This window comes from Hirundo rustica, chromosome 4, assembly GCF_015227805.2.
Source record: "Hirundo rustica isolate bHirRus1 chromosome 4, bHirRus1.pri.v3, whole genome shotgun sequence".
NCBI lineage: Eukaryota > Metazoa > Chordata > Aves > Passeriformes > Hirundinidae > Hirundo > Hirundo rustica.
Genome location: NC_053453.1, coordinates 45,334,162 through 45,406,250, shown reverse-complemented (window position 1 = coordinate 45,406,250; position 72,089 = coordinate 45,334,162). Strand labels below are relative to the sequence as shown.

The following is a 72,089-nucleotide window of genomic DNA, read 5'->3' as shown; positions in this document are numbered from 1 at the left end:
GTGACTGTTGTGAGAGGAAATGCACCTCTTTGTCTTAAAGGTCATAGGAGGTACTGTGTCAAATAAATCACTAAGTATTGTGTATCTCTGGTTATTACATATATCCTCCTGGAGAAGTGAAATTCAGGACCTCTCGTGTTTTGCTGTGTGCTTGGGGGGATTCACAATGCTGGGGCCCAACTGCATGCTAAAATTGAATGGTTTGAAGTCAATTCCTCCTTGACATACCTTTCAAGCCTGAACAGATTTGAAGCCCTCAGGGTTCTAAATGTGACCTTCTCTGGAAGCAGTTTACGAGATTAACTCTCAAAGCACAGCTGGTCTCTGTCTCCTGTTATGCTACACATTAGTGATGCCATCAAACTCTATTTGGAAAAGCACAAAAATCTGCAAGTCTAAACTCAAATATGACTGAGTAAAATTTGCCCCAAATTCTTTATGTTTCCTTTCTCTTTCTTCAGAGTGCTTCATAGAAACTGCTGCCAGAAAGAATTCCATGGGTTAATATCATTGTAAATTTTTTGCAGAGCTCCTTATAACTTTGGAGAGACTCCAGGTTTTCTCTTGTGTACAGTGAGTCTCTCAATATTGTGGTGACGGAAAGAAGTCCATTTCCCCCAAAATTTGTACAGAGACATTTTCTTCAGAGAGATCTGCTTCATAACACTGGCAGTAGTAGATGAACAGTTGTTAGGAAATAGGAGTCAGCAGCTAAAGAAATACGAAGTAGAAGCTTCCTTCTTGCTCACATCCTGTGATTAACTGCCAAGATCAATCCATGGAGCTTTATTTTAAATTGAATTTATTCAAAAGCCCACTATATAAACACCATGGAAAGAATGAAGACTCAGACTTTATTAGTTACATCACAGTTCCTGTTTGGCATTTACAGAGGGGGCCTGTGGCTGTCAGAACCAGAATAAAAAGAAAATTGAGTACTACAGTAGGCCAGTGTCTGGACCAGAATGGAGTGAATTAGAACCAAGCATTTGTCAAGAGTCCTCCCTCTCAGTTATGGTTTTATAAATGGAACTTCCTGTATGGTTGCTCTCCCGTGTGCCCTTTCATCTTGTTACCTGCTCTGGGACAGAGCTGCCCTGAACCTTGTGCCCCTACTGTGATAGCAGCTGATCCAAACCCTAAAGTACGCATAGATAAACTACATGTTATTTATTCCCCTGTTACACCTTAAAAACATTTTTTTTCCTTCTTCCTTTGCTACTTTGTATCTGAATATGAGATTACCTGACACCAAGGATCATCACTCAAAAGACCCACTTCATGAGAGTCTTCAGGCCAGTAGTTTTAATCCTGAAAAACCACATTTTATTGAAGGATGACAGCTCTCACAGAAATGACAGCAGAGGAGTAAATAAGAAGTAAAATTTGGGCAGAAGATTGTAAGAGGTTTTGTAGAACAACTGGGGCTTCCAAATGTAAAAAAAAAAATCAAGTTCCTCTCTATTTTTTTTCCAGCTCATTCCTAGTATGAGAAGAAAACCTGTCTGGCTTTATTTTAAAAGCTGGGGTTTTTTTCTCCATTTATGTAATTTAAATTATAATGACTTTGAGGCCCTGGTGGAAGCATCATGCATCTGTTACTCTGTTTATAGAGCAAGCTGTCTTCTGTCTCACTGAGGCTAAAGGGTATGAATATGAATTAAATTTCTTGGAATTTCTAAAACTAAACCAGGATACTTTTTGATCCTTTAAAAAAAAATAAAAATTCCAAATAAATCATAAATTGGGTGTAGTAGAGGATCTGCTTCAGCCCTATCCCATTCAAAGACTCAAATACAAGTTTCTATTGCTCAAGTCCCTGGAAAATCAGGTAGCTCAGATTTAGATTTACTGACCAGGTAAATCCACCCTTGATAAAAAAAAAAAAAAAAACCCAAACAAACATACATTCCAGGTAGTTCTGCATAAGCAGAAAAATGAAGTATGGATGACACAGTAACGATCTCTCCAGTTAGAGGAATAACACTTCAATTCCTTTTTGAGAATAAAAATAGACAATGTCTTTTGGAACAGAGAAAAAAAAAAAGGTATGGAAACTTCCAGAGAAACCCAAATAGTCATTGACAGTCACAGGCCAGAAGCATTCTGATAAATGTCATTTATAATGTTCTTACAATTTGGAACATGTGATATACCAAATGAATGACTGCACTGGAGAAAGAGGACGATCAGCAAGGATGTGAAATTACATTTGGCACAGTTTGCTTTGCCTCAGGGATTTCTAGAGAATCAGTCTTTCATTTTAGCATGAGCCCAAACCCAGGGTTTTTTTGACTTTTTATAACTTTTGTGGCTGCTTGCTAGAAATATAGGTTAAAAAGGAACTTGGAAATACAGTACACATCTTCACTTCCAAAACTACATCACAATCTGCATTGTTCACTTTCCTGGGGCAGGGGAGAGGAATGGGGAAAAAAATTAAAATTAGTATTTTCTTCCTTGCATTTATTCTCTGCAGTAATGAAATATTCTAGATCAAAGAGGTTCTTTGTTAGCAGAATCTAAGTCAAGCCCCAACTAAAGACAAATCCGAACGGTGTCCTTTTGATCTTTTGCAGTTTTATTCTTGAAACCACTCCCTTAATGCTCTTCATAGTTTTCATCATATGAGCTTGGATGGTAGAAGATTTTCCCCAGTGTCAAACAGGGGCTAATCAACGCCTCTCAAGACAAAAATCAGTGGGATTGTCTTTGAAGGGAGGGCCTGCATTTTAAGCAACCTTCACCACTGTCCCCTGTGTAAAAAACAGCACTCTGAAGAAAAAACAAGCAGCAGGCTTTGTGACATAAACTATGGATAGATACTAGACTGATGGGCTGACCAAGCATTTATTTTCAACATTTTTCTGGATTACTGGTAGGCTTTCTTTATCTGCATCTGTAGTTCTGTGATTTGGCTGCTTAAAGGGAGTTAAATAGCATCAATGATCAGGGTCTTTCTCTGCTCTGAACTTTATTTAAGGTATGTATAATGTGCTGTGGAATGTTGTTTTCATATAAAAAAACAAAACCAAACCACAATCAGTGCTATGTGAGCAGTTTAACTGCAGAAGTCTTTAGTGTTTACTGCAGTTGTAATTAGAGTTTCAGCAGACATTTTCAAATATCCATCAACAATGAAGGAAACCAGATAGAAGACAGTGGGGGAACTGTACAAACTGGAGTTTTGGTTCTTACGCAGGACCTCAGAAAAAAGCTACCACAGCACTATGGAAGCTTGATATTTATGGAAAAAAACCCCCAAAACCTCAGCATGTAACTCTGAAAAAGATATGTGGTGAACAATTTGGTTTTTTGATTTTATTTCTGGACTGCCATTTAGCAGGAAGTGTTCAGGAATATTCTAAAACAGTCAGTCCCTTTTGAGGACAATACTGGAGGTAGCTTTCTGAAAGTAGCTGAGGTGCCACAACAGTGAAATAAGGATATAAGGACCTGCTCTTTTGCAGCAAAGTTTTCCTGGGTCTTTTAGAAATGAGATCACATCTGCTTTGGAAAGATGGCTGGATGAATTATAGGGCATGAGGGAGTGAGGCCCCAGAATATGTGTATATTTGTACCAACACGCAAGCAGAACCACTGCTTTCAGATATCACTGCAGAACACACACAAGCAGAACCACTGCCTTCAGATACCACTGCAAAATGTGAAAAAATACAGCTGGCAAACAGGCTGCAACCAGCTGAAGAGCTGTTTTTAGTTAACCTCAGCGCAAGATGGTAATGGAAGTGCATTTCTCTTTTCCTGTTGAATGAAGATGCACTGATTCAACAATAATTGAGCCCTAAATAATTTGTAAACTTCTTCTGGGAGGAACTGCAGGAAATGCCAGCAAAGTCATCCATGAGTCATTAAGAAGAAGGAGAGAGTACTCCTTTGAAGCCAGTCTTCCCAGTCCTGGATCACAAGGGGGAGGCAGTGATAGTGGCGGATCTTCCCAAAGTGTCTTACTTGGCATAACCTGTTCCTGTTCTGAGTTTTCTGAAAGTAGTTGTTACGAGACAATAGGGTAGTCTGATGTGGTCTAAGATTTCATAATCAAGGATGCTCTCATCTAACAGCTCTTTTACCCATTACAGTAGAACTGTTTTTATAGTGCTTATGTTAGAAGAGCAGGACTGCATTTATGTTTCTGCTTTGTGACTGCCAGAGCCCTCAAGTGTTTTATTATAGTACTTTGCCAGTTTTTTTGTAACTAAGGTGGAAAACTCCTTACGTCTGCAAGTTGGGGTTTTTTTTAATGTAAGACCATAAAGTTTTTCTGGTCGTGTCTAGAATTTCTCATGATGCAAGATTGGCTTTGTGGTCCAGAACTGGTTCAATAGGCAAAAGTTTCTTAATATACAATTTTCTGAATAAAACACCATGAAACCTGTTGCTGTGTCTTCATGTGAATCGCTGTGTAACTGCCCATGGAGCAAAGCCCAGCTTCACTCCTATCGCAGGATCTCCTATATGCTCACTGCAAAGCTGCTGCTTCCGTGAAAAGCAGGACAAGAAAACCCATTAAAAAAAAAAAAAAAAAAAAAAAAAAAAGGGAAAGAAACTAGTCTTTAGTCTTTGCAGAGAGTTATGCTTAGCTGTAAGGCACCAGATGAATCTAAGCAAGCACTGTCAGGCAGAATATCCCCCCAACAAGTATCTGCCCATGAGCCAGCGGTTATGTGAACTTAATTGCTCAAGGGAACATACTTTGGTTGCTGATTCCATGTCACACCCAAGCAGTAGTAAATCTGAATCTTGCTCTTGACTGAAATTTGAGAAACCTGTGCAGGCGTTTCACTAAAATGCAGCTCTGCTGAAGGGGATATATGTGCATGGAAGAAATGTAATCAGAGTCTTCCAGCTAACTAGAAGCTGGTTGTCAAGAGAAAGTGCAAGATATGGGTGCTGGATGTGAAATGTTGGATGAATATCCAGCAGCAGCTTTGGGAAAGAAGGAGGAACTGAACAGAGACAGAGAATAATAAAAGGAATTAAAAGTCAGTGGGCAGTAAAGGGTAAAAGAGGGGGCTGGGAATTCAGGGCAGCAGGAAGAAGGAAACAGGCGAGGGAGGTAGGGGAATGTCAGATGTTGCTGAGACCAGAGATCACTCTGCTAGTCCTTCCCAGATGTGTTCTGGGTTACAGAAACTGGTCAAGGGTCAACAGTGTCCTCCTCCTGTGTCCAGTTTTGTCAGAAATTGGGCTAGGTAAGAAACAAAGAGAGAAAAATCATATGGACTTAATCACTAGAAAAGGAGGTCATTTAAAGGTAAGGCATGGACAACTGGAAGAATGTTGGTGGCCTAGATGATGTATTGTGAGCAGAGAAATTCCTTGGAGGTGCATGGATCAGATAATCCAAGCAAAAAAGAAAACTATCTGAAAAAGCTGCAGTGATGTCCTAGATGTGACCTGCTTGAATGACAACTCCACAATACAGGAAAACTTCAAAACCTGTGTTATTTCTAGCATCTTCTTCAACAGAGGATCTGAAAAGAACAATCTCCTGTTATGTGCTAGCTGGCTTTGGCAGAGTTAGTTGTTCAAGGAGAGAGGGAGCAAAGGAAGGAGAAGGGCAGATGGAGGAAGCAACTGAATAAAAAAAAAAAAAATAGACAAATTGCCAGTAACTTGTTGGGAGGGAAGGAAAGATGGAGAAGGAAGAGAGACCATATATTTGTATTTTCCCTACAACATAAATTTTTCAAAAATGAAGTTATTCTGCAAGTGTTTGTGTGGATTTTTTATCAGGTAAACAGCTGTTTGATAGTGTGAGCAGTTTCTCAGTCAGAAACTCCATCCAGGCTGCCATAGATCCAAATGTCTCGGGTATGTTTCTGAGTAACTCCATGGTGCAACACATGCATGGATCTGAAAAGCTCTGGACCCTCTTTGTATCTGCTTCCTAGATGAGCAACTGTGCTCATTGCCACTGTCCTGAAATCATCAGATTTAATCTGCAAAAACGGATACTGTAAAATGTGCATAGTAAGTAGATCCAACACATCTTTGAGTACATTACTTAGCACAGACACCTGTACATTAGGACTGAAAAGAAATGTGGCAACCCCAAATTACTCTTCTTTCTGAGCCTTTTAATTTGGTATAGCTACTATTTATTCTATACTATACTACTATCTACATATTTGTGATTTATCTCAACAACCTTGTTAGAAAGTAAACTGTAGGCATTTCCCTATTAACTTAACCTCTTGTCACAGTAAAAGGTATGCTGGAAGGAGTAGATGTAGTTAGGTCTCCCAATAGCAACTATGCTGCCTTAGAAAGAGAAACACTAGGTTAGCACTCAGACCCCTGAAGAAACCCAGAGTTAAACATGGTGGAAGATGCTTACAACCTGGGCGAAACTACTCCTGCCAAAATGGACACACTTGCCGCTTGCTGCTCATGGTTTCTATGCAAGATCAAAAAAAAGGGTGAAAGGTGATCTCAAATGGGTAAAATTATATGTCCTGATTGGAACTATGAAACATTAAATGCCAGTACAACTAACTGCTGACAGTAGTTGCAGCATCAATGACAAACACCACCCTTGGTGAAGCAACAAGTGCAATTGTGCCACAAAGCGTGAAGCGTCTCTTGTAAATTCCGAGCAAGAGACTTGCTGTAATATGTGAAACATTGGGACAGATTGAGTAGAAACCTATGAGATCATGCATCTTTTCAGTTTTCTACTCTCAGACATAAGTTCCCTTACTTCATGCAATTGAAATTGTCTGGAGAGCGAGCTCCAGAGAGAGAAAGGAATCTTGGAGGAGAGATTATTTTTCACAATAATAAACATGGTGGTTTCAAAGTTCCCTGGTATATTCATCACTTACTTGTTTGAAACTATTCAGAGCACTAAATCCCTTTGCACATAAGAGCTTTTTAGATGCTATCAAGATATGAAACTCCCTTCTGAAATTTCTGTCACTTGTCTTGCAATATTTTAAATTACCTTGTTATTTCTAGTATGTAGATAATAGAAGCTTAGTCCTGGATTTCAAAGTCAAGCCTGTAAACTGGTCTGTGGTCTTCTATTAAACAGAGGGTCAGAAAATAAGACTTACATGGAAAAGCTGAGAGAACTGGGTCTGTTTAGTCTGGAAATAAGAAGCTGAAAAAGAAAATGATAACAGGTATGCCAAGATAGGAAAACAGTGACTGATTATGTTCCTGGATCACATGGAATAGGATGTGCAGAAACTGGCCTATTTTGCATCAAGACAGATTTAGATCAGTCATTAATTGAAAACGTGTATGGTTATTTCAAGAAAATGCAGAATCCCTTTAAATACCTCAGATATGTTCGTTCAAATGCACAGATATCTGTACAGTGTAGATATGCTTGAAGGTGTCCCCAAACACAAGGAAGAGCTGGATGTCTGCCCTCTTGACGCACCTTCCAACCACCTGCTTCTCTGACGTTGTCTCAAGAAAGTAGTACAGGGACAGCCCCTGAAACCTGCCAGTGCTGGAAGATGACATACTACTTGACACTAAAAAGAGAAAGAGAGGAAGCCATGGAGGCCATAATACTCAGAGCAGCCAGGATGGTCATCAGAGGGAGTGTCAGCAGCACAGTAGCTCAGCTGCCCATGGTACTTGGCCTGGGCGAAGCTTGCTGTAGGTGTGGCAAGAGCAGGAAGCAGTTGCCTTGCAGTCCTGTGGTGCTCAAACGGGATGTTGCTTCCTCTGTACTGTCCATGCACCATGGAAGCTGGGTATAGCCAACCAAATGGGGAGAAGCAAGCAGAAGGAGAATGACCCCTCTCTCCCTCCCTGGCTGTCTGAGAAGTCTGACCAAAGCTCCCAACAGTAGCTCTGATGCCAGACAAAACAAAGACTTTCTCTGTTCCTGCTCCATGACTGTAGCTATCCCATCTTTCTCACATGCTGCACTCCTCTTCCCACACAGACTCCACTGTGATCATTCCACCATTACTTCACTTTCTGACATCCTGTGGGAAGAGGATGTCCTGTGAGGTACTCTGTAGAACAGCCCCCAGACTTCCTTTCATGAATGCACTAGATCCTATCTGTATTGAAGTCCTAGGGTTGTCTGGTTATGGATGGTGCTGTGCCCTTGTAGTTACAAGTTAAGGAGTGCGGTAGGAGACACACAGCGTGAAAACAAAATAACTCGAAGTCTCAAACACTTTTGTGGTGCAGGAGTTTGGTAGAAGTTTTTGAAACTCCGTTTTTTTCCTCTTGTGCTAATGATGACTGCATTTTCTTATTTTGTGCAGAAGTGGAAATTCCAGAATGCTTATGGAAAAATTTTACTTGTGGTCTAGGACCAAGCCATAGGCATAAAGTACTGGAAACATTGTGAGAGCATTCTACCTACCAGCATGGAAAAGAATAGCAATCTTTTTCTTTTCTTTTTTTCTTTTCTTTTCTTTTCTTTTCTTTTCTTTTCTTTTCTTTTCTTTTCTTTTCTTTTCTTTTCTTTTCTTTTCTTTTCTTTTCTTTTCTTTTCTTTTCTTTTCTTTTCTTTTCTTTTCTTTTCTTTTCTTTTCTTTTCTTTTCTTTTTCTTTTCTTTTCTTTTCTTTTCTTTTCTTTTCTTTTCTTTTCTTTTCTTTTCTTCTTTCTTTCCTAGGCCAGCTCAAGTATTTAAGCAGTAAGCACCAGGGCTTCTCAGACATTTACTTATAGCATATTTTTCTATTTCATGAACAGGAGAGTTCATACTTGTGATTGCCAGCATATGCTTCTGTACTCCGTATTGGGTCAGCATGCTCTTAAAAAACACTAAATAAAACACCTTTCAATTTTCTGGCCTATTTTTGCATTCATCAAGGTGCCGTAGGCAGCCTCAAGACAGTATTAACTCAACCATCTAGTGTACATCATGAGATGAATCTTAGAAATTTACTTTCTGTTTGATGAGTCATTTTTTTTGCTTCCTCTGGAACTAATTGGCAAGCTTCAGAACTACCACAGTGGCGACATTGTCTTGTCTACTTCCCTGGTTTTAAGTGCCCCTGATTCTTTGTTCAATAAGAACCTATTAAAATACTGCCTTGGTCAATTCTTAATTTTATCTCAATTTGCTGAAACCATTAACTCATTTTCCTGGTCATCATTTTTTTGGTACTTGCCTTACCACCACTACCTTATTTTAATCTTTTAATATGTATTTTTATCAAACATGAGGGCTCTATCTTTCTGTACTGGAAGTAATTCAGGACTTTGTTCTTTGCTACAAAGGAACAAAGGCTTCATATTTACCTTGAAAGTTCATAAAATTTGATTGATTTTTGCAAATGGTAGAGCCTATATGTTTAATTTCTTTCTCATTCTGACAAAGTAGCTAGTTTCATCCCCAAAACTACCCAGTTCTGGTACTCTCAACAGCTTGTGGAGATTTCCCCAATGTTCCTCAACATCTCATGAAGCATTGCAGACATCTGGAGCTCAGGCTTTGAGGGCGCCAGTCATCTTTTTCTGGGAAGGAGCTCAGTGGTTTCTTCCATTTGGCCAGAATGAAGAACAATTCAAATATTCAAGGCTTATAAACTAGCTCAAATACTAGCAACTCTCAGAACATTTTTGTGATTACTGAATGAAAGATGTAGGCTGACAGGTATAAAGTCAACATTTAATTTAACTTTGAGAGAGATGTTCATGATGCTTTGTGTTCCAATAAAAAACTTCATTTCAGTTCCTGAACTGCTGAGGAATGAATACCATCTCTGACCCCTGAAAGCAAACACTCCTCCACAGCCAGTCATTTGAAAAATGCCAGCAAAATAGCACAAAGGACAGCTTAGGGCTGTCCTAATTAAAATTTTTAAAATGCACGTACATTTCACAGATTAAAAGAGAAAAAGTGTGACAATTTAACATTGTATTTTGGCAATCAATGTTCTTAAAATATGCTGAGTGTCAACAATTACAAGTTCTCTTCAATTAATATTACATCTTCCATGCCGGTGGGAACAGCTCTCATTATAGGCATTGTATTGAATCATGCAAAGAAGAAAAGAGCTTGGGAGAAAAACCGATTCTCTCACTGGGAAATTGCATACCTTTCTTTTTGTCCCAAAGAATTACACTAGCATACCCACAGCTAGCTCAAAAGAACACCCTTTTGGAAGTAAATTTTGCATTTCATGTAACATCAGACTGACACCTCACCATGAGGTTTTCCAAGCAGAAAGAAAATGCACTTACAAGTGAATTTATATCTACTTTCCACACCATACAATGTATGTTCTTGCCTCTATTAAAAACATCAAACAAACCTGCTGTATTAATGGGAAGCACTTATGCAGGCCTCACATCCCAAATATTTTTATAATTAGCCTATTTTCAAGAGTTTCTTCTTTCCAACATAAGTCTCTACATATGCAAAACATCACCAGCAGTTCCTTCTTTTCTTCAAGCAGACTTTTCCTGTGTCTCTACAATAGTTTGGCTTTTATGGAACTTCGAAGGCACTCCACATGTTGATGAATAAACCATCATTTCCCACTTGTAATAAGATTACTCAGTCCTTGGGAGCAGATTTATTATCTACAGTTATTTCATGTCTAATCACAGCCTTACTCTCTATAAAGAAAATGAACAGGCATGGATTACATTTGAGAACTTAGAGTCCTAAATATTTGGGTTATGTGTATGTAGACTTTGCTATATGAAAGGATACCAAAAGGAAAAAATAAAAGAGGGAGGGAGGACTTTTTACAAACCTAGGCTAATAATGGACTTTCTGCACATGTTTTAGAGCTTTTACAAAGGCTGAAAACACCTTCACCATGCAATTGTCCTGCAACAATGTCATCTGTTATGAATAAATGGTGAGTGGGAACAGAAAAATACAAAGGAAGGGAATGTGCTGCAGCAGTGGAATAAACAGGCCCTGTAGTAACTATCCTGTGTGGTGAGAGAGAAACTTGTGTGATGTATAAATCATATTTCTACCAAATGGCATGGGCAGCTGTCTTGGAGGAGAAGGGATATGACAGGGCCCAGCTGTTAACTCTTGAATTCCGAGGTATCATTCTGACCCTGGAACCATGCAAAAGAGTTTTGGGAAACCTATAATTGAGGTAATCCTCCTTTCTCACCATCCTTCAGGGAGAAATTCAGAGACAAGATCTACCCAGAAACTTCAGTTACAAGGGCAGCAATAGATGTAGCCCAAGAAGGGTCCTGTGAGGATTGGAGACATTCCAGCCTAGGGGAGATTTGGACCTGTAGCTACCATTAACTCTTCTCCATCTGAGCCACAGCTGCCTCTCCTCCAATGCTGTTTCATTATCTCACTTTCAATGTTCCCTTCTTATCTTTGCTTTTACTTAGTGCTTTCTTCCCAGTTATCACCACTCTCTCTGACACTATCACCAGCCTGAGATCTGCTGCCACTCCAGGGGTAATGTTTGTGTTTTGAAACCATTCAGGAGTCTATCTTTTCTGTTTAGAGTAGATGCTTTTAGCAGCAAGCTGCAGCTGTGGTTCTTCCAGGGCTGCCTCCTAGGTCGAAGTTAATGTGTAGTCATTCTCCATTGTTAACACATAGGAATCAATAAACAAGAAGTCAATTTTTTTTTTTTTTTTTTTTTTTTTTTTTTTTTTTTTTTTTTTTTTTTTTTTTTTTTGTCAGTTCCAGAATCACCTTGGGTGTCTTATTGGATGGCTAAGTTAGATGGGATGAAATAATAGAAAATATTATCTTCAAAGTATATTAATGTGGAAGTTCACTTTCCGCCATTTCTCTTCTCTTAATAGATGTGTTTTTGCAGTTTGGGGGAATTAGTAAAAAATGTTATAAATTAGTTCAGAATCTCTCACTGATTGGGAAGAAGTTTATATATATATTTGAATATAGGCAAATGAACTGTAAATAATTTCTAACCATGGAAACCTGGGTTTGGTTATGACTTCACTCCTACAGAACGCTCTAGTGATCTTCTCATTTTCAAGGGAGGGTTATATTCACCAAAAGATCCAGGCAATGCTGTTGGGATTTATAGGCCTCATTGGCTGACACATCTGTCACACAGTGCCTCCATTGCCAAGTTACATGGGAAAAGCAGTATGCTGTAATAGCATGCAATTGTGGTGCCTGGTACATTCGAGAGAATTATGCAGTCACAGAATATTTGAGTTGGAAAGGCCATCAGGATCAGGTCCAACTCCTGACCCTGTGCAGGAACAACCCAAGAATCAGTGATACTATCACACTGACTTAATACATTAGTATTGAGATTAGAAGTAGGAATTGAAATGGCATCTTTTCCTATACTGTACTGCTTGTATATTTTAAAATATACATTTAAAAATGTGACGATTTAAATGTGATTCGATGGTGTAAAGAGTAAAGAAGTGTGCCTGATACTTGTGTCTCTGTAGTCACACAGCTACACAAGAGGAAAATAATGAAATCATGGTACAAATGCACTCAGAAATAATATAAATTGGAATAATTAGTTGAGGATGGAAGAGCATTGTAGAAATTATGCAGTTTATAGCATGCAGCTCTGCCCAAATCTGTTCAGATATGTGTGGCTACTATTCTTATGAGTGGCAAAATGCTTTGAAGAGCCAAAAAAAAAAAAAAAAAACCCAACAAAACAAAACAAAACAAAACAAAACAAAAACCAAAAAAACCACAAACAAACAAAAAAACCAACCCCAAAAACCACACCCCCCAAAAATGAGAGAGAAATGTACTTTATTATTTACAGGAACAACAATGCATGCCCTCATATTTTCTTTACTCAATCCTTATAAAAAGTTCATTCAAAAGTACTTGGAAATACATTTCAAAATTCCCCTTCTGATTCAAAGGCAGTGCAAGCAGACTGGGATTTTTTTTTTTTTTCATTTTTTTCCCAAATATCTGCATTTTAAAATAATATTTGAAGCTAAACCTGGAGATTTTAGAGAACTGTTTTTGGTAGAACGTGTTAGGAAAGTAATCAGGTTTGTAAATGCAAGGAGACTGAATACTGTTGAGCAAATTAATACCTCACTCCTACAATCCATTTAGCAAGAATGGCACTTCTAGCTGACAGTGCAGGAAAATGGTATTTGATAGTATAAAAAGTTTTAATTTTAATAAAAATTAAAGAAGCAAAATAATATGTGCTTTTGTCTCTTTTTAGGAATCTTTTCCTCATTTTCTCTCCTCCGTTTTTCCTAGTACCTTTACACTCCTCTGCACCAATTTTTGGAAATATTTTCATGGAATTTAAAGACAGAGTAAAGATTCTCAGCACTGAAATACAACATTCTTTACATGGAAAATGTTCTTCAAGCACACCTCTTGTAACCACTTCCATACTGGTATGTGTGAAATTAGACAGCATTTTTAGAGAGATTTTTTTTTTTTTTTAAATATAGCTGCTCTTTTATTTGTGTGGTATAACTTCTCACTTAACCATGTAGCATCCACAAGCTTTGTGACATCAACTGGTGGCAGTAAGAGCTTAGCACCTTAGAAATTCTTGTCTGTTAGCATTTAATAGATATCTACATATAATATAATTTTTGAGCATGGGTATGTGAGGCTTAGCATAATGCAACAGAGGGCTTCTGGTGCCTGTAGAGGACCACATCTCCACTAACACCTCATAATTTCTTCACACTCCTGAAAGGTGATACTCTGCCACATGGCAGCTACTTCATCTTACCCCTTCTACTCTTCTTCCTCCTCCTCTTCATGTCACGGTAACAGGTTACTGGATTGGTTGGAGGGTCAATAATCCATTTCTGTGTCAATGATTTGATCCCTTCTACCACAATTGTCCCTTCTTAGAACAAGGTTTATAGTATAGTGAGTTCAAATTCAGGCTTGAAAAGAATAAATTTTGCTACCTTGAGAGCAATTTAATAGGAATTCTTAATTTATCATTTTTTGTCTTTGTACCAAGGTGTGTGTTGTTTTTTGGTTTTTTTTGTTTGTTTGTTTTCTTTTTCTTTGCTTTGTTTTGTTTTAATTTTCCTTAATATATTAACCATGACTTTATTTTTCAATGGTTTTCTATCAAAAACTTCATTCCTTTGGAGAACTTGCAGTTTAGCAACCGTACATAGGCAAACAGCAGAAACAGAGAGTTCCTAAAACCAGCAGCAGATACTTCCCTCTTTATCTCCAGTGTAAGAACCTGCAAACCCAGCTGTTTGATGATAGTGCAACATCTAAACCACAGTACTATTTTGCTTTTTTAAGAGTTGAAATGCTTCATAAGTAGTGAGGGCAGTGTACTTTTCCTTTGACTTTGGATAATACTGGATTTACAAAGAACTTGTGCCTATTCTGCTGTTTTTATTGGACTTTCTGCCTTCATACCTACTGACTACCTTGATATCTGACTACTACTAATATGAAGGAATTAGCTGAAAGTTTCATTTTAAATGACCTTTTTGCCTAAAGATAGGCATTAGGGAATGTTTTCACATATGCTTTTCAAATTACAGATGCTTAGAAAATCCTCTGACTTCTACGTCATTCAAAACAATTAATATAGTACTCATATTATTGAGGCACAATATGTCTTTATATTTTATCAGGAAGTATTTTAAATCAAAAAACAGGCAGAACATTCATCATTAAAGCTGCCATTTTGCCCTCAGTTCAGATAGTTTTTAAACAAAATGCTATGCTGTTTTTCTGAAAGAAAAAGGAAATGATGTGAAATTACATGTGAAATCTGAAATACTGGGGAAGGAAACCAAAGCTGGCTCTTCAAAATGATGCATTAGGGGGCTCATAGAGTGGATTTCACTGCTGCTGGCATTCCCTTCCTCCTATAGGCTCAAAAATGCCCTAGGCCTTACTCTGAAAAAGGTGCTTTTTCTGTGACAAAAGTGTTTTTAATAAATTTGTTTGGCTGCTTTTTTTTCCCAACAGGAATGCAGCTTCAGTTTCCTTTTGAGGCCCAAACTTTGCCTCTTGTGTTTGGATAGTACTGTTATCTTAGCTCCTTTCTGGATAAGGAAGAATTTGAACCTCTGATCACTATACTCATTTGGAACTCAACACAAGAACAAGGACTGTTCACTAAATTTACTATAAATGCTTCAGCTTACCTGAAATAAGGAAAAATTTTGGTCTTAAAAAGGCAATATTTATTTGCAGTCTATTCAGCTTCCAGAAAGTGACTCAAGACAGCCAGAATAGCTTCACCAAGAGCAAGCCCTGTCTGACCAACCCAGTTATATTCTGTGATTGAGGGACTTCATCAGTGGACAAGTAAGAGGATGAATATGTCATTTATCTGGATTTCTGTAAAGCCTTTGACATCTTCCCCCCTCAACATCCCTCCCTCTAAATTGGAGAGAAATTGATTTGATGAGTGGATATCAGTGACAATGGTGTCCCTCAGGGGTCCGTACTGGGACCAGTTTTATTCAATAGCTTCATTACTTACGTGTACAAAGGGATCAAGTGCACCCTCAGCAGATTTGCTGGTGACACCATGCTGAGTGGTGTGGTTGACACACCTGAAGGATTGGATGCCATCCAAAGGGACCTGAACAAGCTCATGAAATGAGTCCATGGGAATCTCATGAGGTCTAACAAGACTGAGTGCAAGATTCTGCACCTGGGTCAGGGCAACCCCTGCTATCAGTCCAGGCTGGGGGATGAACAGATGGAGAGCAGCCCTGCTGAGGACTTGGGGGTGCAGGCAGATGAGAGGCTGGACATGAACCAGCAGTGTGCACTCTCAGCCCAGAAAGCCAAACATGTCCTGGGCTGCATCCAAAGCAGCATGGGCAGTAGAGGAGGGAAGAGATTCTGCCCATTTGCTCTGCTCCTGTGAGACCCCACCTGCAGGGCTGCAACCAGCTCTGGGGTCCCAGCACAGGAAGGACAAGATGCTGTTGGAGAGAGTCCAGAGGAGGCCAAGGTGATCAGAGGGATGGAGCACCTCTCCTACAAAGAAAGGCTGAGAGAACGGGGGTTAGGCTTGGAAAAGAGAAGGCTTAGGGTGACCTTATTGTGGCCTTCCAGTATGTGAAGGGAGCCTACAAGAAAGGTGGAGAAGGGCTATTTACAAGATCATGTAGTGACAGGACAAGGGGGAATGGCTTCAAACAGAAAGATTAGCTTTAGGTTATATATTAGGAAGAAATTCTTTGTTATGAGGATGATGAGACAGTGGAACAGGTTAACCAGGTGGGCTGTTAATGGCTGCCCCATTCCTGGAAGTCTTCAAGGCCAGGTTAGATGGGGCTTTGAGCAACCCAGTCTAGTGGAATATGTCCCTGCCCATGGCAGGAGACTTGAAATGAGATCCTGATAAAGGTCTCTTCCAATAAAAAACAGTGTGTTTATATAAAATTGAAGTAACTTTCAGTCCTCTTTTTATTTTTATTTGAATTTTTTCATGTCTAGCTTCTCTTTTCCTTTTGTCAATTGTAGTTGACAATTCAAATTGTCCCATTTCCCATAGCAACACAAAACAATGGAAAGTTGTTACACATTGGAAAAAGTGTAATAATAAAATTTTGCAATTAGTGACAGAACTCTGAATCACTAATCAGTAGCAAAAGTGTTTGTCATTAATAATGAAAACTTCAATTTCTTCGTCAACTGTCCTAAAATGACAAGATGTGGCAGACCCCTACATCCATGGAGAAGCCAAAGTTTGCTGCTGATATGCAGATATGAAAAAACAGTCTCCCACTGGAAAAAAGGGCAATAAGGTATCGCCATACTTCTGGCTTCATTTTTTTTTTTTTTTAATTTTTATTTTTATTTTTTTATTTTACAGTTTCCTGACTGCAGTTATATTTGTATTCATATTCTCTTATGCATAAATTGGTTTATTCTACAAAATATTTAAGTAACTGTCATGGCACAAGTAGTATTTTGTGATTCTCTGCAGCCAAGATAAGTAAACCTGCCTTTTATTTGCTTTCTGTTAGTCATTCCCAATTTTTTATCTTTACTCTTAACTTGTCAGCTGTCTGTTCATTAATTAATTTTAAGGAAGCATATAGAATGCTAACATGATTGTAGTTAACAAGCCCAGACACTTTTTAGTAACTCAAACTCTTTCCTTTTTTGTCTGTTTACAAATGATGTTCATGAAGGTCCAGTAGAATAAGCAGCAAAACACTTCTAAAGGATGTTTATAAAGGTAGCATATTTGCAGTGCTAAAGGTGTTAAAACAGGCATCTTACTGTCTGTAACATTTATCAGCACTCAAACCATATATTTAATGAAATCATGAATAGTTTGCAGCCTTCTGGGTTTTTTTAAACCTACACTGATGTGGTCGCAGCAATCTGAAGAATGATTCAATGGCTTTTAACTAAAATAGAGAGAAACTATCCATTCAAGGGTGTACTCAGCTGCTGGGAAATCATCAGCAAGCCTCAGAAAAACCCTAATTTTCAGATTTGAATAGATATGGTTCAGCAGGTTTGTTCAGTAATGAGTAAACCGGTACTGGACTAAGATTTCAGACAATATATCTAATAAAATGTGGGTTATGTTTTAGTGTTTAGAAGAAGAAAATTATTCCCTTCTAATGATTTCAATTTCATTTTGTATCCACACATGGGCATATTTAAAAGATTGATCAAGAAATATGAATGTGCATGTCAAAACCAGTGTATTACCTAATATTTATTGTGAGTGGATTGACTGATATGTATGACCATCTTATAAGGTACAATTTTAACCCAGACTAATGTAATAATCAATAAAGCCATAATTTACCTGTGGGATCTTAGGGGCTGTCTGCCTCCATGAAGCACATCCAAAATCTCAAGCCTACTTAGAAAACGTGAATTTGTTCCTAAGATTCAGCACCTGTCTATAGAAATCTCTGTCTGAAAAAACCTGAGCTGGAAATTGCACGCACTTATGGGAACTAAAAGGTATTTAACCAAGACTGAGTGCTGAGTTAGCACTACATTTAGGTGTGTATAAGGGCAAAATATTTTCAAATATTCAAACATGTTGTAAATTATTTTCCTTTTTTCCCCTGTATTTGTTTTTACTCAATTTATATACACATGGAAGTTGGTTCAAATCAACATCTGAATGCTACCTCCTGCAGAAATTGCAACAACCATCAATATATTTTAAAATCACTGAGAGTGAAAAATTCAAAGGCAGAAATGATCCATCTTTAAAAGACAAGTCATATGCCAAGAATGTTAGTCAAGTTCAGGGATTTTTGCTGTTTTCCAGTTGCTGTCTTTGTCAATATCCCTGTATTTCCATGAGTGCTGCTAAATGCAAACAAAATATATATACCTGAATGGGCACAGGGATGGGACATAAAAATCAGACTTTCAAATGTCACTTAAATATATATAATTTTAATATTAAGATTTGTACCATAGCTCCTAGAGGACTGAAATGACAAATAATCTCGTTTTCATGTTACTAGAAAAATACCTGATAAGAAACACTTCTAGTCAAAACCCAGTGAAGTTTACAGCCTCAAATTTTTTATTGTTTCAATTTTTAGATGGCGGAAATATGTTTTCTGGCACAAAAACTTTTCCTACTTGATATTTAGAAGTACTCCTAGTACACTGAAAAGCAATAAGCAAAAGAGTAATTCTGCCAAGAAGCCTGTGTGTTCTGTCTGGATAACTTACTAAACATGTTTAGTAAGTAAGTGCCATAAGTGCCTGGTCCTCTGCCCATGGTAATAACATAAAACTCACCATCATGAGCACACAGCAATACATTACATGCAATTTCAAATATATTCCCTACATAAAGAATGTCAGGCTAAGGAATGATAATGTATTAGGTAGCAGAGCTGGGAGATGTGAAATGGTTTCTTAACTATTAGTGGAGTAAAATGCAATCTGGGCTAAATCCATGTTAGTGAAATTAATGGTCCTTCTAAACACGTTCTGCAGAAATAAAAATACAAATCTTTATTAAAGTGTATGCAAGCCAACACTTTTTCAGTACGGAAATATCTGCTCACCCTTCCTGTAATGTTTTATTTATACGTGATTTCATAGTAGCTTAAATTTTCTAAAACAATTCCCAAAATACATGCTTATATCCAGACCTGCGGTTTCATTTTAAGTGCTGAATATTCCCACATGTCCCACTGAACAAGTACAACTGAGCTGATGTGCAAAATTGACCTATTTATTAATGATCATATCCAACATCAATTGAAATAAAGGAACAAAATCTCTTGCGTGCAATAAGATGAAGGAGTTTGCCACATCATTTAAATTTAAGCACTCACTCACCCAAGAGTTTGTGAAAAGAATCTTTAAAATGCAAAAAGAAGAATTTGGTTAAAGAGTTTGGGTTTGGAGGAAAATTATTATTTCTGATAGTTGACACATTTTGGGAAACGTGTTTCTAAGTACTTCCTACTGTAATTGATTGCTAATGAAAAACAGTGACAAAGAAAGCTCTATATTACTATATTTCTTACTCAGAATATCACACTCACATTTTCCTTCCAAACTATTTGGGAGAAAAAAAGTGTTTCTACTATTAGGCAAAAGAGGTGTATCTGGAGAATAATGAAAATACCTTTGAGCAAATGCACTATAATATGAGCAAATGGATTATAAAAATACTATTCAAATTATTATAATTTCTCAGCCTATTAATTCAGGGAGTTTTCTCCTGGCCTCTCCCATAATCTGTTTTCTGTCTGTCTGAACAATATGCAACTGAGAATGGTATTTTACTTTCATGTCATACTGGGAAGTGTTCATTGTCCTCTTTTAAATAGCATTTGGCACTTCTGGTAACTTGTGGAAAAAAAATGTTTTCTTTTAAATTACGTGCAAAGCTGGATGAGGTTGGAGAAAAAAATTCACTTAGTGAATAGTTTACTCCAAAGAGCGGGATTATTTGTTAAATAAACCAAATAAAAGTTGCCAAATATGGGAAAAAAAATATTTGCGGAAAAAGTCTTATTAAAAAAAAAAAAATGTGCAATTCTATCTAGTAAAGAGATTTGTTTGCTACTTTATGAATGTCCGTGAGACTTCTGCTTCCCTTGGGGCTATGTAAGCTACAAAAGCTTTCCAACATGCCTCTGACAGCCTCTGACTCTTCTGTTCTTATCATACTCTGAGAAACCCAAAAACTATGACAAGGCAACCAGCTGAAATTTCCAGCCAAAGCCCTGTCCAGCAGCTGCCAGAGAGCAGACAGGTTGCTTTTAGTGGCCTCTGTGGCACATGCAGGCTTGGAAGGAATCTAGTGCTTAATGATATTATTCCAGTGTTCATTCTACTCTGACAATTATCTGTCATTTAGAGATTTTTAGAAAGTCCACTTTTTAATTAAGAAACTTAGAACATAGAATTTGCCTTGTAACAATATGGGCTACTTTTTCTAGGAGTGACCAGAGAATTTGTCAGTGTGAGGGAAAGTAGAAAGAAGTGAGAATGTTCAAGTGTACGTATTATTAATGTCTCATTGGTGAATAATGGGAGAAATTATCAGAAAAATATGTTTCAGGGGAGAAACACTTTAAGTGATTCAGTCTGGTGAGCAATAGGTGTAGCTAGGATTTTAATCTTTCTCCTTCTCCCTTTTCTGTCATATATTCCAATTTCCTTCTTTAATTTATTCAATATTTTAATTTATTCACATTCAATTATCTGTGTGATGTATTTTTTTTCAAAAGAGATTCTTATTCCCAGGTACTACTCATTATTTATAGCACTATGTGCTAAAGCACAAACTTTTCAAGGCATACATGTTTTTGCTTACTGGACTGCCTTACATTTAGTGACATTTACTACAAAATATAATGAGTACAACTTCTTTGCCTTTTCCATATCCACCCTCCAAGAAGGGCTTTCAAGAGCAAATATCTGGATTGCAAACAGTCTCTTCAATGCCAGAAAGAAACCCTGTGCTGTCTTTATATGATTCTACAATCCTGATGAGTTGTAATTTTAAAATTGCCTGGCTATCCTTTCATGCCTACAAATCACATAATTGTGTGTCTCTGCATTAATATGTTCCCTCAGTAACTGGTTCATGTGAAATGGATTGCTATAAAATCTGCATCTACGTTTTCATTGTATTGATGAAAAGGAAAACCCAGGCTCAGTGTCAGTGCAATTTTTTTCTATAATTTCTAAATTCAGACTCATTAACAGATGGGAATATCTTTTTTGACCAAATAAAATGAACCACAAGATTCCTCTGAAATAGTAAGTGCTTCCCATGAAGTGTTTGCAAATAATCTCTGCAAGGCTAAAAAGAACAAAATCAGTTCAATTTAAATTACTGTCATAAACCCAATTATAATAGGTTGGACCTAGCCTTATACTAAATTTTATTCTGCAATATTTACATCAGACAAACTGAAGAAATCCAAGCCCAGAATCCCCCAAGGAGAACAGTAATCTTTGTGCATGACTTATTTGTTGTGAAGTCTCAGACAGGTCTGTTACTCCAGACATTTGAAGTGCATGTCCAGTGTCATTCATTTACTGTTAAATTCAGAAGTGTTCAGAAATATCCTCCCCACCATATGTATACTTTTGCTGCTGATCTCTTCCTCTGCCTCCAAGACACACACAATGGAGTTTGGTTCAAATCTGATCAGAACTGATTTGCTGGATTCTGCTAGTGTTTATTGAAGAGAAGTGTCTGTGGAGACTTTGAAGCAGTCTTCCAGTACCCCTATTTAAGATTTAATTAAGAGAATCTGTGGGAGAATGATAAATGGTTTGGATTGGAAGAGACCTTAAAAATCATAAATAAAAGAACAAATGAAAAATCAGAAGATTTGGATGAAAAGTGTAGCAAGCAAAAGGGCTAGAGAATTAACAGTTTGGAGAACAAAAAGGAAGTGATGACACTTCAAGTACACAAAATATTGCTATGAAGAAGACTGTCATGAGATGTCTCACAGAAAGTAGATCAAAGTGTAATTGGCTTAATTTGCAGCAGATACTCATGTCTGATATTGGGAAGGCTTTGCTAACCATCAGTAGAGCTGAGTAACTGAGTAAAACAGGAATAAAATAAATGTGCCTATATAGGAATTACTCAGAATCCAGGAAAACCAAGTACTGAATGAAATTGTTCCCACATATTTTTTTACATGAAACAGGATGTAGAACAGTGGCCTGTAGTAAGAACATAATTTTTCATTGATTTTCCATTTGATTGTGATGGTTGTTTTAAAAATACTGTACAACCTGAATTTTTATTCTATTAAATATAATTGTACTTTTTCAACACACAATTCAAAAATTCAGGTTTCCTCTCTGATAATTTTGTGTCTTTCTGTCTCCAAAGATATGAATGATTATAAAGAAAAACAAAATGATATTCTGATAAAATAGTTTAATTCTACTGTTTCTAAAGCAAAGTACATGTTGATGTAAAACCATTTTTCATGGTGGTAGAAAATATCTTTCTACCCAGTTACTGCCTATATGGAGTATATTGTTCTCTAAGAGCAAAGAGATGGAAAGAAGAAACAGATGCATTTTTCTGTATCTTATGTAATCAAGAGTTAATGGGTCTTGGATTTCTGAAAAGCTAACACAAAAATCCAAAATTCAGTAAGAAGTAGATCTAAACCAAAATTAAGCTTTTATAATTAAGAAAAGCCTGGGAAGTCAGAGCAAAGGGCACATTGTAGTCAGAGAGCGGTAAAGCCTTTGGACATGTCACATCAGTCACTTCTGTTCACAGCTTTATACAAACAAAATGAAACTAGGGGAAAAAAACAGGGTAAAGTATTCTGAATTTCTAGAAATGCCATATTTAATTGTCATATTTTATACTAATTTACTATAAAATTGTCAGCTGCTCTAAGTCAAGGGTTCATAGTCACAGCAATCATAGGGTCAGCACAATATTTTTTATAGTCCCGCTTAGCATCCAATGCAAGATTTATCTATCCTCTCCACAAAAACACAATTCCTTCTCATTCAGTTTGCAAATTGGCAAATCCTTAAGTGCACGTCACATCTTAAGCAGACAAGATGAAAATATACCCTAATGTCTTGGGTAAAAACTAGAGTATTTAAAAAAGGTAAAATTCACATTTTTCAGAATAGGCCCAGGAATTCTCAGACTGAAAAATATTGTACAAACTTTCATCATAAGACTGTAATTTGACTCTCCTTGTCACTGATGAAAGATATCCAGTATTATTTTTGAAAGGTTCTGACCTGAAATACAACAATATGAATTTTCATCATCTAAAGACACTGATCATTTATTACAAATGTTACATATTATGGCTTTGGTGTTTAGAAATAAAATATACTGAGATACACCTTTTAAGAGAAGCTAAAAAAAAAGGTAATCTAGAACACTCTGAACCTTCTTTCAAGATTCAAACACTTTTAAGAACTACAAAACCCATTTTGCTGTCTCCAGTGTATTCAACAATTACATTTCATACTTTTTTGGCATCACTAAAATTGTTCTCCTTTAATCTGAAACATACTGTAATAAATTATGAGTTCACTATTTGCAAAAGAAGCCACAAAAAAAGCTACTTGTTTTGGAAAATAGCACCAAACTGTTTCAATGAACACAAAAATGGGAAGGCCTTGGGGAGACTTGCAGGAAAAAAGGGAGAATTTCAGTAGATGGTTTCAGTTCTGTAACTCTGTACTACATTCATATAAAATGGCTAACATGAACACTTGTGGATGAGAGTCAGAACACATTCAGAAACAAGGCTATGTACTGTGGTGACAAGGGGTGACATCGAGATCTATACACAGAGCAATGTTTTGTTGTCATTGTATACCTGGGCAACAAACAAATCCGGTCTTTGAGACTCTCAGCCTGGCAATGCTGTCTCCTGTGTGTCCTGGGAACAGTGATAACTAAGTGGAGAAGAGATCCCAGTCGCTTCAGGTTTAGTACTTCAAAGCCACAAAACAAAATAAAGATGTATTAAAGTAATCCTAAACCTAAGTAACCCTAGCTTGAAGCTGGAAAGCAACATCTTTAGGACACAGGAAGGAAGAGAGGGTTGCAAAATAGAGTAATTTTAAACTATACATGCGTCCACCTTGGATATGCCCTTGACAAATAGATGGTGATTATGAGTTAGGCATTTCACACTAAATATCAGATGTCCTTCAGGCTAAAATATGACCTAACCTATAGCCATAGTGCAGCTGTGGGGAAAAAACCTCAACCAAACAAGATAAAGCCACAAAAATAAAGATTTTGTGAGGCATAAAAGGCTCTACAGAGTTTACAGGTTAGTAGCATTTTCTTGGATGTATTTTAAAAACCTGTTTTTCTCACTTCTAATAATTTGTATAATAGTTATTTTCTCTGACTTAATTCCATTGTTTCTTTTATCAGCTCTTTCTCATTTTAAATTGACACCAGAATGAATGCCATTGCAGGTTGTGAGTGGGTTAGATACAGCGTGAACTCCTCACAGAGATGAATTTTCAAATTTTGACTGAAAGATAGCTGTTCCTCTTGTGAAGCTGATTCAAATTATTTGAAAGAGATATAATATGCAGGAGCACAGTGAAAAATGTTATGGGAAATAACTGTTCCAACCCATCCAAGTGGGTTTGGTTGTATAAGTGAAGAACAGTCTCTGAATAGATTTTTCCTTGCAGGCACACACATGTGAATTCTTCAGAGGCAAGCTTTCCATCTTGCAATAAAAAGCTGATACATTCATTTTAAAATATCCTGTGTAATTTTTATTATTAAAGCACAATATGTTGATCCTTAAAATTAGTAGGTAACTAAATTCTAACTGATACAATACACTGATCTTTTCAAAAGCTGTTAGATAGGTGGATGCCTAGCTGTTTTCTGTGTCCACCCTCCAGTGCATTACGCAACACCTGATTTTCAAAAACTGCACTCTGAAAATCAAACCTATCAGAGGCATTTTGAAAAACTGTTACTCACTTTTGCAAAGGTTTACTTAGACCTCTATGGGTCTGGGTTCCTCATATATTTTGATAGATGAAGATGAGTCAAGAAAATAAGTGGCTAAATTCTGAAATCGCATAAAACACAGGATGTTGCAATTTCAGTAAGATGGTATGATTTGTGTCTTCTGGAGCTGTGTCCCAGCATGCTCTTATGCATATCTAAAAAATAACCAACCAAAAAGCCAAACATGAGACAAATATATCTGCAAAACATGACTATTCATAATAAGAGTAGTTTAACTTTTATTGAGCTGGAAGACAACAGATATATGCTATCCTCTAAACTAAAATGTAGCTGGTCTTTTTGGAATATAATATTCCCAAAGGTGACTGAGAAATAAATTGTAAAGAAGGAAATAAAACAAAGAATAATGTAGAAAAAGGTCTAGAAAAAAGGTAGCCTTAATTTTTTTCTGATTACCAATTAACATTCCACTTTAATTCAGTAGCTGAAGGAATTACCATCACATTTAAAGTTTTTCCATTTAGAATTAAACTCTGTTTCATTTAGAAAACCTCACTATATTTTATCCAGGCTGGCTATGGAAAATTTCTGTTGAAGAACGTCAGCACAATTTCTTTTTCAGCACAATCCTTTGAAGAGTTTATTTACAAGAATAAAATATATATATATACTTTAAATAGCAGTCAAAGAAAAGCTCATACTTGGTTAAGGCAAGTTAAAGTGAATGACTCTTCAATTGTTTAAGGAATTACAATGGATATTTTAAAGACTCTTCCCAAAATATAAAGGACTTTTAATTTTTAGTCATTATATTGTGAACATCAATTTGAAAAATTCTACTGCTCTCTTTTATAAACTTCCATTTCACCCTTCTTTCTTCTATAGTGATGAAACACAGTCCATACAAAACTGGTAAGTTTTGTCATGGCATTGCTTATAACTTCAAAGTCACCATTTTGTATGTTTAACTGAAATTAGATTTTTTTTCCTCAACAGATTTCCAAAAAGGAGCATTTTAATACAGAGATAAGATACAAATCCTTATGTAAATGTTGTTGTTTTCTATTCCACTACTTTTGCTGGACTGTCCTCAGTACAACAGTCACTGGCTTCTCCTGAACAAGTTTAGTGATGGTGATGACTAAATTGGAAATCCAGGCTGACCCTTGTATTCATGTGTTTTTCATAATCTGGGAATAGGCTGTTCAGAGCTGCACAGGATGTGCCTCATTTCGAATGCTGGTTCATAACCCATGACTAAAAGAGTACATGCAAGGAATACAGTTACGACATTTGCATGAATTACTGTCATCCTTTTCTAGGTCATTGCGTAATTCAGCTGGGATGATGAAGCTTGTCCAGAGCATGAGCTAAGGCCCATCAAAATGAGAATTAAGGTTTGGATTTTTCATCTGAACCTTGGAAATAGTTGGACTGCAACTCAGGATACTGCAAAATATAGAGAAAGGCCAAAATCTAATGAAAAAGCTGCTCACTGGAAAGAAAATTAATCTCCTCTTACTTAAACTAATCATCAACTAATCCTCTCTCCTCTTCAGTCATCATTTCCTCTTTCACAGCCCACACTCCCAAAGTGACACTCTTTTCCGGGAAAGTGTCTTTCAAGGGGGCTTGTGGATTCCTGGAAACTTTGCTGATGTCAGCACGCTCTTTCTTTCATATAAGAGATTTTCTGGAGGACAGGCTGCTGATGCTCACCTAGAAACCAGGCAGGAACAAAATTAAATGCTGACAAAAATTAAATTACATGTCTATCAATGTATGTGAGAACAAGTATTTTTGCCTACATTTTCTTCAATTTCTTTAATTAATGGTGAAGAAGTAGAGTCAAAGTGAAGTTCTGGGATCTTTGGTCAGCAATTGCTTCTACCTTTCTGTCATTCTTTGCTTGTGGTATGGCCAGGAGCTGGTAGGACTTGTACAAAGTCTAGTTTTACCTGTTTCCTGCATTTTTGAAGGAGAGAGGTAAGACCAATCTCAAAATGTACATCTACACTACAAAACATGAGGATTGGACAGGAAATGTTTCCTCCTCAAGGGTGGAAGTCAATTTCAGAGCATTTGAAGTCATAGTGAGCAGTAAGGCTCAATATGTGGTTAACTTCTACAGCCCCTAGATACACCTGGACAACATTATTTGATTCAGGAGAAAATAGAAAAGCCAGTGTAAATGAAAGCCAGCTTTGAGACAGCTTCAGGAACAGACAGGCCTTTCCAAAGAAAAGAGACCAAAGTGATTACATGTCAGATACTTCAGCTGAGGAAAATCTGAATTAATTTCCTAGAGTGACCTGTAGATTTCACAGACTCCTTTCAGAAGGGAGGAGGTGACAATTAGAGGTAACAGTACATGTTCTTGCAGAGTGGGAAAGGGAATGATAGGGACAGAAGAGACTCTTCCTCCAAAGAGTTCTGTCTTTTGAAGTTTGATTGCATTTTGTTCGAACAGTTGTACAAGTATTGCTTTTCACAGAAGCATAAATAAAATGCAAATACATCCAAAACCTGATACATTAGCCCTTTTGATCTGCAGAAATGTGAAAGAGTTCAGGCTGATAATTTCTAAGGTCACAGAGCACTGAAGGAAACTTTCATACTCAGGATATCCAGAAATTAGATTTCTTCTCTTTAACTACCTTTTTAGGCTGTGCCTGGGTCAATATTTACCTGGATCAATGTTTACTAAGCAGAGGTGCATATTTACTCACAGTTTTAGTAAAGGAACTCTACTGCTAACTGTGAAGGACAGTTTACTGCACTTAATTGGAAGAAATTATTATGCCTAGTGTAGAAAGAAGAGACAGGCTGTAGTACCTAGTGAATGTGGAAGAAATTCTAGGAAGCTGTTCATTAAAGCCCAGGTGTGAGATACTGTTGGGGGTTAAGTTTTCCTATAGAAGTTTTCCCCCCCAAAAGTTGCTAAGAGACTAAATACTGATGCTTAAAGGGTACTTGACTCACATAGAAGAAGTAGATCACTTAGTTTAGTGGGGGAGGAAAAGGCTCTGGGGCTCCAGGAGCTGAGGGTGGTTTCTTCTGCCCTGGGTCTTGGAGAGGACGGTCGGGCAACTGCTGGCTGCATGAGGAGTCCACTGTTAATGGAGGGTCCAGTCCAGGGAATTCTATCATCTGCTGGAGCGCCCAGGAATTCAGAGCCCCTCGCCTGCCCTGCTGGAGCTGGGTCAGCCACGTCCAGCCATCGCGGCTTCTTCAGCACTGCTCACTTTGCCTGCTGGGACACCCCCCTGCCTGCCGGGGCAACCCACCATTTCCAGCCGTCAGCGACGGAGTTTCCACCGTTTTGGCTTGGTGCTCCAAGAGATCAGACTGCCCGGGACTTGTGAGACAAAGCTCCTTGGGTTCTTGGTTCTGTTTTTTATTATTATTATTGCTGTTGTTGTTTGTTTGGCCTGTTATATTTACTAGTAAAGGACTGTTATTTCTTTCCCCATAACTCTGATTGAAAAGCCTTTTTAATCTTCCAAATTATAATAACTTGGAGGGAAGGGATTGGAATTCCCCATTCCTAGAGAGGCCCCACCTCTCCCTAGCAGATACCTGTCTTTTCAAAACAAGACAGATACCAAGGAGGTGGAGAGGTTTCCCATTAGGCTGCCAAGCCAAGGAGATCTGTTTTCATCCCTTTCTGAAGGGGATTGGCACTTAACTAGATGTTTTACGAAGACTTTGAGGCAGACTTGCCTGCCCTCCTTTATCACAACAACAACAATGCTAACCAGATCATCAAAGCTGGGAATTATTAGAAGGCAGCCCAAGAAAATGCCTTTTTCTCTTGTGAAAACTTAGAATTAGTAAGAATCTGTTTCTCTGGGACATGGGAAACCATGTTCCTGCAGAATAGATCTTGTTCTCCTGCTTTGGTTTCATTCCAGTAGCTTTCTGGATTGCAATAAATGTTACCCACTTTTTCCCAGACTCCCTAAAAGAAAGCCTCTTTTTCCACGCCCAGGGACAGATTATGTCAGTTTCTCTGAGGAGCCTTCAACATGTTCTGGCAGCCCTGAGTGCCTGTTGGACATGCCTCTCTCCCAGCTCAGCCTCATGCTCCAGGAGCAATTTCCCCAGGAAATGCTTTCTCCTTAAAGGGCAATGTTCATCTCTTTCCTGCAGAGACTTCCACTGGACCCAGGTAGAGCACACACCAGCAGGCAGGCTTCCTGCCTTCTTTCCCACCGCTGCCCTTTTCAAAGGTCCATAAAATAAGCTAAGAGCAAATGAAGCAGATGCTATCCATCAAAATTTAATAAAAATATTGTTATATAAATAACATTAACATGCTGTTGCCTGTAACCTTTTGGGAACCAGTATTTGGAGCAGTATGTAGCCCTAAAAGTTTGTTGAACTGGAGTAATAAAATCACATAGAAACCAAGACTTTTCTAATAATGATTTTTTGTATTGACTAAGCAGTAGTCAAAATGGGTCAGACTGAAAAGGATGATAGGCCCTCTGTATGGTCAAGGGCCATAAAATTACATAATGACTTAATATTGTTCTTTGGTTGTTTGGTTTTTAAAGGTTGTTTATCTTCTTAGTGACACGGCAGGGGGCAAAGAGTAGAATTAAAGGAATACTTGTATCAGAAAGGATCTGTATTCCCATGAAAGCACACAAATATTTTGTGTCCAGAGAAGAGCAATGAAGCTGGTGAGGGGTCTAGAGAGTAAGTCCTAAGAGGAGCAGCTGAGGGAGCTGGGGTTGCTTAACTTGGAGAAAAGGAGACTCAGGGGTGACCTTATCATTCTCTACAGCTGTCTGAAAGGAAGGTGCAGCCAGGTGGGGGTTGGTCTCTTCTCCCTGGCCATGCATGATGGGATAAGAATAAATAGCCTCATGCTGCATGAGAGGATGTTCAGGTTGGACATCAGGAAGAATTTCTTGATGGAAAGGGTGATTAAGCATTGGAATGGGCTACCCAGTGAGGTGGTGGAGTCGCTATCCCTGGAAGTGTTTACGAAGAGATTGCACGTGGCACTTAGGGCCATGGTCTAATTGACAAGGGGGTGATCAGTCAAAGCTTAGTCTCAATGACCTTGGAGGTCTTCTCCAACCTAAATGATTCTGTGATTCCTTGATTCAAAATAATTAATTGGGTATTATATCAATATTCAGTGTCATAAGTCCTCTCCCATTCAGTTACTCTGTCCCACCTAACTCCACTTTCCATTTCAGGAAGGGCTGGACAACTAACACATTCCTCTTCTACTTCTGTATATCAACAGGTGGCATAACTGTTTTCACCATTCCTAAAGCTGATAATATCTTTTCCCCTCTGAGCTTCTTGGAATTGACTTCATGAAAGGAAACAGAACCCCCAGTTCATCCAGCAGGTACCCTGTTCTCCACCTGTTCCCACCTTTATCTTCATATTTCGGTTTGAATCTCCCTAACGCCTAAGACAAGGAGAAGGAGAGATGGCTGTTCATCCCCCCTCTGCCTCCAAAGAAATTACTGAGGCATTAAATTACAACACCTTTCAACCCCATAACAGATATCAGAACAAATGTATTAAGGTTTTGCTAGGAAAGGATATGAATGGGTTTTGTGAAGCAAACTGACAACAAGTTCACCCTGACCTGTTCCTCATCAAAATCTTGCTTTGAAATGTTTTTAAACACCAGATGCAGCTGGTGACCAAGGTTCAAATAACTGACATTACTAAGATGCAGCCAAGATTTCAACAAGCCTCATGGCAACACTTCTGGACACAGATAAGGCTTTGTTGTAAGCATGAAATCTTGGAACACCACTAATCATATGTACGAAATTGTCACAACAAAAACCATTAGCAGTCTTGAATCTAGTGAAGTTGCAGGGGAAAGAAGTTACTTTAAGGACTAGGGGTGAATAACTGATCCTTAACTTTTAGAGTGAGCTATATAAGGAACCTGTAATGTAAGATGTCTGATTACATCTTTGTTCTACAGAGACCAAAATTAGCAGACAATTGTTCTCCCATGCTTTCTTCCACCAAAGGAGAACAATTATAAGATCTCTTATAAGGGCTCTTGAATTTAAATCAGGAGGACAGCTAAAATTTCAGGAGGCTATTGTGTTTCTAAAAATTCTGACTTCTTTTAAACATCATTTTACAGGCTTTAATTTTGGATTTGCACCTGGTCTTTGCCTAGGGGCAGAAATATAAAGGATACAAGTCAAAACACAGAGACAGAAGCCTTCAGTATTTAGATAGGACAGCTAACAGCACAGTGAAGCTACACATGTTCACAATGTGTTTGAATTGCTAAATAAATAGCAATTAATGTATTTGCTCTCATTTCAATTCACTTGACTTTCAAAATTGTGCAGCAATAAAGAAACTGCATTTTAGCTTCCACTGACATTTGCATAAAACCAGAAATTGCTAAAATAAAATAAAATATAAATCTGAACAATAAGTCAGATGTGTTTTTCTATCCATGTTTTTAAAAATTTCCCTTTGTCTCTTAAAAAAACTCAACTAACCAAAAAAAAAAAAAAAACCAGTAAAAAAATTAAAAACAAACAAACAAAAAAACTAGCCCAAAACCTGAACAGTTAAAGCTAATTTCCCCTCTGTTTTGCTGTCCTGGTGAGAAGTCAGTGAATTAAAAAAAAAAAAAAAAAAAAAAAAGACCCCAACAAAGTTAACAAAGTTTATATAAAGCAGCTCTAACCACAAATGTTAGAATCATTTTACTAATGAAAACATGGTTTTCATATTTTCAAATACATCAAAACTATGCTGTAGTTTCAAAAAATACCTACAAACTCTATTATTAGACAGGATAATAATATATTGAACTATATACTACTTAGTTTGACAATGATTATAGCATAAGCAAAGGCAGGTTGATATCAGTTTAAACAGTTTTACTTGAAGCTAACCCTTTTCTTCTGATATTAATCTCCACTTTGCCTAGCTCAAAGATAAATTTTATATCATTTCCTTGATTTCAAAATACAATAAAGAAGAGGAACAGCTAAACATTTTTTTCATTAATGAGTCATAAACCCCCCCGCAGTTAAAATGAAGAAAACTTTCCTAAATGTATGTCATAGAGACATGAATAAAATAAGTAGCATGAATTACAGCTAAGAATCTGTCTTATAAAGTACAAGTCATTTGGGATTGTAAACAGATGAAAGAGAAATAAAGCAAATGAAAAAGAAAAAGGAGAAAAAAGCAAAAGGGCTGATAAAGTTTCTGGCTACAATACAGGAGACATATCATTACCATATGATCTAATGTGGGTGTCAGCCTGGATTGTGTTCATTGAGAGAAACATTTTTTAACTGTGCTATGGAATAGAAGCAGGAGGGTTTTCCACCAAGTGACAGTCACTGAGCTGAATTTACCCCCTCCTCCTTTCCACACCTGCAAAGCCTTCTGCCTGGGTTGAATATTTAGTTTAATTACATCTCAGCTTTGAGAGCTCCTGTTGCAAATCCCTGGATTAAAAGGTACGGTTTTCAGTAATTCTCCTGAACTATGCTCTACTAATAAAACTTCGGGCAAGTCTATGGCAAGAACTATTAGAATTTTAAGAGAAGCAAGTTAAAAATCCTACTAAAACTTTAGTAATGTTAAGTTTTCTATGCAGTAGTTTAGTTTCTCGGAAACATGAGAATGCATTCTGAAAGACTGTGCAGATTTCCTACTGTTTATTTGACTATTCTGTCTCTTGTTTTGATTTGTATAGGCACTGCTATAGTCCTTTCTTTTTCTTTGCTGTAAACATTTGCAGCAGTATATTCTCCGCAACTCAGTGTTTAGAATCGGTGATATAGAGAGAGTAAAAAATGTGTGTATGCTTACATTTCTGCTTTAAACTGCACTCTGTGATTTCTTTCTCATGTGTTTCTTCATATATATTTCAGACACTGATGAATATATTTTCAATTTCAGAGAAAAAAACCTCATAGTAGTAAGTTAAACAGGCTCTGTGTTCGTCTTTGTAATCTTAGAAAGTGCTGTGTTACAGGGAACAAACAAAGGAATCATGTTTAAAGAAAGTCCTTATGAATGAAATAGTAGAAAAGAAAATTCTTGCAGTTGAAACTCCTGCTAACAGTTTTATTCTCTTTAAAACTTCCAACTCCTATGTTTGTATATCTAGACTTTATTGCACAAAATAGGCAAAACATAAAATGGAGGGGATATTTTTGAAACTGGAAAATATTGTTTAGCTTGTCTTTGTGGAATTTTGAGAGATTTCTGACAGTTGGTGAATTAATAATTTAACCTTAGTATTAAGGTAAACTGACAAGAAGACCACCAATACAGTAGTGACGTGAACTGATGAAGCATATTTTCAGTGGTGTTTTAAAATGAAATGTGGCCAAGCCTATGGTATAGTTTCCTCTGTTTGTGGAAAAGTCTTCTTCATTGTAAACACATAATTAAAGGAATTTTAAACAGTTATGTCCTGAAGACATAAATATTGTCACAGAAGTCAGATTTTTTGTCCTCTCTCCTTTTTTTTTTGTGAGTGAAATGTAAACATTTCTTGTTAGTACAGTTTTGTGTATATCTTTTCTTTTGTTTATGTTCAATTATAAATGCACCAATAGGAACAGATACATGTGTCTGCAGAATGAATGCATATATGACCAAAGATATCTGTTCCTATATCCTGACTAACATGTTGCTTGTGTCTGCTGTTTTCTCTGCTGTATCCTCAGATTATATACTTGAATATCCTTTGTTGTACTATAGTTTTCTTCATATGGTCCTATTTTCCTTTATAGCCACCTCTTTCTGATTTTATTACAGTTCTTACAAAACAGGGACCAAAGGAAAGGCCTGCTACAGGGTTTAACTCAGATAAATTAAGTCATCAGTATTAATGTGAATAAGAAGCAAAGTGTGAAGACACTTCCACAGTGCCTTTGTGGGTTTTTTTGTGGGTTTTTTGTTGTTGTTGTTGTTTTTGGTTTTGGTTTTTTTTGGCTTTTCTGAGTGGCAGTAATTAAACTCCAGGACAGGATCCTGATTGTGCATTCTTGGGATGGGTGGTACTTCACCAGTAACCCTGAGAGGGAACAAAGAAGTTTTAAATATTTTTAAATGTGTTAAAATCATATTAATTCATAAAAAAAGGCTGAAGAAGGTCTTTAAAAAGTCCTGACTGCCACTGCCATTCAAGGATTAGCATGCAGTATTCACAATGCTTATTGTTATTAGTATAAATTCTGGAAAATAATTTGTACTGGGATAATGTTTTATTGATCATTTTCACAAGGCAGCTTATTGTGATGAATGGTGATGATTTAGCAAATTTTCTTCTCATTCCACATTATTAATAAATTGCATTTTTATTTTGCAATAATTTGCACACGATAATTACTGTTTCAAAAATCATGTTTTAGATTAAATCCTGCTAACAGCTCACTACCATGCATTAACAGCACTTTGCTGTGACATCCTGATGTGTCCCTGTGCACACTGCCTGCATTGGTAGGGGTGTTGTTGGGAAAGGAACACAGCCCCAGTGTCGATAGGGGGCCAGGGCCGGAGGAAGTACAGGAGGATGATCCACATGGGGACACAGCGTGCCCCTGCTACATGTCATGAATTTACATAGCACTGGCTGACAGGACATACTAAAAACTCTAGCTAATGTTGGGGTTTCTGATCCCACTCAGTGCATGCAGTAAGTAAAGTGTCTGTTCCAGGAGCAGAAGAGCAGAAGTTGTCTCAAACAGACAACATAAACATTCCATGTGATTTAATGTTGAAGTCTTTGGGATATCTGAAGATGTTAAATACATGTCTTCCTGTCAGATAGATCACAGGAATGTAGGCTATGATTTTAAGACACCAGGATATTTTATTAGGTAACCTAATCACCTTCTCAAGAAACAGACCTAAAGGTTCCTGGAGAACTGTATTATTGACACCTGTAGGTAGAAATTCATAAAGGAAAATTACCTCAGGCACAATATAAATTGTGTCTAAATCCAATTTCATGGCTTTTTTATACCTTTAGCTTTTTTTCTTAACACTAACCATTCCTTTTAGAGCACTTGGTTGCAGTATGTTAGAAAGGCAGGCTTCAGTAAACTACTCTCACCTGATGTCATCTGTTCATTCTTGTCATCTACCTGGTAGGTTCCATATATCAATGTAGAAAGGGAGACAGTCCTCCTCTTCTGCCTCTCCCAGGTTTTTTATCCAACAATTAATATGGAGTTAAAAAATACGCTACCACGCCCCTAACTGTTAGATAACTTCTCATAAAAAAAGAAATAATCCCAGCTAGCACCCAGACAAGGTGTTTCTAAGATATTGACCTGAAGGAGCAAGTGGGCATTTTTGTTTTCATTACAAAGAGCAGCATCTGTATTCAGGACTATGCCATCCATTTTAATGAAAAGCTCCTATATAAATGACAAGTATGCCTTTGTGTCACTTGGCCATTTGAAGGCAGATTTTGTTTGTTTGTTTGTTTTTGTTTGTTTTTGTTTTGTGTGGGGTTGTTTGTTTGTTTGCTTTTGTTGTTATTGTCTTTGGTTGTTTTGGGGTTTTTTGTGGTTTTTTTAATAAATTAAAATTAGTGAAGTATGAACTTCATTATATAAAATACACAGTAAAAGAAAATTAGCTGGTCTTTACAGCCTTGATACCCACCTGCAAATGGTTGTGTAGTTCCTCCTTATTGCACTACAAGACAGGTAGAACAACCTAGAGTGGGTTGAAGTGCATCTAGGCCTAAGTCCTGAGAACATGTATTTAAGCAGCTTTTCTTGTTAATATCTATGGCAATACATACTAATGTAAAGTTTCTCCTGACCCTGAAAATCTGCAGAATGAAGCCCCAGAAGTCCTATTTGAAAGTTTGCACACAACACTGCAAGCATCAATTCAGATGCTTATGCAGTACAGCAGAGGATTCTCAGAGTGGATGTCAAAATTTGGAAAGAAAGCCAAGAATATTCAATATAATGCAACATTTTATTCCATTTTTTGTGCTGTTTGAACTAGGAAAGAAGTATAAAGCATTTGAACAACTAAAAATCTTGCCCTCATTTTCCACCCTGTCACTAAATTCTACTCTTTCTCAGTCAGTTTTACTAGGCTATAATTTAAAACACACAGCAAGCTGATACTTAAAAATATTTCTCAAGACATGAAATACTGAATTACAGTGAGTTTGGGAACCTCAGGTTTGTCCCCAGGGGTCAAACCTGTTGCTATGAAATAAATCCTAATGAAATCAAATAGACTGGTACATTGGCAGAAAACAGGCACATGGAAAATGTAGCTTATTGCTTTGACTCTTTTGCATTACAAAGTTGACAGTGCTGCCTGTTCCTAATAAATATTACTCTAAATATGCAAACAGATGTGTTTACAGTTGCCTTCAAATTGCTCTGGAGAAAAAAAAAAAAAAAAAAAAAAAAAAGCCTATTGACAAGCAGTTACCAGACTCCTATCACATAACTGTCCTATTTTTACAATTCAGTTTTCTTTTATTGAAAGGAACAGTTATGCAATTGGTGGATGACCTGGACCTCCTTCAGGAAGAACTGTGCAGCTATGGGAAACTGCTACTCCTGTTATTAATCTGCTGCTTTGAACCCTAGGTTCTGCTGGGGGTCGATGAACTAAGCCATGAAGAGGCTAGCTCTGATCCTTGTCCTACTGCTGCCAGCATGCTTGGCCAAGCCATTCCACCAGCAGGGCCTCTTTGACTTTATGCTGGAGGATGAGGGCTCAGCCGACATGGCTCCAACGGATGATCCCGTCATATCCGGATTTGGACCAGTGTGCCCCTTCCGCTGCCAGTGCCATCTTCGTGTGGTGCAGTGCTCTGACCTAGGTAAGACCAGGAGCATCCTCAGAGGCTCTGTATTTGCATTCTAGTCATGGGCTAGCAGCCAGGATGGTGAGGCTGCTATGCGCCATCTCTTCCTAAATGGCTTTTTCCAAAGAAATATGCTACAGCTGCAGTTAACCAGAACTTACTATACAAAGTAGGCTGCAAAGCCCTGGCAAGATGGGCATTTGTTGTGACCATGAAGAATGTTTGATTTTTATTTTTTTTAATGTGTATTTTGAATGTGTACATTTCATTTGTTCTTTGAAATGTCCATAGCTTTGAAACAGCTTTGAAAAGTTATTTCTTGCAGAGAAAATAACTTTTCAAAACTATTTCTTCAGATGAATATTAAGCAAAGGCAGTGAGGTCAGATATGGGGACGGAAACATTTTAAAAGTTTCTAAATTGCATGGTCCAAGGTCCAACACCTTTAATCACACTGTCTAGTACCTCAACATAGAAGTCATCCCATTTAAATAGGAATACATGAGCATGAAGTAACCAACTGAATCATATATCCTGGAACCAGCTCTCTGGAGTAAAGAGCTTGGAAACATACCAAAATAATGAACACATTATGGAAATCCTTATTAAATATCTTTCTTAGACACTATATAAGCTGAAACCATGAGAACATTTCTCACAAACTTTCCTTACTCCTTTATGTAAGGAAAGGGCTTGTGTGCACAGTCAGAGCAGCAGGATATGAAGCCATGTCTGCCATCACTGTATTTGACTTTTCCATGCAGAAGTTTCAAGTAATGAAGTTGACTTCAGTGAGACTGCTCTTAGTTTAAACCAGTACTATTCAATCTTAATTAGTATACAGTGCAGAAAATCAATTAGAGTAGGTTTTGATCTCAAGGAAACAGACAAATTTCTTCTCATGATTTTATAGAGCTTCTTTTTCTTTAAGTCTTCTCCCAGCTCTTTAAATGTATAGCTGTGTGCTTCCATTTTCTTATGCTATATTGGCTTTGATAATTACTTTAAGTCCACCAATTAAGATCTGTGTCTCACTGTGGTGGGGGTTGTATAATTACAGAAAGGAAGGGAAACTTTAGCTACACCCCTAGAAACTTCTGTGAATTTATTAAAGTGAGCCATAAAATTACGCAACAGATATGTTTGGCAAAGATCCAGTGAACAATGCAAGCCAAGTTGCACAAAATACTGTGGGCTAACCTAGCCATGCATTCATAGCTTCCACAGTATTGTCCCTCTTGAAATTTTTTATTTTTTTTTTTACCATTTAGGTGCCAGAGAGAGCAAACATGGAGTGGGGAGGAGGTTGCCCCACACGCCATGAAAGTCTTAGGTTTTATTATTGTTACACTTAGTAATGCTGATGGAATTTAAGTTATTTTGAGAACTTGTTCTCAGTCTGCTTCAGTTCTGCAGAATGTAATGAGCTTTCATTTGGTAAGAAAGTAGAGACATTCACACAGGGACCCTTTGCTCCTGTACTTGCTCCTGTGGCCATGCACCTTCTCCTTCACACATACATGGTTTACAGTCCATTGCATAAGATACTTCTGGGTTAGTAGAGTCCTATACTGACAAGGAGACTTAGAAATACAGCAATTAAGGTCCCAGATCAGTGTCTCCCAGATAATTTCAAGTGAGGTGAAAAGAAAGAGATATATTTCAAGCTTTCTTTAAACCCACATGCTGCATATCATGCAATGAAAAGATTGTGCATTTGGATCAGCTGGGCTGATAACATCCAGCCCTTGGGTATAAAGGAAAAGAGATCTCCCTGGGTTCAAAATATGCAGCTCTGAAAAATAAATAAATAATATTTTCCTGGCAGAGCTCAAAGAAGTAATTATCAAGCAGTGCCAGCCTTGGCATTAAGTTTTACCTGCCTTTGTCCCATATGACAGCCCCTGATGGGACGTGGCCCAGCTGGGAGTCTAATGAAGACACAGATATACTGGCTGTCCTGCAGGCAGGGACAGGAGAGCTGTGTGTCACCTGCTCACAGGAAAACATGCCCTCTACTCTTCTGAATTCACTTTTGCGTGACAGACACAGGCAAAGTCATATTTACATACTGACTTGAGAAAATGCAGTTGCTGGCCTTTTGTTGCAAGCTGTGCAGGTGACCTCACGTGATCCTGAGCTGTGGGATGAAGGATGCTCGTGTTTCAGGGATCAGGAGGGCAATTCGCACATGGAAGGTGTGAAACTAGCAATGAAAGTTCTGCCTCCCTATTAACCTGTGTTCCTGGCCTACCTCTCCCTTCAGCTCTGGTCATTTCTAACCCTCAAATTAGCTACATCCGTTCTCCAAAATGATCACATTTAGTCATCTAGTCCCATGGCTACTAATTGAAGAAAAATTTCAGGCAATTATAAGGGTCCTCACAAGGACATACTAAGACCTTCCTAAATAAATTCCCACAAAGGAAAGTTGAAACCTGAATCAGGGTCCTTTCCTCTACTCAGTCTGACATGGAAGGAGAGTTTATAGCCATGAACCCATAGGTGCAGGGGACATGCCAGAGCAAGGCAGCTGGAGGACCCTAGCATGGGCAACATGCAGAGATGGGCTCTTCCTCAGCCTGTTTCTTTTGTGCCTAAATGGGCATTTTCTATTTGTTGATTCTTACCCCATAAGGAAATAAACAACCATCTGACAGGGTTATGTGAATAACGTACAGGAGAGCTATTGGATCCAGAGTCCAGAGATCAGGTTTGATCCTTTTCTCATGAGCACTGGATGGGAATAACAACAACAACAACAAAAATGCAAGTTCAATAAAAACAGTGAAAAAAAAAATGCCCAGTAGTCCAATTACACTCTTGTCAGCTGAATTTTTGCATTCCTATAGTCTTAAACTTCAGTTAAACTTCAGTCACATCTTCCTAAGCACACACCTACAAATGAATTTATTTTGCTTCCCAGCCAAGAGCTGAGTTGGCAAGAAGGAGAATGCTGCCTTCTCACATCCTGAAAAAGATTTCTCTATAAGTTTCGGTTACTGATGGATCAAAAGCAGAACCCCATGTGCCTACATTTCATGAGATGTATTATCTTTGTGAACAGGCTGAAGGATCTCATCAAGGAAGGCCACTGTGCTATCTCTATAAAAGTGCTGCTTCTTATGAATCTGCCTCCTGTTTTTAAAAGGGAGTCACAGCTTCACTTTTTGATCATGCTTCAGTATGAGGCATACTGTGCTATATCCAGGCTTTTCATAGAAATCACAAACATCTTCCTTATTAAAGCACAGTACAGGTGGAGTTGTAACTGATGTAGCTGCTCGGAGGCCACTTTTCCTGTTTTAAAGTAATATGTACAGGGAAGATGTGCAGTCAGCTGGCCAGGCAAACACACCTCTCAAAAACCCTAGCAAGGATTAACAGCTCCATTTAAAGTCCTATCCTCCCAAAGGGAGTCTCAAGTAAAGTTCATCCCAGAGTGCCCTGGTAGGCAGGAGAATGCATGTTTGATTACTCATCCCTGCAGCAGATGCAGAATGCTTCACAGGCATACTCAGAGGTAGTGGTCAGAGCTTTATTTCACCTTCAGATAAGTCTGGCAGCCGCTTCTGAATGAGCAATGTCTCTATACAGGATGCAATGAGATTGCCCTTCTTGGAGACCTTACAGGACATAGTGGAGGTCTCTCTATCTCTCTCTCTGGGATTATCCATGCATGCTTTGTAGTTTCCAAAAGGTGTGCAAGCGAGAGATGTCAGCAAACAAAGTTCAAGCACTATTACAGATAAAATTCAAATTTTGCTCACAGCTTAGAAATGCAGGGTTTCTCCAGCTTACTCTTGCTTAAAGAGTACATTAGAGCTCAGCATGAATGTTGGAGGGTGTGTTTGAAAAGCAGTTTGAGATCAGGAGCTGAAAAGCTCACAGATATCTGAAGTATTATAGCTGGGATCTGGTAACATAAGGCAGTTTATCTGAACAAATAGAGTGTCTCAATATATCGGCTGATGGCTCTTCAATGCTTGAACCATTGTAAGGTGGCCATTTATTTGTTGTCAAAAGATAACTTATCTCACTGTATGAAATCTTCCAGGAATATCTGAACACCCATTTTCTGATTCTGATTCCATGTGAGAATCTCATTTTTCACTATGAAGGGAGTTATTGCCTTTGCAAAATACCTTGGTCTGAAACATAATCTTTAAAGGTAAATGTTCAGCTCAAAATCTTATAGGTTACTAAACATTCAATAAAAGAAAACATGTATCCTTAAATGGCCAGACATTAACATTTACAATTTTTAAATAAAATAATTTTGTGAATTTACATTGTCACTGATGAGCCTTTAGATCAAGTTATTTCATTTTTTTTATGCCTTTTTTTTTTTCTTCCTACAATAAAGATTAAAGTCTTACTCCTTTTATATTTAATAGAAGCTGATATTCTCATGAAATCCCCTGGCTTTGTAGAACTGGATCATATACCAAAATATTATCATTAAAAAAGGAGCCATGAAATCTGGGAAAGTATTCTGTCACATATACTGAGAATAGTATCTACATGCCAAGGTGCTGGCCTTAAATCTGACATTCTTTAGCCAAACATAACTTACTTTCAGATTAATGAAGTTATGTGTGTTAAAATTAAGGCAAGGAAAAATAAACCTATGCTGCCATCTTTGTTTTGTGATAAATTTGGCATGGAGTCATTAATTTTTTTGTATATATTCTGCTTTGATACAATTTTGAGGATGCTCTAGAAGTTAAAAAACATGAATTAAGGCCCTGTGTTCAGTACATTCTGAAAAATTATTATATCAATTACCCAATAATTAGAAAAAACTCTTGAAAATTGTCAAGAAAAAAAATATTGGCCTGGATGTAGACTACTTTGTATTAACAAAAAGACATTATCTTTTGCCAGTGTGGCAGTAAAAGAAAGCCCTTCTTGCATCACCTCCTGATTTACTGATGTTCCAGTTTCAGCTGATAAACATGATTCTAGACAAAAATTAACCCACTTTAAGTAGATTACATCCCTTCCTTATTTACTACTTACTGCAATGTAACAGCGACCAGCTTTGTATGTTTTCTTTTTTATTATTATTTTTTTTTTTTAGATTTGTTTGTGTGCTTTAGACTTGGAAATGCCATTTATGAAAGCCTTGTGGCAGGAATGGAAATTCAGACTCCCAAGTCCAAGTGATACAAGAAGTGACTGTCTTCTGGCTTGCTCTGTCACAGTGGTTCATTTCTAAGATCTCCCAATGCACTAATAAATAGCTAATAGATAGCTAGTAAAATGTGAGTCAATTATAAGTGGTTATAGGCGATTACAATGTTTAAAACATGCTAAATAATCACTCCTTATATGACCTAGTATTATGGACTAACAGGTGTGACTGGTATGTGTATTATGTTCTTTAAACCATTATAGAGAATGTTACTTTGTAAATCATAACTATTTTAAAAATACCTGTGTTTTCACAACAAAAAGCCTCTGGTATTTGTGGAGGGTTCCCAGAGAAGGAAGAGATAAAGAGTCCAAATTCTCCTTCCCAGGGTTCACTGAGAACCCATAGCAACAGGATCTAGAAATTCGGCTCCTGTGTGAAGTCATCAATGATAACAGCAAGTAACTTCTGGTATTAGCACCCAGCTCAAAAACTCTGTTCACACAGTCCAGTTACCATGATATTTTGTAAATCTAGTTTTAAGTGGGTTTTCAAAACACCAGTTTCAAACTCAGATTGGAATGTCCTAACCTTATCAAATTTGGACTCAGTGGTCTATATTTTGCTTTGCACATTCCCTGAATCTTTGATTAAAAGGAAGTGGTCCAAAAGAAGACAATCAGTTTACAGGAAAATAAAGTATTCTTCCAAATATACTTCAGTCTTTTTGTAAAGTTCAAATCAAAAATTGTATTCTTCAAAATATATTGCCATTTTGTAAAATTTATTCATCATGTTTTTCATGTTTCCCCTGACAAACAAACAAAGAAAGAAAACAAAACAAAAAACTAACAACAACAACAAAAACCCCAAACCAAAACAAAACCAAAAACAAAACAAAGCAAACAAAAAAACCCACACCAAACCAACAAACAAAAAAAACCAAACCAAAAAAAAAAACAAAAAAAAAAAACCAAAAAACCCAAAAACCAACAAAAAAACAACCACGGCAAAAGCTGGAATGAATTATATGCCTCTTTGGCTGTATTGTATTTAATTTAAAATGATCACACAGAGCACTGTTGTCCTTTATACTATGAAAATAGTATAGATAAGTAGATAGATAATCACAGAATCACAGAATATTCTGAGTTGGAAGGGACTCATCAGGATCATCAAGATCCAGCTCCTGGCCCTGCACAGAACAGTCCCAAGACTCACACCTTCTGCTGGAGAGTGTTGCCAAAAGGTTCTTGATCTATGTCAGGCTTGGTGCTGTGACCACTTCCTTGGGGAGCTGTGCCAGTGCCCAAACACCTTCTGTGTGAAGAACTTTCTTCGTAATAGCCAACCTAAACCTCCCCTGGCACAGCTTCAGGCCGTTCCCTCAGGTCCTGTCACTGCTGACCACACAGAAGAAGTCACTGCCTGCCCCTCCTCTTCCCCTCAAGAGGAAGTTGTACATTGCAATGAGGTCTCCCCTAAACCTCCTTTTCTCCAGGCTGCACAAAACAGTAGATTTTGCTGATGTGCTTCTCTGAAGAAATAGAGGTGGAAAAAACCAGAGACACACAGGAACCTCTAGACTAAGCACCATCCCTGCATGGGTTTCTGGGGAAAAAAAAAAAAAAAAAAAAAAAAAAAAAAAAAAAAAAAAAAAAAAAAAAAAAAAGGATTTGTGTTGTAGTTTTAAACTTATGGATCCAGTTATAAGATTCAAACAGCTCTCTAAAAATTACCCCGATTTTAGCAAGGTTGCGATTGCTACATAGGCAACTCTACTGCAAACCTTGTATGAAGTCAATAGGAAATGAAAAAGGGGAAAAGCAGTACTTAAAGAATTTATGTCCTCTCTGCATTCATACTCATATGATGGGGCAGCCAGGAGGGCATCCCATACCATCTTTGTGGTTGTAACCTCAGACCTACTTGAAGTGTTTTTGTTTCTACAAAAATCTGTTAAGGATAGGATTTAATTTTAATAAGAAATGGAATGTAATGATTATATTTTAAAAATAGCCGTGAAAGCAAGAAACCAATTCTGCCCACCTGATGGCAGGTTTAATGACTTAATGGCAAAAAAACCCAAATGGACAAATTATTTATAGAAATATCACAGCTTTTAAAACATGTACAAGTGTAAAGGGGACTACAGTCTGATCTGTAATACAACATTAGCACAACAAAAATGTACACAATAAGGCATCCCAGAACCAGTTTCTGCTTGCACCTCCTCTATGACCTAAAATGACAAAGCCCAGAATGATTTAAATTTCTATGCTAGATTACATGTTTTCCCTTCTACTGCTCCAGAGTGGACCTCAGAAACTAAAGAGTTTCTCAATAAATTTATATTTTAGGGCAACATGGAAGAAAAGTGTCCATAGTGATGCAATAATGAAACTCATTGCTGAGTATCTCTAAGAGATATAAGAACAAAGGCAAAGAATTGAATTAAAATTTTAATGTTTTTCAGGATTAGGAGAAAAAAATTACTTTCTCTTTGTTCTTTCACTCTGTGGCAGAGAGTTTGCATCTTCTGGGCTGGAGACGACTGTTAGAGTTACGGAAGACCTGGGGAAGCTCTATTGCTAAATGTCTGATAAAATAAAAGAAAGTAAATATGTCGAAGATTTACAAGGGTGTATATATCATCCTGTAGTAGAAAGAGGGGCCTAGCAGGTCTGTAGGTTTGCTGATTCAGTCAGGAAATTCTCTCCAAAATTTGTTAAACTGTTATTCACTGTGTCCAGACATGACCACAGCAGCTTCTTCCATTTTTATGTTTTCGTGAGATTGACAGTTGACAACAATTCTAAAACATTTATGAAAAATGGCTGTAATATATTTAGAAGTACCTGAAATAACCAGGAACATATCTCTGCCCTCAGGTTATAAACTAGGGCTGTGTAATGACCATGTGGTCAGAACAGGAAGAGGTAAGTTTACTTGAAACCAGAGAAGACCTTCCCCAAATGATTCTTTATGACAGTATGTTAGAGCCAATTCTGGTAAATTCCAAAATAAAAATTGAGGGAACTATCCTCAAATTGCTATCTGTTGCCTGTTGCTAACTTAAACTGCAGAAGAGGTAAACATCAAATTACAATACTCCAAAGGGTCGCTTAAAACATAATTTTAAAGATAATGCTCCATTTTCTGAGTCACTGAAATGCTCTCTTTTGACTACTGAAGGAATAAATATTTCATTTTAGTGTGTGAGTACTCATAGGTAGTACATCTGCATTGCATCCATTTTGAGTAAATCCATTATGCACATGGCGCTGGTAGATTGCATGAATCACACGGGTCAGTTGCTGCTCTCTGATGGGATGTTTTTGTCTGTAACCATGGCAGTGGGAAATGTAAAGCTGAGGATTCTAGGAGTTAACAAGAAAACTTGTTAAGTTTTCTTAACAAGTATTAACATAATACTTGATTTTTATTTCACCTAATGTCTTAATCCCTGAAGTCTATAGTTTATTTCAGAATATTTTTCTGCCTATCTAAAATGATAATGTTCTTCAGAAGGCATATACATTTGAGATCATCGTAATTAAAAGTCAGAAGTAGAAGTTGCTTGAATTTTAGCTTCAAAAAGATACTCTTAGGTATTAAGTTTTGGAGCCAGGAGTCTAACTCTATCTGTACCAAAAATGTGACTAGCATGGAAAAATAATTCATAACAGCTGTGGCTTGCAATATCCGTTATACTTTGAAATATGTGTTCACTACTCAGAGTGGGTGGAGATGGAAAAGAGCAGATAAAGCCATGCATTCACTTTTATACCTTTGCTAGGACTTTTATAATTACTAGTGCTATCACAATGGAGAACTATGCATTTGATCATAATGTATGTAAATTTGTTTCTATTTTTCTGTGTTTCTCTCTCTGTTCTGGGAAGCAATGTTATATATACTTTGGGGAAAAAAAACCCAGTGTAGTAATAGGTCAGTAGGTCTACCCTTGTGAGGGGCCACCTCAGCAGGGAATGAAGTTTGTTTTCTTGTTCTTTCCTATGGGAAGGGTCAGACATATACAAAAATAATAATCTGTGTTAAAAATAAGCCCAAAATGGATCTTATGAGACTTTCAGACTACTGAACAGGAAAAAGGTCTAAAACATGGTTTTGAATCACCTTCAGGATTTTAAGAATCTTATGCATTCCATAATGTTTTTTAATATCTGCTACGAAAACAAAACAAAACAAAACAAAACAAAAAACCCCTGCTGATTTCATAGCAAGAGTGGAGAAAGAGAAAAAACTTTTAGTTTGAAAGTGGAAGAGAGAAGGAGGATACTTGTCTGTAGGAAAAAACAATTGTTTGTTATTTCATGGATGCAAATAGTGAAATTATTCCTATTTGCAAATCCCACACAATAGAGAACAAATTTCCAGTAAATACTGTAGCACATAGCCTGGGAAAGTATCAGTAAACTTTTCTAAGTCAAAGCATTCAAAGCAGTTCCTTGCCATCCTTCCAGAAAGCAGTCCTTGGATCCAGTTATTTTTCTGTGACTAAGTATCCTGACTCTGTAAACTTGCCTTTCGCCTTGTTTGCCCCAGAGTCCACTCGGGGCATTGCTAAGGTCATTCACCCCTGGGAGAATTGCTGCCTGTCAGTGGGATTCAGCAGAGCTGGGCTTGGAGCAAGGAGAGCTCACAGCAGTGTGCAGAGACAGCCCAGGCAGCTGCTGGAGAAGCTGCCTCCACCGGGAGTGCAGCCACTGATGATCACGGCTGGGAATTACATGGAGCTCAGTCCAAATTCCTCAGCTGGCAGCAGATGTTTGCAGAAACTGAAAGAGTCTTGAAATGAGCCCCATTTTATGGCCCCTGTTATAATAATTGTAAGTGTTGCAATGTAATAATACGTGTATGTGAGCTACAGCCTTCAAATGTCTCTCTGCCTTTTGGCCCACGGTCTCCAGCTGGGAAAGCAAGGTTTATTCAGAGAATAAGGCACATCCCTGCTGCTTGTAAAATGGATAGGTGGAGGAAAAACCTCCTAAAATACCCTAAACATACCAAAAATATCAAACCACAAAATTGTAAAAATTGTTTATCACTGTCACTGTTCACATATTTGTTATTTAGATTTTGTGGTCTCAGTGTGGGAAAGATGCAACTCTCAGGACAGCATTCTCATCTCTGGGCTGCAGACTCAGACTTCTACTTGCTTAGTCTCCCTCACTGGCCCCATAAATCTTGCATTCCTTTTCTGCATAGTTGTATGGCTTCAGCAGAAATGTGGCTCCATGCCAAGATACAGTCTAACTTGTGGCTCTCGCTGCTGAGATGCTGGAGCAGTGAACTGAAACCTCTGCATAGCCAGGAGGTTTCAAAATTCTCCCTTCTTTGTGGGTTAAATGATTCCATGGCCACTTGATCACAGCTCCTGTAGCTGAACAGGTTATTCCCTCAGCTGCAGAAACAATAAGGGCTGCTGTGTACACCAAAACCCATAACATCCTCACATTATTCCCAAATTCTAGCTACATCTCCTACACCTGTTTGGCTGGCTAAAGAGCAGAATGTGCTAGTTGGGCTGGTACAGTGCTACACTGAGATGGCTAGCCACTGATTGGCTCTCTCAGGGATCAGATAAGGGATTAATTATACCAGTCTTGGCCCCTCTCTGCCTAATTTCCAGTCTCCGAAAAATCTCCAGACCCACCAGCCTTCTGTCCTCTCCAGGATGTGAGGCAACCACAGCTAAACAGCCAGACACTGCCATTTGCTCTAGATGTTATAATAAAAGGCTACAGCCCATGAGAATGAGATCCCACAGGGACAAGCTTGATTTCTGCAAAGTTACCTTCTCCAATCTCTCACTAAGCAGTGATTCCTGGGGGCCATGTAGTGTCTCTCCACAAAAGGTGACTGTGGATGAGCCTTTCTTGTGTGAGAAAGAAATTGGTTAACTATGCAGTTATTCTGGCTTTTATTAAATACATTTTGATGGTATATGTTATCTCAAAAATCTGTTGTGTAGCAATGGAGTGTACAAAAAAGTTAGGAAAACTTCTGTCATGAATAATAAAAGCTCATCTTATCCTAAGAAAAGGAAATATTCAAACTTGCACATTTTTTTGCCATTTTATATTTCTATGGCTTATTCTGCCCTTCATGTGTTTTAATATGCATACATTTTTACACACATAAATGTATACTGGTGGGGATAATTGTTTGCTCCAGGCTGATAATGTAGAACAGTAGGAAATTTCTGCTTATAAAAATTCATAAGGGATATTAGAGAGATCTGAGCTGGGTGACATGAACAGATGGCTGTTAAGCTTCTATAAGGAAGAAATTATTTCTCCTAAAGAAATTTTTTTAGTGCAAATCAAAAAGGTATTTTGATAAGACACATGAACAGGTTAATTAAATCTCTTTTATTTCCAGAACATTTAAGGTCTTAATCTTCTTAATGCCTGTATAAACAAGAATTTTAGAAGAGTGGAGCTATACCATTTCTTCTTATTTTTAAATAATTTGATTAAAAAAAAAAACCACAAAAAACCCCAACTTTACCAACTTTAATAATAACTGACTTTGTTTTATTCAACCAAAAAAAAAAAAAAAAAAAGTATTTCAATTTAACAATTAATGGGAAAAGCAGAATAATCTAAATTTTCAGTCAGTTATAAATTAATCTTAGGAACTAGAAGCTTGAAATACTTCCAGGGAGCTGAATACCAAACTGTGTAGCTGATTATTCACATAAAAACTCAGACTGCTGTGAGAGATTTTCATGTGGCTTTTCAAGAAGCAAGTTTTAATGTATAAAAACATACAAGAGCTGGAATATCTGTGTATACTGTTCTTAAAATGATTGCGAGGAGACTCAACTGATATTTTCTGACACCAGTTTTCCTTTTGGTTGGCATTACATAAATTTCACTGGAAGTCATTTGTAGGTGGATGTGTCATCACACTGTACAACATTGCTTCAGAAGTATATGGGCATCACTTGAGTTTCTCAGAAATGAGTACTAAGGACAGCCCACAATTCCCCTCTAAACTTCTGTCCCCCAGACCAAAGAACCAAAACCAGCCTTTCTGGGACACAGTAATTCTATCCCAGAAGCCATTTGAGCTTCCAGTGGGATTACAATTTTCTCCATTTGATTTAAACTCCGTCACACTGTCACATCAGCTCAGGCTCCCCCATTCATCTGAACAGGATGCTGTAGATTAGAGAGGTTTGAAACTTTGCTCTCCAGCCTGGGAGGCTTCAGCACAGGGAATAGTTTGCAGTACACCAATGCTCCTCCTACATGTATCTTTCTGGAGGTTCATCAACTTACACAGAGACCTGGAACTGCAACTGGTTTTTGCACCAACAAAAACCAACAACAACAACAAAAACCAGTCCAGGGAACTTCTCTGCCCTAGCTAGCTGAAACTAACTAAAAGCAAAAAGATCTCTGTCCTGCAATCTCTCCAAGCCTCCGCTGAACACCCCGTCTGGAGAAGAACCTGTAGGAGTCAGGCAGTTTTCTCAAAACAAACTCCACGCTTCTCCTTGCTCTTAGAACCAGTCTTAAAGGCACAGGACTCAATATACAGCACAAACAGAGCAGACGACTGGGGATACAAGCATCATAAAGTCACCCTAGGACAGGCTCTTGTCAGTTTATGAAGCTTTTACTCATTCATCCCAGGCTGCATGATTCTGCTTTTTAAAACTTTTGAATTCTGGTGTAATTAAAACTCAAACAGGTGAGTTTTTCGTGCACTCAGTATTAATAAAAATCTGATGCAATTATTTTAATTTTTTTTTATCTTATTGCACTTTTACTTTACATATACACATACATACTCTAAGAAAGGATTGAAAGAGAAGGAGTTTCGCTGAACATAGGATTTTGACAGAGAAACCTACATTCTGTGTGTGAAAATACGTTTTTGATGAGTGTTAAGTATCACAGAATCACAGAATTTTTGAATTTGGACATCAACTCTTGAGACCCTCTAGGCCACTCCCCTGCTTAGAAGGTTGCTTGTGGCTGTATCCAGACAACTTTGGAGTATCTCCAAGAATGGAATCCCCACAGCCATGCTGGGCAAGACATCTTATCTCTGGGCAGCATATCTCACTGTGTTTGCAATGCCATGCTTGGGATTAACATACAGGTTTAAAAAGATAATTTTTGTTGGTCTATATCTTTTCTCTGAGAATAATATCATGCAGTCCACCATCATTCCAGGGAGACACTGGGAATACTTGCAGAGTGATTTTTCCCACAAGAGTTCAAATACAGCTGCAGGAACGTTAGTTAAAACCTTTACTGATAAAAAGACAATTTTACCCAGAGAAGTCCAGTTCTGATACATGCCCATACAGAGACTTTATTCGTGTCTAGAATTTTTTTCCTACCAACTATTCATTTAGCAATTCACATTTAGTTAAAAAAAAAAAAAAAAAAAAAAAAAAAAAAAGGCTAGTTAGGAAAGAACATTTTAATTTTGTGGTAAATCAGAATGACTATAAAAGATTTGTTTTATTCCAAGTCACAGTATGAAAAGAAAGCTGGGTAAAGCAAGTGTTATTTAACACTAAATAATTTCATTTCCATGACTTCATCAGACATACATATCAGCTATTCAGAAAATAGTCCCAAAGAGAGTCTTTAATTTAAACTGTCTGATGTTCTTTTGGCAGTTGTAGTGAAACCAAGAGATTTGTTCTCCAGAAAACTTGGACATAGTTTCAGTTCAAAGAAAAGGAGGGAGGTGGTTTGGTAGTTTGGGGTTTTTTTAACATGGACTTTATTGCAATTTACTCAGTTACTGTCAAACAAACTCTATTTTTTCTGGAAATTTATATAGTTAACTATCATACTTCTTCCAAAAAGCCTAGTACCTTTTAAAAGCAGGAAAGGTTCTCTGTCCACAAAAGCTAATACCCAGTGAAAATAATAAATACCGTATCTCTTTCTGAAAGGATTTTTAATTCACAAAATTCAGTGGAATAAAACATATTATAAATTATTTTCCCAAACTAGGTCCTTTGCTTCAAGCTATACCTCAGATATTTTCTCAGAAAAGGCATAATGAAAATGTGGATAAATAAATGTTGGCTCAACTTAACAAAATAAAAGTCTCTGACTGGCTGGAGACAGAAACAGTTTCAAATGAGTCTTCATAAGCTGCTTCAAGAAATTAGTTCTACAAATGGTGTTTAACTGAAAGAAAAATGGTACAAAGAAAGGCACTGTCCCTTATTTAAAGTTTCTTTCAAATTTAATTGTTCCTTTCACTGTCACTAGGTCTGGAAAAAGTGCCCAAAGATCTTCCCCCAGACACAACCCTGTTGGACTTACAGAACAACAAAATTACTGAAATTAAAGAAGGAGATTTCAAGAACCTGAAGAATCTTCACGTAAGTGTATAAATGAACTGGTATTTACCAACAAAAATGGGGAGAAAATGCAGTTTTGGCCTAGGAATACATTTTTTAAGGAAAACTGATTAAATAATTTGTGATCTTCCACCAGTCCAGCCTATTTATTTTTATTCCCCTTTCTCTCCTGCAAGCTTTCTTGTCAAACTACAGAAGTTTCTCACCTCTTTTCAGTTGTTCATATCTGTCTCCTGACCATTCAGTCCCCTAATCTCCATCATAACTTCTTTCACATATTTATATATGTTCTCAGTCTCTTTGGCACAGTTACTTGGTTATTTCCATCTCAACCCTCCCATCTCACTCAGTTCTTACTGTATTCCTTCCCCTCCTACCTCTGAGCTCAGAGAGATTTGTATGTGCCACGTTTGTCAGCAGATTTTCATTCCGTACTAATTTTAATTCAAGAATCTTTCCAAATTACACTTCTGCCCCCTGCACTATAATAAAATTGTGGTTTTTGCAATAACTTTCTCCTAGCAAAACTCCATCCTCATCCTTCTTTGCCTGCCAGTCTCTTCTAACACTTCGGTCTGGTTTCCTCTTTGCTGAAATATTTTCCTTCCTGGTTTCTGTGACCATTTTTTTTTTTTTTTTCCTGGTTCACCTCTTCTTATCCAAGTTTCCATCAGACAGCTACCTTCCTCTGTTTCTATTTTTTCTGTTTTTTTTTTTTTTTTCTCTGTCTGAGGTCCTCCTCCCTGTCTATAGTTTTTATCAACATTTTAAAATATATTCCTCATACTTTTGCCTAAATTTTGTTGAAATATATTTCTTTACGGAGCAGAAAAGCTATTCTCTGTCTTTGAAAGTAATATCCTAATTCAGGCATATGCATGAAAATATTATTTTTCTATCCTTTCAAGAACTCATTTTATTTAGTGTATTCCTCCATTTGATCCTTTTTATTATAAACAATATCTTAATTTGGCTTTTCTTGCCTGGCTCTTTACAGCCTATTTCTATTCTATTCTATTCTATTCTATTCTATTCTATTCTATTCTATTCTGTTCTGTTCTGTTCTGTTCTGTTCTGTTCCGTTCCGTTCCGTTCCATTCCATTCCTGTCACAAACAAGAAGTCAACTCCCACTTTTTATCCATTACTGGTGTCAATATCATCACCCAAAGAATCATTGTTTCAAACAAGAATCTGCATTCAACCACTCATACTTGGAAAAAAAATCCTACAAAATTTTACCCCTTTTAGTTTCTTCCAAAGCCCCTCTTAAACATTTGTTTCATTGCAACACCAATAAGATAGGTTTTAAAAAAATTAATGCAAAACTGTCCATAGTGAAGGGATCTGCATGAATGAATCATGAGGTTCATGTCATCTAATTTTAGCATAGGTGTCTATACTTGATCCAGTTCCATAAATAACCTCTAAAGTCAACAAAACACATTCTTCCCCATTACATTTCAATAGTCTAGGTTTAAGAATGAGATTACTTGCTCCCCAGATTTTTTTTTTTTTTTTTCAATTCCCTTCTTTGGCTACAGGAGAGATTTGATGCTGTAATTCCTGACCATTTGTTTTGGTTTTCTTCCACCTTGGAAAGAAGTTTGTGTTTTCAGTGAAGATTATCTATAAGGCGCCAAAAGAGACAAAATTCTTATCAGTGAAATTAATCTTTTGGCTATTCTTCTTGATGACACTGCCTTAAATGAGTCAGTGCATTGTATTGCAAATGAAAATCACTGTTCCCAGTGACTTCTACCTGCTTCGCACTTGCTCCAGGTCTCAATTATACGTCCTGCTGTGAGTTATGCTGTTGTGAACTATTTTATCTCCTTGATGTTAGCTCTAAGGGCTTTTCTTTATTTTATTTTATTCTGGTTTTTGTTTTCTCTCTCTCTTTTTTTTTTTTTTTTTTTTTAAAACAGATACAATTTAATAGTGAATTAAATAACTCCTCAGAGAAGATATTTGTTTGGCTTACTCATAAAAGTACCCAGTACATGCTTAGGGACCACTGGAAATCATACATTAGCATAAATTTTAATGATCTTCAAAACTGCAATTTTCCTGGATTTACTCTAGAGCAAATAATGTTTCTCTCAAGGTCTCTTTCTGACCCAAATCATTCTACAATTCTATGATCATCTCCCCAAAATAATAATTTAGTCATGCAGTATATTTATGTAGCTAGGCACCATCTTTGCTCTCAGCAGGAGTATTCCTGTGTAATATCTGGGAATGATTCTCATTCTCCAACTTTCTATTAAATATTTTTAGAAAGTAAAACTCAAAAGCATTGTTGTTGACAGAGCTCTATTATGACATTTATTTTAAAGATATATGAGTGTGTGAGATACATATATAAAATGTATGTGATCTTTAATCTTATATCCTGAGAAACATGGCTTGGGCTGATGCCACACTTTACAGTGTGATATTCAAAAATTTCTTAGACATTACTAAACTTTCTTGTACTCTATTAAGATTTACAAAAATTAACAGCATTATTGTTCCAAAATCTAAATGGAGAAACTGGAGTTAACCTTTTGGATGCATGATCACTTAAGGGAACAATTCTTTAAACCCCAATTTTCACAGGTCTTGAAAAAATGAGCAGTTTATATAGTTTGTTATTTTTGAATAATCCGTTAAAATACCTTCTTAATACTTATAGCTGTCACCAACCACGAGTGTATTAGTTTTAGAAGAGATTTTCATGAACAAGTTGGGTTGAAACTAAGGTTCAGCTGGTACTAAAACCCAGAATAAGTAGCGGGAAAAGAAAGGATTTACCTATAACTTGCTCATGGCTTATCTTTCAGTACAAATGTAACTGCTTATACTACACACCACTGGAGTACACAGCACTGGAGATGAAAGAGAAATTAGAACCTACCAAAATATTCTTTTTATTGAACATCTTTAGATTTCCCAAGAGCAGCTAAAATTTGCGGCTGTGGAAATAAAGCAACCATTTAGAAGAGAATGCAACTAAAGGAACATTTGCCTACAAATAATAGATTTCTGTCACAAAATGTCAGAGTCAACAGTTGTAGTGCATTTGATATTTTTATCGGTTTAAATTATCTAGGAAAAAGTGGCTAAACTATTAAAGCTCTGCTATAAAAACAGTGAGACTTCACTGTACTTGAAAATGAAAGATTGTGTGGTTTTGGTTTTGGTTTTTTAGCACAGGACTTGAGAGAATGGGGAAAAATTGAAGGATCCTTTTTAATGGCTGAGGACTGAGTTTCGCAGTTTCAGAACACTGTCTGATATTATGTAGAAAACTTGCTTATGACTTAGACCTGTGGCAAAAAAGTCAGACAGGAAAGCTATTGGAAAAGCCAGGAAAAAAGTTTCTATTTCTATGAAACTGACAGAATTTTCCAGGCAGACTGACATTTCTGGATGGAGTTCAGTACTTTGACCCCATGGACACAACAAAGAATTCAAAATACTACATGAGTAAGCCCTCATGCAGAGTAAAGGAGGAGCCTGCACAAACAGCACATGGAGTTGCAGACTGTGTGGCAAAGCCAAAGCAAATCAGCAGAATGCCTGGCACCTGGAAAAAGAAGTGAAAGAAACTGCTCTGTGTTAGATCACTATAAGAACAGCACAAGCAACAGAATAGTGACTGCATGCTTTTCCAACAAGAATTTTTCAATTGGCGCAGTGCTAGTACAGTCAAAGGAGATGAATGCACTATTGGCCTGAAATCAAATGGAACTTTACTTAATTGAACCTAGCAGAACTGTTCAAAGCCATAGCTGTACATACAAAAATGCTAAACCCAACTTTGTTTAAACTGAAGGAAAAGACCCAAGAGATAAAAGATTTAAACTTGGAACTTGAAGTTGTGACCATATCCACACTAGAGGATTATCAACACTAAATGTGCAGGCAGAGAAGCTGAAACTCTCTTTGTGTAATAGCAAATGGAAAATCAACATATGACAATAGAAAGCCTCATGCCCTCCTTTTTTCATAAAACAAAACAAGAAAAAAAAAAAAACCAAACAAAATACCCTAATCAAGAAAAATAAGCCTGAAGAAAAGTCTAAGGATCTTTCAGAGATACAGAAAATCCCCAGAGAGATCAAAAAGTATTAATTAAATAATCCAGTCTTCTGATGACTCATTACAGCTTCAGTTCCTTTTTCCCAGGCATAAAAAGAAGTTAAGTAAACACTTATTCTCTGTAAATCACAGAATGAAGAATCAGTAATCACCATTATACTGTGAAATGTTTCACATATTCAGGTTTCAAATATTCAGAGGGGGGAACAAAAAGTTAATCTTTCTGAAACACATCACTCCCTTAGAGAATTTTAATTTCGTCATGCTCACTTTTGCACTGTGCTTAAGAAACAAGGGGATTTTCCACTGAAACAAGTATAAAGCAAGCCACATGCACAGAAAACATTTTTCTTGTACAATGGGTAAAGACTTTTTTCATGTGAGGGAATAAAACAAGACAAAATATTTTGAGGTCCTTAAAATTCTGGAGTCAGCATGTATAATGAAAAAAAGGAAATTTTTATAAAATATAACAATAAAAAAAATCAGATAAATTGTAATAAATTTACTGAATGTCCTAAATTTCTTGTCATAGTAGACAAGGACAGTGTTGAAAGAAAAAATGGAAAAAGCAGAACCACCTGTTTCCTCATCATCCATGCAAGCGATGTTGTGTGAGAGGTACCAGTGAGAGCTCAGAGGCCAGGCAAACTAAGTCTGCAGCAGGGTCCTTGGCATTGTGAGATTATTCATCAAGGTCCTGTGTATGTGGCCAAACTGCTTTCCAATGGCTTCTTTTGTTTGTACTGACAGGCTGATTCTTCAGTGCTTTGGCATCTCCTTCCTTCACAATACATTCATCTCTTCTCTCGTGCTTTCATGTCATCCCTTTGTCCTTGCTTTTCTTAGCTATGTTCTCTTGATCCTAGGTTTGGATGATTAGAGAAAAATGGGAAGTTCTGGTTTTTTGGGGGTTGGTTTGTTTGTGTATTTGTTTTGTTTTGTTCTTGGGTTGTTTGGTTTTTAGTTTTTCCATAAATGTACATACATAATAATTTGGAAGAAAACCTTGACTCTGTGTCCAGGTTGTAAGTATGACTTAACTGAAAACGTAAGGCAAACAAAAGGGATGAATTTTATTATTATTTTTATTGGGATGCCTGGCTCCTGAGGTTAAAGTGCTTAAGACGTAACTGTTCCTAGCAGAATTGTAATAAAAATCAGGTAATAATGTAATACATAACCCAGGAAATTAAAGAAATTCCATTGGGTAAGGGATTGGGTTTAAACCCTGAAGGATGCATGCATCAGTAAAGAAATGATGTTAGATAAGTGTACCATCCCCAGCTGGCAAAACAGGTGTATCACTATGTAATATGGCTGATGAAAGTTTGCTGGTAATTTTCCATTTTAATTCGGGTTTTGGCAAAGCTCTCACTTTAAACTATACTGACTTAAGATGTATGGGGGGATTGAAACCCCACAGAACAGTCTCCTGAGATTTTCATATAATGAAATTACACCAGAAAATTTAATTCCCTGCTCCCCACCCCTAGGCAGGGCAAAAAATTGGAAGTTTTAGTAACCACAAGAAGAACAACCCTGTGCTAATTCCAACCTGACTGCCACACACTGTCTGTGCAGTTTCTCGGGGTGTGTTTTGACAAAAGCCTGCCAGCGAGGGTTCAAAATTTTTCCTGAATTGTGAATCCTCCTTTTTAACTGGAAATAAATATTTCAGGGAAAACCAGGTCAGAGGGAACTAAACAGCCAGACTCCCACTGACTTCAATGTAGCCAGTGTCTATTCCTGTCATACAGTGGTTTTTATTTTTTTCTCCTGACTACAGAAATACCAGAGATGTTTCACTAAAAAAAAAAAAAAAAAGTCATCTTTGAAGCAAAGCTTAATTTATTTTCCTCTCTGAACACCACTTAAACTGCTGGTCATGACAAAGTGGTGCAATGTTATAACTGAGTCAATGTTTACTGTGCATTTTATGTGCTATATTATGACAAAGGAAAAGATCTTTATCTCAGGAAAATGTGGATGGAAGTTGTGTTTTCTCTTATCCATAGGAAGTTGCTTTGAAAATTCTAAGCCTAACAAACTGATGTATTAATACCTGATGAATTTTTTTGCCCCTTTATTTTTCCTTTCTTGTTTGCTGTTTTTTGTTGTTGTTGTTTGATTTGTTTTTGTTTTGTTTTGTTTTACTTAAGGCCATGTATTTTTTACACCCATACCAAGTCACGTTAAAAGCTGTACATTTGTATGCTCAGTCTTTTGTATTGTGAATTCGTGATGTACTTCGATTTTTGGGGGGAGCGGGGGGAAGTTAGGGCTTAGGGAGTATATTTAGTCTAAATGAAATATCCCTTTTCCTCCACTAAAAATGAAAGTGTAGAAGAAGGTAGATTTTCAAATAAAAGCATCAGTTCCTGTGACTTTTGTTCTAGGCTGTCATTTCTGCCAAATCATTTCATACCAGCAACATCACAAGCAACATACTTGTAACCAAGGGCTCCAGCACTCTGAACACTTTCAGGATGACCCTTATTTTTCTCTCCAAGTACTTCTTGCCCTGTACAAAAATATCGTATGTCCTTTAACACGCTGAATGTAATCATGCCATCTGGGCTTTATTCAGGATAGCTGGTCCATGTGACCTATTTTTGCCTAAGATCCATTCCTCTGTAATACTGCCTGCAGATGTTTTCCCTAGGTTTTTGTCCCCTGGTTCCTGTTTTCATTGACCTCTAAATCCCCTGAGTTTTAAATTTTATTTTATTTTGGTTTGATTTAGCTTTTGTTACATGCAAACCATATGGGACACATTTTGAGGAAAGTAAACAGCATTGCTGCACGGCCAATAACTTAGTTCCTAAAGTATGGGATATAATAGAGGTATTGTGAAGTGGGAAAGGAATCCAAGGGTATGGCTTGCCAGGTGCTATACTGGTGTGTTATCCTCATAATTTGTTGTTGCTCTGGGAGACAGTAAAAAGTCTCTTACAAACTGTAGCGTGTGGGTTTATTTTTCCTTCTTTACAGCTGCACAACAATGGAAAAATAATGCAGGTTTAAAATACTGGGAGCTAAGACTTGCAGAGAGGGGTCTAAGTGGGAAACAATGTTCTGGTACAGAAAAGGTTGTAAACTCTGACTTGTAGTACATTCCCACCTTACACCACCAAACACATATTCCCACTGTGATATTAGTGTTTTTATACATACCTTTGATAGAACACCACCATTTCTAAGTGAGAGACTCCTTGAGTGTTTGAATAAAACAACATTTTGGAGTGTTTCCCCAAGATAACATAAATATATTCAGGAGAAAGCATTGGAAAAGTGTAACATTAATCCTACATACCTAGATAACTGCTGGGTTTGGTCAGGGGTATCAGTTCCCATCTGAAGAGATATAGCAATCAACTACTGAGAGAATATTTACTGTGTCTAGCTGAATCTATGCCTACCTATTTCCATCAAGAAATATTTCACACCAAATCATCAGCTGTGATTAACGTCTCCCAAAATTTTATTTAAAATGTAACAAAAGAAACTCCAAAGAAGGCAGACTTTTAGCTGAAACAAATGGTTAAGCAGTACAAAGCAAGATGCAAGATAAAAATTTCAAATATTCATAAGCCCCAACTCATATAGTGTTGACTTAGAGATCTATGGAAAAAAATACATGGTGACATTAATGAAAATAAAGAACAATTTAATTAGCAGTAGCACATTTGATTATTAAAATAAAAACAATGTAAGAGACTAATTGGCATAATTCCAATTTTACTACTTTTAAAAAGCTGGATTGTTTGCCATGTCCTAATACTCTACAGGTGGCTGAATTTCACTATGGGCAGAATCTACATCTATATCACAATTCTGGCAACCATGAATCAGAAAATTACACCCAGTGTGTATGCATGTGTTCTCATGTCAGATTTTATAGTACAGTCCCAAATACAGAGCTGGAGCCGTGGCTTCCACTGACCAACATATTTATTTTGGGATAGGCTTATTGTTAGGGAAATACTCTGCTGAACTGTAGGTGACCTCTTCTACCTCCTCTTGCATATGAGTTATTTCTAGCTAGCTTACAAAATTAAAACCAGAAATGTTCAACTTTACGCTCACTCAATGAAACCATGTATAGTACACACTGCTGGCTTTGCTCAGGGTGAGCTGCAAGAGGAGTCCATTAGGGGAAAAACACATCATCATTTTAAACTGCCCACTTCTCTTTCAAATTTTCATGATGGAGAGGTGCTGTCATAGAGGCTGTTAGTCTTGTCATTGTTCTGATATTTAAATGATTATGGAATGAGTCAGACACTCCATTTTCCTCCAAGAAACAGACTTAATTGCAATTCTGAAAATATTGAAAGTGTATGAAAATGCTCTAAATGCTCCATAGTGGAGGTGGTGAAAAAAAATGCCCTAAAAATAAATATAAGTAGATATTATAACAATATTTATATGGCCCATTCTAGCTAATCCACTGCTCAAACATGCAGCACTGTAAATCTGATAAGCAGATAGCAAACAGATGGAATTATAAGAGTCATTCAAGTTTCTGTTATGTCTGAAATAGTCTCCATTACTGTGTTATGTCCTGACAGTAATGAGACCTTCTCCCTTTTTGTGTCATGGTTAATTAATCTGTGACATTTAGAAATAATGTAAAACTACAGAGGCATGCAGAGAACACCTATTACAGATAACAGTGCTTTTATGGAGGTCTTTCTCCTCTGACTGTATAGAGAGATAATCTTCTTAGAGTTACCCTGATTCTAGATATCACAGCTGAGGGCACTGACAGGCAAGGTTCCCTGCAGAAACTGCAGGACTTGGAGCGTGATGCTTCAGATTGTTCCTCTTCCATACAAAGTTTTGCTTACCAAAAAGATAGCTTATATGACTGAATAAAAAAAAAAAAAAAAAAAAAAAAAAAAAAAAAAAAAAAAAAACCACAACCCTGTTATTTATCAAAAATCTCGTCAGTGCAGTTTTATAAGACTAAGAGGAATGAGGTGAAGTTATGCATGATTTTACTAAGCTGGGCTGTGCCTTCACTCTAGTGAGTAATAGAATTTCCTGTTGAGGAGAAACTGTTTGGAAGAGTTGTATGATGATGGATAAGGTATAACAGTACCCTTAGGATAAAAAAAAAAATCAGGAAAAAAACCCTGAACAATTTTTTTTTTTTTTTTTTTTTTTAACTGTCTTGCTCTTCACAGCTTTCAAATGGAAAGATTGTACTACTTGAACATAAATTATGGATGCTAACAGAAACTGCATTGCAGTCTCAGCAATGAAGTAACACTTCACTTGTATTTGTTCTGTAAGACTTACCTTTCACCATTTCAGGAGTTTATAATATATTTTTTTTTTTTTTTTAGTACTGCATTACATTTTCTTCAGCTCACCAGATTTGCCATCAGAAGAGCTCAAAAGGCACTAGAGAATAATAATAATAATAATAATAATAATAATAATAATAATAATAATAATTTTAAAAGGTTTCACCAAATAATTTCCCTTGTCATCATCTGAGATCTGCTTGATTATTACTCTACAGGCACTGATCCTTGTCAACAACAAAATCAGCAAAATAAGCCCATTAGCTTTTGCTCCGCTGAAGAAACTGGAAAGACTTTATCTGTCCAAGAACAACCTGAAGGAACTCCCAGAAAACATGCCGAAGTCTCTCCAGGAGATACGGGCTCATGAGAATGAGATCTCCAAGCTGAGGAAAGCCGTCTTTAATGGACTGAATCAAGTGATTGTCTTAGGTATGAGCATGAGAAATTATAGCAAACACAACCAAGTGTTTTTTCAAGATGTTGCTTTTAGTTTGATCAGTGATTATATGTAGAAAGCCAACAAATGCTTCAATAAATTGTACCTCCAAATTAGTTTGACCTGAGGAATATAGGTACCTACACTACAGCACATCTCAATACCATGTTTTGTTGGCAGAACTAGGCACCAATCCAATCAAGAGTTCAGGCATTGAAAACGGAGCTTTTCAGGGGATGAAGAGGCTCTCCTACATCCGTATCGCAGACACCAACATTACAAGCATCCCAAAGGGTAAGAAATTCAATTAGCGTTTCAGAGATTCAGGTATAATGTGGTAAATTCTACTCAGCTGGGAAAAAATATTATGGAAGCTTTTTGAGTCTGTTCTGTGAGTATCTAGTTTTAGACCAGATGAATTTTATTTGGAAAATTTTGGCTTTTGGTTATAAGAAGGTCCATGAGAGGTGCACTGTAAAATGTCATTTTATGTTATTTCGCTTCTCTTGTCTCATAGCTGAAATATAAACTGGAAGAACATTTCCAGCCTCCACGCCTGGTTATTGAGCCTTAACATAACGCAGTTGTAAACTCATGTAGAATTAACTGAAGTTGTACAAGCATAAAATCAGCCCTCCACAAGTCTGTGGGCTTGAAGCCAAAATACCCTCCCTATAACAAAACAGAAACCTTTCCTATTTTTCAAAGCTCTTAATTGGAAATTCCTACAAAATAGAACAATTTCATTGTAATTTATTAAAAACAAGCAAACAAGAATGGTTCCAATACAGAGGAAATTATATTCAATTTATTCATACTTCAGCCAACAGATTGTTTTGAAATGGCTGAAATTTTTGAAAGATAATACTGGTTGTTATTTTCTTCTCTTCCCATATTTCCTGTTTTGGATGTTCTTTTGAGGTACCTCAGATAGGTAGAATATGTTTCCTCTTTTTTTTCCTTGATAAACAGAATTTGTAAACTAGTATGCACCCTAACTAAATTAACATTAAAATTATTTCACCTCATACTTACAGTTGCATTTTCTACTGCTGTTTCCTGTTAAATATCTAAGTGCCACGTGTTAGCATGTTTATGTATGTGGATAGTCTGGCTAAAATGAGACTCCTTTATATGTCCTATTTATATAATCATGAAAGCTACAAGTAATAAATGAGATTAATTTAATTTAGGTATTTTTCAAAAGTTAACTGTTTTATAATGACTCTAGGAGCTTGGTCTTATTTCATACTAAATAAATTGTTACTAGCTGTTTTCGATTTCCCTGATTGTGAAAGTTCTTAATTTCATTTAGTGAATTGTTCATGGGCATGCTTAGAAAAAATCTTTTGTCAACTGTAAAAGAGCCTTGGTATAGTACAAGTATTTTTAAAAATTATAAGAATCCAGTTTAATCGAAAGTAATTTGATGCTGTTCTCTGTTTCAGGCCTTCCTCCATCCCTCACTGAACTTCACCTTGATGGCAACAAAATCAGCAAAATTGATGCTGAAAGTCTCTCTGGACTCATCAACTTGGCAAAGTAAGAATGAATTTCTTCTTTTCACATAAAATATTAGTTGAAATTTCAATCACCACACACAATTATAAAACATCAGTCTGGGCTTCATGAGTATTAGAATCATTGAAATAATAACTTAGCAGGAAAGGCTTCTAAGGATTTTTGTACTGATTGAATAGAACAAAAACTTGTTTTCCTGACAAAACTTTTCATCTGTTTTCAATTATGAGTGCTATATGCTCAGGACAACTGTTTATTTGATTTACAAAACAAGCAAACAAAACATCAAAACAAAACACAAACAAACAAAGAAACAAGAACAATTAAACTTTTTAAATTACATCGTGTTTGATTCATTGCATGTCTATCTTTGGTGCATGCAGCTTTCTTGGAACACAGCAATGCTCATGCAGTTTGCCTGGAAACTGAGGAAAAAAGTACATAGGAACCAAAATTTCTTTCAACAGTGGCTCCTTTGTTTCTCAAGAAAGGCAAGTCTGCAGTGAGTCCAGGAACATGATTAAGAAACAAAAATCATAAAAGTTAATTGAAAAATTGTTACTGTCAGAGTGACATTACTCTGCTAATCTGTGACTATGTTGTAGAATAAGTTTCTCTAACTTCAGGAAAAATAAAAGGACAAGTCCCAAAACACTCTTACACAGAATGATTTGTGAATTCATTCACATCAAAAAACATGTAGCAGAGCAAAATGGGCCTTTACTACAAGTAATTTTTATAATTTAATACCTTAAATATTTACTATGAAAATAGTTTTAAAGACTGATAATCAGATTTTTACCCAGATTACTGTATCTGATTAATGGATTTTCATCTTAATCATTCTGCTTGTCATAATGAGGGTAGAAAACAGAAATCAGAGAAAAATTACTGAGTAACAAGAGTTAAGTTTACTATTATTTACAGTAGCTTGGACAGCAGTTCAATGTAATCAAGTATATAGTAACCTCACTCTGATTTTGAATCTGAAAATTCCAAGATATAAAGCTTAGAATAGCTTATAAATTAAGGCATTCCATCTTATGTTTTATGTTAATATTTTATCACAGACTCAAAAAAATTAATCTGTCCTAGATTTTAACAGAAAAGTAAAAATACTATAATTATGGATTAGAGGACTAGGAAGCAGTTATTTTTTGTATAAAAGAGGCTTAGTATAGAATATAATATTCTTCAGAGAAATTATGAAGAAAACTTCCAAAACAAGATGATAACTACACAGGTAGTGAGTAATTTACATTACCGAAGTTGGGGGTTGTGGGGTATATGAGCTGTCCTGCAGAGTACACGGTTTTTCTGTTTTCTCATTTACACTTGGAAAACACCACAGGCAGCATCACATGGACAACACTGTTGGAAGTCTGGATCAAGACATAAAGTTTTAAACAAGTGCCAGTGGACTCCTAAAAATATCTAAACTTGGGCTGTTTCTGTTGTGGTTGTACTGTATAGAGCAAAAAGATATTCTGTTGATCATGATGTGGAAATGTGAAGTTGCTCAGAGCAAGCTCCAAGTTTTAAACAATTCTTTGCCCTGTGCTCAAGTAAGTAACTTAAGCATAGTCAGAGATGCTCTTTTGCAAAGGTGAGAGGTGAGGAAGAGCACAGATTGGTGAACAAGGGGCACATTGCACAAAACAAAATAGACAGATGAGAAATGGAGGGAGCTATGGAAGAGCTCCAGCCCAGCATAAAAAAACCCCAGCTTTTATTTATATGTCTAAGTTTTCAGAGATATTAGGACAGCATTAGACAACCTTGTTCATGCCAACTCAAGCCTGACAGTCTAATAGTTGCCCTAAAGCACAGATAAACTTTGAGAAACGGGTAATTTTTCTGACCATGTTAAGGAATTTTAAACTGTAAAGTGTTTAATGCAAGAGCTCAGTCTAGATCTATTGTTCATTGTCTTTTGAGTTTTCTTGCATTCTGGTAGATGTACAATATTTGTCCTTTTTTGTTGTTTGTTTTCCTTGTAAAATTACTCTTAAGTCTTTCAAAAGCCTTCATAGAGTGCTTCAGTGAAAAACCAATATTCTTATAAAAGTAGATCCAGCAAAAACTTTGCTGATTACACGCAGGAATGAGCTCCAAGAGGACATTCACGTTACACATCTGATATTACTAATGTCTATATTCTAATAAAGCTTATGGAAATGGTCTAGCTCCATACAGTGGAATTTGAACCAAACAAAGGGAGTTTTAGATTAGATATTAGGAAAAATTTCTTCACTGAAAGGGTAGTCAGGCACTTCAACAATCTGCCCAGGGAAGTGGTGGAATCACCATCCCTGGAAATATTCAAAAGGCATGTGGATGTGGCACCTGGGGACATTGTTTAGGGGTGAACGTGGGGGGACTGCACTCACATTTGGACTTAGTGGTTTTAGAGGTCTTTTCCAACCTTAATGATTCTATGATTCTAAGCCCATAATGATAATAATGGTGTTGAGCATCATGAAGTTTCTTTCAAAAACATAGTGGAACTTATTCAGCAGGGATGTTGGAGGGAAAAGGTGAAAAAGTATCTGAGAATTTATTCAGTGCTGAGATATGTTTTTGATGATGCTCTTCAATGATTTAGAACATTGGGATGAGATCTAATGAAACATTGAGAAAATGATACTTATTCACTAGTAAAAAAGGAAGTGATATATCAATGTATGAAGCAAGAGTAATTTTTCAAATTCTTCCCTTTATTTTCCTCTGGGAAGGGCGATTAAGACCATATTCTTTCCAAAACTCCTAATCACCCTCTGTATTACACAATAATATTGACTTAATCTGTAAGCATTGCCCCAAGTGACTGAGAGTTTTTTGTAAGACATTTAGAGGAGATGTAATTATATATAATTTTATTCCTCCTGGGATTTGGCCCACTTCACTACTGACTCCTATAATTTTACTCTTTCCCTAGAAGACTGTGCAAAGGGATTATTTTTCCTTCAACAGACTAATATGAGAGTCAGAACAGCTTTTTTTTTGTACCGGTCTCCCAGGTTTGACACATCTGCATGTAGACCTGCATATGTAGTGAGCACATATTTAGTTATGTGTCAAACAATAATTTATAGCCCGCTGACAAAATGTGAAGGTTTTTTTGTCCCAATGCTTTCAAAGACATTCACTATGAGTACCCATCACTGAAGTCCTTTTTAAGCATTCTGTATAACTTCAGACTGAATTGCTCTGTAGGATCCAATTCCCCAAGTTTTCCTAAACCTTGTTATACTCTATTTAAAAGAAGGTCTGTTCTAATAATTTTTAATGAAAATTCCTCATTATCAAATCCTAGCTAGGAGATGGGATACTGTGAATTGATTTCTGAGTGAAGTAAATTCATATTGATGTAAGTGGGAGTTCTCATTAAATTCTCCTTTGGTATTTAATAGTTTGAAAACATTGTCATATATAAATTAATATGATAAGACTATTTGAATTCTATGTAATGCAAATTAATACTAGGAAATGTCTCAGCCATAAAGATCAAACAAGTATTTTCAGTTTTGTGATTTTACTCCAGTTTCAGACCCTAACTTCTGAAATTGCTACAAGCCACAAAGAATTGCAGGTTATTAGATAACTGTGAAGAAGGCTTTCTTTAAAAGTACTCCTCCATAGCAAATTATCTTAACATGAGGGTTCTTATTACCTATATTAAATTATCTCATTGATTAAGCTATTTATAAATCTCAGAGCATTTTCCCCCTCAAAACCAAAACAAAACAAAACAAAAAACTTAAAGGAAAACAGAGCAAAAGAGATGATCTAAGTTTAGCCTTTATAGAAATAATTTTCCAAAATTACAATACTCCTGATGATGACAGCTCCTGAAGTATTATCACTGGTTTCTTTACTGCAACACAGAGTATTTTAAATTATTGGAGGCTCTTGAAAAAATTTCTGTAGTTTAGTGATTACAAACCAGAATACTATCAACACATAAATACACAAAGAAGAGCAGATTGTCCAAATTGAACTTAAATTGTGCTATAAACGTAGTGTATGAATGTGTAAAGCAGAAAGGAGGGTTTTGTGATGAAAGCTCTGGATTGGAACTTAAGAGAAATATGTAAGTCCCACATCTGTGTCCTGCTAAAGGACACGAAGTGTAACTGAGCTCCTCTTTCCAGCATGTAGCGAGGCTCTACCTAGTTAAGTATCTTAGAAGGATGTGACAGTTAGAAGGAGGCTTGACAGTTCTGGGTACATAGGTTATGTAGTTTGACAAAAAGTTTCAGACAGTGCTCCTAAAGTTACAAGTATCACTTATTCAGTGTTTCAGCTTTTAAAGAAAAACTGGTGCTTATGGAGGTGCACAGTACATATCTACACCAGGATTATTCATATAGTTCATCAAAGTATACAGTATCATAAGCACAAGTTGAATGATATAATGATAATTATGATTGTTCACATCACACATCACACTTATTTAATTTTTTTTTTATTTAACCTAGCTCTACCTAGCTCACACATAATTCTGAAAATTAGCCTGGTCTGTTCTGCAACAGCAGTGTAGAGAAGTAATCAAACCAAGAAAAATAGTTATGTGGGCAAGTTTAACACTTTTTTTTTGTTAGTTTCCTCAATTTTTTTTTTTTTTCCCCCAACTTTTTCAGATTGGGTCTCAGTTTCAACAGTATTTCTTCAGTTGAGAATGGCTCTCTTAACAATGTACCACATCTGAGGGAGCTCCACTTGAACAACAATGAACTTGTCAGAGTACCAAGTGGGCTAGGTGATCACAAATATATACAGGTAAAGTTTATCCTACTGTCTCAGAGAGCAGTTATTGAAAGATTCCTAATGGTATTTCTCTGTCTATTCAGTCTTGAACAGAAATATGCACACTATTTTTAACTTGATGCACGTTTCATAAATGCTTGAAGTATCAAGAAAGTGTTGTATACAACAGGAAGACTCTTATTCTGATTTTTTTGTGGAAATGGTCAAAGAGTTGTATAGATCTGGATGTGTACATTTGTTGTCTCTGTGTGTCTGAGGAGCCACAACAAATATGGGATTATTTTTCTACTTTGGCTTCCTCTTTACTCAAAAAGCAATTATTAAGAACATTTCTTCTGTTCATTTTTTTTTTTTTTTTTTTTCATTTCTATTAAGTGACGTTTTGCAACCTTCCCCTTCTTATCTCCCAAAACAATGCCATCAGGAGGGCAAATAGACAAAATAGGCAATTCACATCACCAGTATTTTTGAGGTCCTTTTGGCTGGATATCTAGAAATATTGCCTCTTGGGAGCAATTGAGATCTGTCTTCACCCGGACTAAGATTTTACAGGAAAGAGAACTCCCAAAGAATGAAGAATTTACTCCCAAATGTAAATTATCCCCCTGCATGTAGCTTGGAAAAATTCTCCATAAATGGTGAATCTGGAACAAAATAACGTTCATCAGCTACTTTAAATCACCATTAGTGGTTACTTTGGCTCTGTCTTGTATACTTGCACTGATGAGAATAAAAATATTAGAGCTGGAGAGAAAAAAATTGGCATCAAATACAGTGCATTCACTGAATACTCTGTATACAGTGCATGCTCCTGAGCCACCGTGTGTATTATTAATTTCACATCATTGGCTCCTCTTTTGGTTACAGTACCACCAGCTGACAGTACCATTATTAGATTGCCTTGCATAGTTTGTGCACTTTCTGTAGAAATTATTCCAATTGGGTGTATGCTAGGTATTTCAAAAGGTAAACAGAGTCAAGGATTTGTTTGGAAAGAAGACACTTTTGTATAATGTTGACAAAAGACATATGAAGTACTTAATATGAAACAATTTATCTTATTTGCCATGATAGCTCTATTTCTCACTTCAGTACTTGTATGCTTTTCAGGTGGTCTATCTTCATAACAACAAAATTGCTTCCATTGGTATCAACGACTTTTGCCCTCTTGGCTACAACACCAAAAAGGCGAGCTATTCCGGTGTGAGCCTCTTCAGCAACCCTGTGCAGTACTGGGAAATCCAGCCCTCTGCTTTCCGTTGCATCCATGAACGCTCTGCAGTACAGATTGGAAATTACAAATAGATGCCTAAAGATGGGGTTCGGTTGTGTTCCAGCTAAAGTATCTGTTGTTATAGGCCTGTTCAAAAAACCATTGCTAACAATTAACGCCAAATGCCAGAAACTTCACTTTAAAGTGGAGATGATCCATTGATGTAGAATAAATGAGACATTACAGATGTACAAGAGCGAGCATACCATCAATAAGAATAGCCAACTGTGCTTTAAACTGACTTATTTCAGCCTTTTTTTTCAGCATGCTTTCTGTGGCATTTTTCAGTCTTCTGAAGGCTGCAGGTTTTCAGATTCCACTGTATATGAAATTCGGAGTAAATATTTGTGAAGTTATGATATATTAAAAAAAAAAGATAGTGATTGGGGTTGTTTTTATAGCCACACACAGAGAAAAATAGCAGAGGGAAAAAAAGACTCTCAAATCATCTGGAGACTTGAGAAGGTAAGAGTTACCTCCTTTAAATTTATTTCAAGCCCTGGAGGTTTAAAAATATCCACTATAACTCTAAGATAATTCTGAATGTATCTATTTAGCAGAGGCAAATAAAGTTGTTGCTAATGTCATTATTTTTGGAAAAATAAAATAAATTCATATTGTACACATAGTTCTTTAAAGTTTGCCATTCTTCTAGAGCAATGCTATTCAGAATTAGCCTATCATCCTAAAGAACAAAATATTGAGTAGTCTGCAGTAAAAAAACTTGTAACCTATATCTGGAGCTCAATGACTAAATTTGTCTAGTGTAAATCCTTCTAACCTTAGTCACAAGAGCAGTTTTTATGACTTTACTGCCTTGCAGAGTATGGTATAAGGGTTTAGTAATTGTTATGAATCTATGTATTTAGCTAAACAAAAAAAACCCATAGCAGTTCACTTTTCACTTGTTCTGCATTGTACTTTTGTCAGCATCCTTTACTGGTTTTGGTTTTTTAACAAAAGGAATTAGTTGTGAAGTAGAGATATGCAGGCTCCTCCATCTGACAAATTTATGGAATTTAGACTATGAAAGAAAAACCATAAGTATAGAAATATAGGAAGTGAAATAACTGCAGTTGTGAGGACATCATTTGTAGATGTATCTATTTAGAGTGATTTGGAGGCCTCTGTAAATTGGGATTCTTCAACCCATACCAGCAGCACATAGCAAGCACGTCAAAGGTAGGCTGCACAATTCTACTCTTAATCTTCAGAGCTAAACATATACTCAATAAAAACATCACCTGAAAAGAATCTTCTGCAGACTCTTAATGCTCCAAGGTCAATCTCTCTAATTTGTAAAACTTATATGTCATTTATATTAAAGAATAATGTAATACAGGCAAACTCCAAAGTGTTTGTCTTTCTTCTTTAATTTTGATAGAATAACATCAGTGTGTCAGAACTTTAATTAGGTGTTGAAAGTTGAACATCTTTGTCACGGTGATAGCTAAAGTAAAAATAACTTGTGTGAAATTATTTTGCCTCAAGGAACTTTTTCATGCCTAATTCTCATGGGTATTTTTTTTAGGAGCAAACAAATATAGTCTTTTTATAGCTCTCATTTATTCAGTAGTAAATAATTGGAAACAATTATGACTCACTATAACCACTACACAGAAAGAGCATATTTGCACTCTTCTGAGCTATCTTCTTCATATAGTAGCCAATGACATCTCTGCTTTCTATCTGTTTTTCTTCTGGGTTTCATATTTTCAGACAGTTATTTTTAAAATGAAACAAACAGTATACAATATCTTTCTGTCACAAGAGGGGAAAGCCTCCAGAAAATCATCATTTATGGTTTTTTTCGTTTTGGTTCTTGGTTGGATATCAGCTATTCTGCAGATAGAAACTTCATGCAGAAAACTAAGCACTGGCATTTCAAGTGAGAACCAAGATATTGTCTTAGCTTGAAAAACTCCACAGAGTTTGCATGTACATGGTTAAAGAGAGAGATTCATGCCAAAAGTGATAACAATTACATAAACCATCATATAAACATATGCCCAAACTTTCAATTTATCCATCCATAATTTTAACATCTCACACACTAAGGCTTTTCTTTCAAATTAGAACGAACTTTAAATCTGGAAGAAAATATCTGAGTCTAGTCCTCTTCTGTAATACCCATGAAATGTCCCCTATCAAGCTTGCTGCTTACTGCTAAAGCATAAGTTATTCCTCATAAAATACGTTCCCTTCTAACAACCAAGGGCTGCAAAGATAGCAGGACTTTCCTGATTCCCAGTCATTCTGTATGAAACAGAATAAGCAAATCCTATGACAAGAGACCTAAGTAAGATCATGACAAATTTGAAAGGTAAACACACTGTTGGTTTTCCATAAATTGTGCAGCCACACCAAGAGTGCTTGACTGATGGGATTATATCCACACACAGCATCTGCAGAGACTTCAAAGCAGCGAGAAGCCCAGTACTTTTAAAATTGCTTTTCATTTAAATAAAGACCAGATGGTTCTTCCACTTAAAAACAAAACGAGAGGGAAAGGGAAAAAAAAAAAAAAAATCAAACACAAATAATCTATAAACAATTGGGTAGAAAGAAATAAGAGAATTAAAGTAGAAAGTCTTTGGACCCTGCAGCACATCCTGAATTTTTTCGTAAATTATGAAGAGAGTAAATGGTTACAACTCTCGGACTCAAACATATATAGAATAATGCCTTTGTTTCCTGTGGCAGCCTAAAACATCTTATTCCTTGCTGCCAGCCAGGGTGTGGCCATCTTTTAGTTGGTTTCTCCTATAGTGCACCAAGTTATGGACAGTTATCATATACTCAACTGCTGATGTATAAATGACAGTAAATCCAATTTCATTTCCAGTAAAAGATCAGCTCTTAAATCCTTGGCATTAAAGTGTTGCTCTCATTTCCAAGGCCATTTATTTTATTTTTTTTTTTCACAAACTGTTGCCTCCACAAACTGTTTCTAAAATTCTCTAAGCACAAGGTCTGGAAACAGCTCTTTGGCCTGTATTTGGTTTGGGTTTTTTGGGGGGGCAGGGGTGATGTTGGTTTGGGGGGCTTTTTCTTTTTTTTTTTTTAGCTGCTAGTAAACCACTTTGTTATAATCTAGTTCTGCTTATGTAAGCTATTTTTGAAAACAGATAACATTTTATACCTCACACTCATATGTAAAAAATAGGAGAAAGCTGACAAATTGTGTTTATTCAAAGCATTCATTAACTTAATGTATTTCTAATATCATATGCAAAATAACTAAAAAAGATTATGGACTTTCTGATCCCACCGCTACTCTGAAGTGCCATCTAGTGTCACTGAAGGACAGTAACAAAGTTACTGTTAGCTAGGGAAAACCAGAAGAAAAGGGTTTATGAGGCTTTATTGGAAGAGGATACTCAAATTCACATACTTTGCTGTTTTGGTTTTCTATTTTTATTAAGTCAAAGGTGCAGAGCTGTGAAATCAATAGTCTTTTTCTACACCCACAATCAAATATATTTGCTTTGAACAAGGATGGGGTT

General features: G+C 36.7%; 1 protein-coding gene across 1 annotated transcript; it reads left to right on the top strand.

Moving 5' to 3' along the window:
• Positions 1-32,070: 32,070 nt before the first annotated feature.
• DCN (decorin) lies at positions 32,071-69,930 on the top strand. Its single transcript, XM_040062181.2, has 8 exons — positions 32,071-32,327; positions 36,453-36,688; positions 51,089-51,201; positions 60,799-61,012; positions 61,200-61,313; positions 62,468-62,561; positions 67,184-67,322; positions 68,421-69,930. The coding sequence occupies exons 2-8, from the start codon at positions 36,481-36,483 to the stop codon at positions 68,613-68,615; spliced, it is 1,077 nt and encodes a 358-aa protein (XP_039918115.1). The 5' UTR covers positions 32,071-32,327; positions 36,453-36,480; the 3' UTR covers positions 68,616-69,930.
• The last annotated feature ends 2,159 nt before the right edge of the window (positions 69,931-72,089 follow it).

Bases quoted from the DNA above. Each gene is read 5' to 3' on its own strand.
- DCN (XM_040062181.2), top strand. From the start codon at position 36,481: ATGAAGAGGCTAGCTCTGATCCTTGTCCTACTGCTGCCAGCATGCTTG. The intron at 61,314-62,467 runs GTAAGAAATTCA...TCTCTGTTTCAG, and splicing joins CATTACAAGCATCCCAAAGG to GCCTTCCTCCATCCCTCACT. The intron at 62,562-67,183 runs GTAAGAATGAAT...CAACTTTTTCAG, and splicing joins GGACTCATCAACTTGGCAAA to ATTGGGTCTCAGTTTCAACA.